At 39.2% G+C, this 72,089-nt stretch overlaps 1 long non-coding RNA gene across 3 annotated transcripts; it reads right to left on the reverse strand.

Annotated features, from left to right (window-relative positions):
• Positions 1-9,380: 9,380 nt before the first annotated feature.
• LOC129525846 (uncharacterized) lies at positions 9,381-27,900 on the reverse strand. Of its 3 annotated transcripts, none has more exons than XR_010129348.1 (4): positions 27,537-27,900; positions 21,950-22,068; positions 19,013-19,207; positions 11,874-14,300 (listed from the first exon to the last, which is right to left on the reverse strand). It is a non-coding gene; the product is annotated as an uncharacterized lncRNA (long non-coding RNA). The 3 variants fall into 3 exon arrangements; XR_008670361.1 differs by having other exon boundaries at positions 19,020-19,207; positions 27,537-27,898; XR_008670362.2 differs by lacking the exon at positions 21,950-22,068 and having other exon boundaries at positions 9,381-14,300; positions 19,020-19,207; positions 27,537-27,897.
• Positions 27,901-72,089: the final 44,189 nt, after the last annotated feature.

The following is a 72,089-nucleotide window of genomic DNA, read 5'->3' on the forward strand; positions in this document are numbered from 1 at the left end:
CTCCTGACCTCAGGTGATCCACCCGCCTTGACCTCCCAAAGTGCTGGGATTACAGGCGTGAGCCATCGCACCTGGCCAGACATTGCAGTTTTAAGTAGGATGGTTTGAGAAGGCATCATGGAAAAGGTGACATTTGAGCAAGCTCTGCAATAGGAGAGGAGCAAGTCGTGCATACCCATTTGGCACCAATGCCAGTTCTTCCCTTCCCACTTATGCATAAGGTGGTGCTACTAAAAGCAAACCTGTCCTGGGCATGCACTAGGTGCCAAAACACTTTCCACGTATTTTCTCATCTCATTCTTCACCTTGCATGTAAATATTTTTTACTGGTGAAGACATTGAGGAGAAGCTGTTATTTTTACTTAATGTTTCTTCTTCTCTTCTTCTTGCTCCACATCCTTGTCTATATTTGGTGATGTCGGTTTTTCTTTTAGCCATTCTAGTGGTTACGAAATGGCTTTGTTTTAATTGCCATTTCTCTGTTAATAGAAAACTTTTCATTTAACCATAGGGCATTCATATAATTTCTATTGTGAACTGTCCACTTAAATCTTTCATTTGTTAAAATTGTTCATTTTTCTTATGGTTGTTTTTGGTTTGTAGTTGTATATGTCCACTGAAATCAAGGTTGTTGAGGAAGAAATAATTTGATAAAGGTTTATTGGAAACCAAATGTAAGGATCGACCCAGGAAGACACACCGAAGTTGGGAGTGTTCTAGGGTCTGTTACAAGTTGGATGACTTTCATAAGAAAGTTTAGGAGAAAGGAAGGGGACTCCTCATACCTGAGTTGTTCTTTTTCATGGAAGGGTACAATGTAGAGGTTACAGTCATTGGCTACAGATTGCAACATACAGGCTAAAATGTCTGCCTGCAAGACAATTGGTAAAACGCCATGATTCAGAAACAAACCAGTAAAACTTCATGATTCAGGAACAAGCCAACATCCTTTTCAATGCCAGTAGTTTATACATAAATCAGTATGTCAGCAACTCATGATAAGATTCCTTACTTAGGGACAGGATGCTGCCATGAATCACAAGACCTCCCCCAGCTGGATGAATTTGGAAGCTTGCCAAATGTGACCTATGGTTATCACATACAATAGATAAAAGTTCTTCGTCAGACATACACTTAAATATGTTTTTCCAGTTTGTGGCGCACCTATTTATTTTTTGCATGATGTCTTTTGATGAGAAAAATTTAATGTTGATGAGTTCCAATTTAAATGTTCTTTTTTATGGCTAGCATTTTTTATCTTGTCCAGTAAGTATTTGTCTACCTCATGGCAGAGGAGATATATCACTATATTTTTAGAGAACATTATGGTTCTGGATTTTACATTTAGTTCTATGACATATCTTGAATTAGTTTTGCAGAAAGAGTGAGAAAAGGGTCAAAGTTCATTTTGTTCTATAGAGATATCTAGCTGTTATAGGACCATTTGTAGTTCACTGAACTTCTTGGCTATTTGGGATATCTTTAATACATTTTGGAAAATTCTCAGTCATTACCTTTCCAATACGTCTTCCCCTTTCTCTCTGTCATCTCTTTTTCAAACTCCAATTATACATATGTTAGGTTGTTTGATGTTGTCCCAAAGATCTCAGGTGCTGTTTTTTCTCCACTAGTTTTTTCACCTTTTGTTTCAGTTCAGATACTTTCTATAGATTTGTCTTTATATTTATTCATTATTCTCTCTACTTAGTCCAGTCTGTTGCAAAGTCTACCTGATGAATTCTTTTTTTATATTGTATTTTTATTTCTGCTTGATTATTTTTTATAGTTTCCATGTCTGCTGAAATTACCCATCTCTTCCCATTTACTTTACTCCCTTTTTACTATATTCTTTGATATTTCTATTATAGTAATTTAAAAATCCTGATCTGACAATATTATCACCTAATATTCTGCATTTATTCACTATTTTCTCTTTTGCCCGCAGGCCATATTTCTTGCTTCTTTGTGTGTCCCATAATTTTTTATGTTAGACATTTTGTATAAAAGAATGGTAGAGACTGAAGTAAATAATATTTACCTCCATAGAAATCATTATCCTTCTTGAATCAGGCTGCTAATTGAGGAGTTCAGTCAATCTGATACACTGCTAATCTGAGCCTAAATTTTCTTGCAGTTTTGGTTTGGGTCAGTTTATCACTGAGTTCAAATGCTTTTAGAGTAGGATCAAGACTTTCTCCCTGTAAACTTTGGATGTGAGCTCTCATGAAGTCCCAGAATTATCCTCATGCTTTACATCCAAACAACCAGCTTTCCAAACTGTAGAAAGTCTCTGTCTAGTTTAGAGTCTGGATGTCAGCTCTCTACACAGTTGGAAAGTTTGCTCTGATATTCATACTTGCCCAGGCTTTTTTGTACCTTGGGAGATCTCATTCTGCTGTAAATGCTTGTCGGGGGAGCCTTATGCAACTCTCTTGTCCCACATAGAATATCTTGGATTGATTTTTCTCAGCTGTCTGTTCTGTCCCAAGTATCAGGTAAAGATGCATAATAAAGAAATGGGGAGCGAATATAGATTTATTCTGTGGCTTGGGCTCCTTGGAATTATAATGTTAATTTCAGTTCAAAATTAGCTGCTAAATATTTATTAAAATTTTAGCTGATTTCTCCCCCTTCATCTATGTCATATTCTTTCTCCCCCCTCCATTGCACTAAGGACAAGAATACCCATTAGCCTTTTCTTGTTTATGAAGGGCTTTTCACTTTCTAGAGTTTAGGCCACACAGGTTTCCTTGCTTCCTTAGCTCTCCGATTGATTTGAAAAAATTGTGATGTTGTAGCTTATCTGGTTTGTTGTCTTTGTTTTTATTAGAGTATGTTTGGCAATCTTTTATGACCCTCTCTATATCTTAACTGGCAGCAACATTCTATACTTGATTTAAAATTGTTTTTCTTTTCGTCTTGCCATTCTTAGAAAATAATTCTTGTTATGAAGCTAGAGACTTTTTTTTTGTGCTTAAGATGGTCATGACAGCAATGCATGACAGATACATTCAGGATGAGGACCCATCACATATATATTCAGGTGCACTTGATCTTAAAACTGTGAAAATTGCATGCTTACTTATGCACTAGTGTTTTTAGAATGGTTCTTCGAGAAGCCCAAGTTGTGTTTTCCTGCTTCTCTAGTGTATTATTCTATGAGAATGTTAAACAAACCAACATGCCTGTGCTTGATTCCTGGATACTCCGTGATTTCTGTTATCTAGACCCTCAAAATCTGAAGCTACCTACATCCAATTAGATGGCTCAGCCTTGTCCAGTTCAACATAATCTGTATAATACTACTTCAAATCACAAAACAATTGAACTTTAGTGGTAGGTGAAATCTTAGAAATTATATTACATTGTGGCATCAGAATTTTAAGAATTTTTCCTCCCAAATAACTATTTTTAAACAGTTACTTAGGTTTAATTTAAATGCTACGAAATTCATCTAAGTATACAATCTAATTACTCTCAGTAAAATCATAGACTTGTGTAACCACCACCACAGTCCTGCTTTGGAATATTTCTCCTCTTCCCCCGCCAAATCCCTCATGCCTATTAGCAGCCACTCCACATTCCCGTTCTCTAGTTCTGGCAACCCCTAATTGACTTTCCGACTCTACAGATTTGTTTTTCTGGACTCATATAATATCTGGCTGCTTTTTCGTATCTGGCTTTTGTATCTGGCTGCTTTCGCTGATATACTTTTGTATATACTTTCAAAGAATTGTGGTAAAATAAACATAAAATTTACCATTGTAACCATTTTTAACTATACAGTTCAGTAGTGTTAAGTACAGTCACACTGTTGTGCAATCAATCTCCACAACTCTTTTTCATCTTGCAAAATTAAAACTCTCTACCCACTAAATAATAACTTCCTAGTTTTCCCTCCCCCAAACCCCTGACAATCACCAATCTACTTTCTGTTTCTATGAGTTTGACTACTCTAGGTACCCCATGTAAGTGAAACTATACAGTAGTTGTCTTTTTTGGTGATTGCTTCTTTTACTTAGCATAATGTTCTCAAGGTTTATCCACGGAGAATGTGTTAGAATTTCCTTCTTTTCTAAGGGTGAATAATATTGCATTGTATGTACACCCCGCATTTTGTTTATTCATTCGTCAACGGACATGGATAGAATTTTAGGTATCTAAAAAACATTAAGGAGATTCTCAGAGGGTTGTCAAGTACGAATACTAATAATTAAAATTCATACTCTAAATTTTATCAAATAAGGATATTAAACTATCATCTGCCTAGATCTGTGAATAGAGACGTTTAAGTAACCTAACTCAACAATCTAGAATCAGTATTAGTCACCTTTGCTGGAAGTCTGAGACTAGCTTTGAACTCCAGTTTTGATCTGAAGCTTCTACTCAGTTCCTGAGTCTTACCTCATGACTTCATGTGGACGGACAAACATCTAACCTGCTCTCCTGGACTGCAGCCTCTCTTGGTAAGCCACCTGTACTACACCCATTGAAGAGGGAAGTCTGGCATTGCTCATGTCACCCTTCTCAGTGGACAGGACCCCATTTCCTCCTGATGCATATTTTTTGTTGCTGATTATCCATGTGAACTTCTAAGCATCGCCTATTCCTGATGCTTACGAGGATGTTTCATTACGTCCCACGGAGGTCCCACGCCAATGCTTTCTGACCACTTCCTAGGGCCACTGCCAGACTGTCCACAGAGCTGGTCCCATGACAGAAGGACTTCCTCCCTTTCCTGCCTCACCCCAGGGGCTGCATCATGTTCAAGATCCGTGCCTTGCCTGTCTGGGTCTGTCCTGCTGAAACTGAGCAGACGTGGAAAGTCATGTCCCAAGACATAAAAACCTTTGAATAAATGGTTTAGAGGGAACTCCCCAACATATTCTCCACAACATTACTCTAAATCACAAAACAGTTAAACTTTAGAAGTAGATGAAATATTAGAAATTATGTAACTGAGAGGCATCAGAATTTTAGATTTTTAAAAACCATGAAGGGACGTCAGAAGGTTGTCAAATAAACATATTAATAATTACTAATTATTAGCCAATACCCTTAATTTTTAAAATAAGGATATTAGTAAATAAATAAGGATATTAATAAATAAGGGAATTAAGGATGATTAATTTCAAATAAGGATATTAATAAATAAACCATCTGCCTTTACTATCATTTCATAAGAGAAAGGACATTCTCATAGCAATAAAACAGAACAGGCATAATCTTAGAAGTTAAAAATTGTATAAATTTAGCTTTATAAAAAATGCATTACATTATATTCTTTTAAATTTAATTTGGCCACAGATCAGAAAAAATTGTCATAAACCAACAGTCCACAATGTTTCTTCTATCAGCATTTAAAGAGGAAGGCCAACCTTTTTTCATTTCACAGATCAGAAACTGGTAATGTGGCAAACTTTAACGATTTTCCAAGGTGAGTAGCTAGTTCAGTGTTTTTTGGACTACATTTGCCAAATTAATCTTCTGATAACAGAAAATGTCTTCCTTGTTGAAGATAACACCGGCAAAAACTAGGTCAGGTCTCAATTAACCATCTCTCTTCACCAGTGACTCTGAAGCATCAGAGGTTGCAAGCAAGCACAGACAGCGCCTCTGAATGGGCCCCACCTCCCATATTTTACATAACACTCCTCATGTCATATCTCAAGAAATAAATGCTGGAACCTTGTTTTTATTGTGGTTTCTATTCAATTAAAATTTTTTATTTTATACTGACCAATATGATTTGAAATTTTTACTCATAATAGAAAATAAGAGAGGGCCACACTCTTTTTCAAATTCTCCATGTCTCGAGTATCTATAAGCTTAGAGACTGAATACTATAAAGAGCATCTTCTTAAATTCACAATCATTTTTAGTGTTTCCTCTCTTTCCTCAAATATTTATCCAATTTCTGTCTGTATTCTCAGTTATTCTAAGTTCTGTCCTATATATAATTCCCCTCTTTGCTAATTCTGTCTCCATCTGCCACCCCCCGTGCCCCGTTCCAGTCCATTCAGGTTTTCTTATTAGCTTAGGATTTTCTCTTTAGTACTAAAGTGAGCAAATTATCTTATTCTGGCATGTGAGTGACTGACCAGAATCTATTACTTATGCTGACATCTCTCATTCACTATTTCAATTTCTTAATTGGAAGAAATTTCAGCCATTTGAAATATGGCTAAAACATGAAAAAAGGACCCATGAAATTATGTCTCCTGCTGTATAAAACTAAGGACAAAAAATGTGTAATAAATCAATTTAAGCCACAAACATACCTGCTTGGTCAAAAACGACACCCAAAAAACTGACAATTCTTACCAGAATAAAAGATTATTCCCATATATTTTGCTGATGAAATTATGACCCTAAAATTACACCGTGCTAGGCTGGAGGCTGATCATATATAACCATTCCTGTTCCCTTTATCCAGATATCAATGTGCAATTGAAAGGAAGGTAGTATTTTAGGTGCTTTTGAGGTTAGGATGGAGGGAGAATAGACCATAAGTGGCTTATTCGGTGTAAGACATTGTATCAGGTTGCCACGCAGAGCTGCCATAACAAAATACCACAGACTGGGTGGCTTAAACAACAGAAACTTATTTTCTCCCAGTTCTAGAGGCTGGAAGTTCAAAACCAAGATACCGGTAGGGTTGGTTTACTCTGAGCTCTCTCTCCTTGGCTTGCAGATGGACACCCTCTTGCTGCCTCTTCACATGGTCTTTTCTCTGTGCACACGCATCACTGGTGCCTCTCTGTGTGTCCTAGTCTCTCTCTTTTTTTTTTTTTTTGAGATGGAGTTTCACTTTTGTTGCCTAGGCTGGAGTACAATGGCATGATCTCGGCTCACTGCACATCCGCCTCCCGGGTTCAAGCAATTCTCCTGCCTCAGCCTCCCAACTAACTGGGATTACAGGTGACTGCCACCATGTCCGGCTAGTTTTTTGTATTTTTAGTAGAGATGGGGTTTCACCATGTTGGCCTGGCTGGTCTTGAACTCCTGACCTCAGGTGATCCACTGGCCTTGGCCTCCCAAAGTGCTGGGATTACAGGTGTGAGCCACCGTGCCCAGCTCTAATCTCTTCTTGTAAGGACACAGGTCACAGTGGATTAGGGCCCACCCTAATGGTCTCATTTTAATGTAATTACCTCTTTAAAGACCCTGTCTCCAAATACAGCCACCTTCTGAAGTTACTGGGACTAGGGCTTCAACGTATGAATTATGAAGGGACACTGTTCATTCCATAACAGGTATTAATAGAGTAGTAGAAATAGCACATTTGTTTTGCTCATTCTGGGCTGTTCTTACAAAGGAGACCAAACCAGCCCCTTAAGATTAATGGGGACTAACCCAGCCTCCAGTGAGGGTAAATCAAACTTCTATGGTGTTCATAGATGAGCATTTAAGGACAGGATTTGACTTCATACTAACTTGAAACAAACTTTTAGTGATAAAGAAGACCAAATTCCTCCTACAGAAGAGTTACCAACTGGACTTTTTATTCCCGTCTCCTATTGTTTTCTTCTATCTTTGGGAAAGCACAAGATTTGTACCAAAAGACAGAAAGTCTTATATGCAGGAACGTCCCTTCTCAGAGTGCTGATAGTTAGAATAACTGAAATTAAACACTTACTCCACCAAAAACTATGTTAAGTACTTTATACAATTACTCATTTAACCCTTACAGCTTTCCAGTGGGGTTGGTGTTAGTATCAACTGCATTTTATACAGATGTATTAACTGAGATGTTGAAGTCGTCACAGCTAGTCATTGAGGTGGATTTAAATTCAAATCCAGTTCATCTAACTACAGGAGCCATGCTCTAAACCGTCACACACTGTATGTGTCAACGGAGATAATGATATAAATTGCTTGGCATATGTCTGGCATATAGTTAAGGGCTCAGTAAATTTGATATTACTTTTAATGATAAAATAATATTAATGAATGTAATAATATTTTAAAGTACTTTATAACGTGTCAAATGTTCTGAGTGAAAGTTAACCCTCTGATAGTCAGGAGACCCTGAATTTCTTGAGGGCAGGCACTGTGTGCTGTTTATTTTTGTAGCCTGGGAGTCTAGACAAACGTGCCTGCTATGTCACATGGGCTCTAAAAGTATCTGCTAAATTAAGGATGAATATACTTACTGAAGTAATTATACCAGTCACATATATTAACTGAAGGCTTAATTCAATCCAATGTTAACCTGAGTACTCCCAAAGAAAAGCTTACTCAAACCGTTGATGCCTGACCTACCTACTTTAAAAAGATCTATGTCCCCCTCACAGGACCGCATAAGAATGGCATTTTAAGGCACAAATAGAACACTTTGAATTACTGTCCTAGTTTTAGCCCGCAGGCTAAAATGGCTGGCAGGTCAAAACACTCACACATACCCCTGACACACATTAGCCACCCAGAAACACAGGATGTTGGCACAATATGGTCAGTGATGGTTACACGTTGTTCTGGGCTGGCTCTATAGCAAGCATGCTTCTTGGTTCTGACCCCTTTCAGAATCCCTGTCCCCCTAAACCCTTCTTTTCCAGGGAGCAAAGCAACCGGACAGAATCAGTACACTAAAGCACATGGAGAATTTATTAATAATTACGTCCTCAGAAATAGAAAGCATTTAAACAATAACAACAAAACAAAGCCCATCAGGAGAAACAAATCTTAGCATAAAGGAAATTAGTGCTCATGGTAAAATTGGGGGCATGAATGAAGGAGATCATTTGAGCTGGAGAATTTCTTGGTACCTATCAAAGTAAGCCAGTAAGCATTTATTCCAGCATTTTTTTTGGAATAAAAAATTACGGCAGTAATTCATTAAATTGAAAAAGAACTCTTCTCTGATATTATATATATTAATTTGTAAAAAGCTTTGTGCTACTTCTAATTAACAGAAAAAAATTTTGTTTATTATTGGTAAGTTGTAATGGACAGTGGTAATGCACACTGTAAAACATAGTTTGTGTTTCCCTGTGTGTACAATAGATATGCATTTAAAGGGAGGCCTATTTAAAATTGGCTTTAATATATTGTGTAGTATTGTTTTTTCTTTTTAAAAAGTTTAACAAGAAAGCTGTGTAGAATTTTCCTATTACAATTTTAAATGTTTCTTGTGAACATTTCAAACAGCCTATTATGATTAATAGTTATAAAGAATAGCAAAAGAATTTCAAAAATATAAATAAGACTCCCTAATACAAACTACAAATACTTTAAATGTACAAAGTAAAAGATTTTAAACATCTTAAGATATTTGTCACTGGATTTTATTTAAGAACTTTGTTTTACTGACTACAACATATGGAGTAATAAAATTTCTGAGAGTGATTCCATATGATTTGGATGCTTTCCCTTAAGTAATTTATGGTTCTGTAAGTAATAAACTCATTTTTAAACCTAAAAAACCAAACCCTTTAGAATTAGAAGGAAGAAAAAGTTATAGCTTGTATTACAAGACTTCAACTCAAATGGATGCAATAGGACATTGTATTTCTATGACTCATTAACAATGAAAAGCAAGGTGAAAAACGGAGCAAATTTATTTTATTTAAAAGCTGCAAGCTATCTTTGTAATTTAGATTATACTGAGTTTACAAAGTACATATTGGTACAAGAACGTCAAGTACATATTTTTAAAACAGAGTAAACCTCTTCACAAGAATCCTGTCAAGAGTGAGTATTTCTTTCTAATGTTGAAAATAAATCCCCAAGAACGAGTGTTTTGTGGAATGTTCCGCATTAACTCTGAGCCTATTATAGAATAGTACATTGATGTTCCCTTTTTATAGGTGCACTTTAATTTTTTGAGACTAATTACTTTTGATTCTTCAAAAGCTGATATGTTTTTACAAAAGCATTCATGTGTCTTCCCAAAGAGATTTCTAAAGCGAATGTAATATACCCTACTATTAATAATTCATCCTAAGAATTAAGAGTGCAACTATAAACATGACTCTGGTCAGGTCATTATCCATGTTCCTGGATAGCATTTTACACAATGAGCCACATTTTACACAACTGCCCCTCATGAAGGTTATTAGAGAACAGCCCTCACCGGGGATCCGAAAGAGGCTTCTCTTCACATCCTCAGCATCACACCTTCTTGCCTGACTAAAGTATTTTCCTCACTATGGTGGGTGTTCACGTCCTTGACTCAACCGAGCGCTGAGTGCCGGGCAGCCACCAGGTTGGGAGGCACTTTCATCCTTGAGGTGGGTGACAGGTGAGAGCACAGCCAACCTCCCTGCTTTCTCCTTACTCACCGTGCCCTGCAGTGGACAGGATTCCCATGGCACTGACTGCTGCTTGGACCACGGAGATGGGAAGAGAGTCATAGAGCAATCAACCTCCCCAAGAAGACTGATGTGCAGAATGAAAAATCACAGGGCTGTGTGTTCATCCTCTACCAGGTTCTTCAGGCACCAGCACAGTCTTTATTTCATGAAAATCACCCCAGTTGTAATGACATATGCATCTGTGTGTTTACTGCCTTTATTGTCTTTGTCTCACTAGACTGTGAGCTCCATGAATGCAGGGAGCTTGTCACTCGTGTTCATTGGTGCAAGACTTGTGCTTAGCCCAGTGCCTGGTGCAAATATTTGCTGAATAAATCAATTAAGTGAATGAAGGTCCTGGGCCAGAGAGAAAGCTGGGTAGGAGAGTGGGAGAGACTAGAGATGGCTTTCTGGTGGGAAAGAGTGAAACACAGAGTTTCAAAGATGAAAGCAAGAAAGAAAAAATAAAAGTTTTAAAATGCATTTGGAGGTTGGGATGCTTGGTTATATATGTCACCTTGGGCAGACGAGGAAGCGCTTCCATCCTCAAAGAGCTCTAACTCTAAGATGAGACAAATAAGTATTGCTCAGGGCTCTGAGCTCAGCCATGGGGCTGGGTTGCAAAGATTCCTCCAGGTCTGAAAGCTGATGTTATGTGAGTTATGACACCCTGTAGTACGAGGCCACTAGGGGAGCCTGTGAGGAGAAAGTGGGGATTCTGTGGTATAAGCTTTGGTAAGGAGAAGCTACTACTCTCCACTTTAGTGGGGAATGCAGATCTGAAAAGGCTGGAAGCAGGCCAGTGTTTCTCTTTATTTTAGAAATATCCACTTAAGATCATGGCAAACTATCTAAATTCCACGAACCTTTAACCCAAACTTTGATTGTCCATACTGCTAATTTTCCTCCCTCCTCTCTAGTCAGATCAAATAGACTTAAAATATTTAAGAAAATATTTCTCTAAAATAACAAGTGAATATGCCAAGCAGAAAATTGGGAAGTTAGGAAAAAATGTTTCCCTTAGGACATGTCTAGATTTCCTAGGACAAGAAAACTGGGGGGACAGCCCAATCGTGGATCTTGGAGATCACAGATAATGACAAAATTTGCTAAACAATGTAGAGTCTATTTCAGCCTAACGGTTTTAGATGAAACTCAGAAACAATAAGGAACTAGACAGGGGGGCTTGGGGGCCTTTTCCATGGAAAGTGGTTTAACTTTCAGAGAAACTAATTTAATTTTTAGAAAAAAAGCCCAGTGAAAACTTATTCCTAATTACACAGGGAAAAGAAATTATAAATAAAACATCTAATAATATACCTAGTAACAGTTTATATAAATATACCTATGATCAACTATGTGACTTCAGGAAAATTACTTTTGTATGCTTTAATTGGATGATTAGTTAAAAATAAAGGTGTTGGTAACCTGACTTATCCTGTCTGATAGCAAACTTGTGTAAACAAGAGGTGAGATAATAATATATTCCGTGTGGCAGATATTACTGGGCTTGATTTTCCTTTTCTGCCTTGTGAGGATACAGAAGAACATTCTCCTGAGCCGCAAAGAGGTAAATCTCTTAAGGGCAGCCCTCCCATGACACAAGCACAGGTCATATCTGTATCTCAAATGCAGACCTGAATAAAAGATGCTTTAACATTTTCTCTACTCTGCGGCAACAGGACAAAACTGAACTGGGACAGATCTCAACAGCATGGCTGCCAGCCTACACTTTACTTGGCTGAAGCTGGTAATTCATTTTGTGATTTTCATAAGCTCTAAAATTCACTGATAAAACTTAAATGAAGAAACGAAACAACTGGGAGACTAAAATGGAATTGTATACTCCATTAGTCTCTTAGACAATTCAAATCTTGCTTTTAAAAGAAAAAGCAAAAACAAAAAACAAACAAAAAAAAAAAACACTTTCTTCCCCCAGGAGGCACCAATGACAGGTGAAGACAGATTAAAATAAAAATATTTATAAAATTATATGACATGATGCACAATTTTTCTACCACTTATTGTTGATTGTCACATAGAAGATGGTGCCTTTGCTTTCTAATCTGAAATCAATAAGGAAAAGGAACTAAAAGTAATCTAGAGTTTTCCTTGGTGAAGATCCAAATATTTTAGAACTGCATTTCCTGCAGGTAGCCAAATGTTCATCATACTTTATCAAACAAATATGGTGAGAGGTTTCTGGCTTACTTCATGACATGTAAGAGTAACAATAAAACCAGGAAGCTTTTATTTTAGCAGCTAAAAGGAAGAGAAAGATTTACTAGCATAATAGCTTCTGGACGAGCTACTATTAATAGTAGATTTGATTCCTGCTGTCTGTCCTGTATTCATGCAAAGCAAAATCTTCTATAATCAGAATATATCACATCTCTTTGGACAAGATCCAACTTCTTACTGTGAAACATATGGTTATAAAAGCATGGTGGATTATTTTGCTTCCTAAGAGGTGTTTAAAAAGCTACTTTCACAGATAACTCACATGAAAGAATAGTTCACTTTTTCCATAATTAAATACACAGTAAACAGCATACATCTATTACTTAAAAGGGCAACTGTAAATGATTAGTACAATGTAGCAATGGATAGAAAAAGAAGCCCTGTGTTTAAAAATGGTGCAAACACCTGTGTTTCTATGAAGGCAGCAGACGTTCACATACGCATGCATCAAGACATGAAAGATGCTTCGTAGCTTCGTAAAGGGACTGCTTTCCATGAAATGGTATCAACTTAAATTTTAAAATGTATTCAAGAGAGAAGACTTTCTATGGTCCACATGAGGCTTGAAAATATGGAAAAGATGCAGTGAGAACTCAACACAATGATCACTAATTGGGAGTTATTTTTTCCTAGAGTATTTCTTCAGGATGGTAGAAACAAATGGGTTTAGCTGAAAAGCAGAGTAAAACTGGTTTTCCAGCAACACTTGTTAAATTATTACCAAAGAAAGACCTTGTCAAATATGGCTCCTATCTATTAAAAAAATGTGGCATCTACATAGAGATGATTAGAGTCTACTGGCCGAAGTTACTAAATTACAAAGTTACTGTCAAAATGAATTATGATAGATTTGAATGACTAGAAATTTTCAGTGATTCCAGGAAGACTGAAAAAAATATTCCTCTTACTGGGTCACACTTTAATACCAAATACCAGATTCCTGATGTTGCAAATTAACCTAAGCCAATGTGGCTGCTTAAAGATTGCCACATCCTTTGTAAACACTGGGTCCCTTGTGTTTAGAGCCAGATGGGATGTAACATTGAATGTAAGCCATGGATAAAATGCAGCTGGAAGTGCAAATGTTTATCAGCAAGCAAGTACAAAGCTAGTTTTACACCATCTGCTCTTATGAGCTCAGAGAAGTCCTTCCTCAGGCTTACGGCTCTCCCACACAACTTTGCATGGCAGGCTTTCTCTGAGGACAGGGTACTACCCCAAGGCAGAACAGCCTATCTTCAAGTTATGTTGAGCTCAGAGCCTTTGTGAAGTGTGGGGACCAAATAGGGCTGAGTTCTAGCTCTGTAAGGCTGCTGGGCTTGCTGGGATCCTAGACCCTTGTCATTCAAGGATGATGGTGCTTGTACAGTCTTTCTAGCCAACCATTTATTTTGGCCACAACTTATTTCAGCAGAGTATCATTATTTTCTAACAACCCTCATACTGAAGGACAAACTTCTGGTATGGATTTTGACAGCAAAATTGGAAGTGTCTGTGTAGGCCCTCAAAAGCATGGCCTCCTGAGCCGGGTACTTTTAACTGCTAACTAACCACTCCTAGAAGTAGGGTAAAGTTAACCTCACGTGCATGCAACACAAAGTTGACACTGATAAATCTTAAATTGTCACACAGACAACATAATGCCTCATTCGGTGGTTTTGTTCTTTCCTGTTTACTTTTGTGCCTCATATTTTCCTCCCAAGGCATCTGTTGAATTATGCTGCTTCTGCTCCTAAATGATTCACTGGAGAACTTGAAAACTTCCTAGGGAGACAAAGAAAATGATGAATTTGTGGAGAGTTAATAAAATGTCATTTTGATTTTACATAGGGGAAACTGTCACTTAATATATGATGAATAAGCTCTTGTAGATGAAATGTCCTCTCTACATGCTTATCCTTTATGAGTGGCTTGCAGTGTACCTTATTCCATCACAAGTCTTCACAGACATATCGTTACTGCTGAGGCAAAAACCAACATGCACAATTCTAATTACAGCCTCTGTCACTGGTAATAACAAGTAATGTTTCTAGCACTTAGAAACCAGAATACACATGAAATGCCTATGAATCTCTTTCTGGTTATTATCTTACACTTGCTGTTGACTGGGGAGAAATTCTCCGTAACTTTAAAATAAAAGATTCAAAAGGAAACCCTATTAAGGTGATGTTGTTAAAGGAATAACTCTGTGAAGATTTGTTTGGCTGTTGTTATTCCTGAAGGTAGAAATAAGGCAACTGAAACAAATTTTAAGTAGTGCACCGAAGGAGCCATTACAAGTCTGCAAAATTTACCCACCCACTCTCATATATCTGAGTTAACATCTCTCAAATGATTCTGAGATGTATTTGATGACAGAGTCCTTATTTTGAGTAAACACTCTTAGTATGTTGTATAATGCTAGAATGCACTTTGAAAAATGCTTGTAATAAACCACTCTAGGCAGAATGAGATTAAAAGGAAAAGTTCCAACATAAGAAGATTCTAAAACCTCTCTTAAGAAACCACATATAGGCTCAAAAAAAGGGATGGAGGAAGATCTACCAAGCAAATGGAAAACAAAAAAAGGCAGGGGTTGCAATCCTAGTCTCTGATAAAACAGACTTCAAACCAACAAAGATCAAAAGAGACAAAGAAGGCCATTACATAATGGTAAAGGGATCAATTCAACAAGAAGAACTAACTATCCTAAATATATATGCACCCAATACAGGAGTACCCAGATTCATAAAGCAAGTCCTGAGTGACCTACAAAGAGACTTAGACTCCCACACATTAATAATGGGAGACTTTAATATCCCACTGTCAACATTAGACAGATGAACGAGACAGAAAGTTAACAAGGATATCCAGGAATTGAACTCAGCTCTGCACCAAGAGGACCTAATAGACATCTACAGAACTCTCCACCCCAAATCAACAGAATATACATTTTTTTCAGCACCACATCACACCTATTCCAAAATTGACCACATACTTGGAAGTAAAGCACTCCTCAGCAAATGTAAAGAACAGAAATTATAACAAACTGTCTCTCAGACCACAGTGCAATCAAACTAGAACTCAGGATTAAGAAACTCACTCAAAACCACTCAACTACATGAAAACTGAACAACCTGCTCCTGAATGACTACTGGGTACATAACGAAATGAAGGCAGAAATAAAGATGTTCTTTGAAACCAGTGAGAACAAAGACACAACATACCATTATCTCTGGGACACATTCAAAGCAGTGTGTAGAGGGAAATTCATAGCACTAAATGCCCACAAGAGAAAGCAGGAAAGATCCAAAATTGACACTCTAACATCACAATTAAAAGAACTAGAAAAGCAAGAACAAACACATTCAAAAGCTAGCAGAAGGCAAGAAAGAACTAAAATCAGAGCAGAACTGAAGGAAATAGAGATACAAAAAAATCCTTCAAAAAGTTAATGAATCCAGGAGCTGGTTTTTTGAAAAGATCAACAAAATTGATAGACCGCTAGCAAGACTAATAAAGAAGAAAAAATAGAAGAATCAAATAGATGCAATAAAAAATGATAAAGGCGATATCACCACCGATCCCACAGAAATACAAACTGCCATCAGAGAATACTACAAACACCTCTATACAAATAAACTAGAAAATCTAGAAGAAATGGATAAATTCCTCGACACATACACCCTCCCAAGACTAAACCAGGAAGAAGTCGAATCTCCGAATAGACCAATAACAGGCTCTGAAATTGTGGCAATAATCAATAGCTTACCAACCAAAAAAAGTCCAGGACCAGATGGATTCAGAGCCGAATTCTACCAGAGCTACAAGGAGGAGCTGGTACCATTCCTTCTGAAACTATTCCAATCAATAGAAAAAGAGGGAATCCTCCCTAACTCATTTTATGAGGCCAGCATCATCCTGATACCAAAGCCTGGCAGAGACACAACCAAAAAAGAGAATTTTAGACCAATATCCTTGATGAACATTGATGCAAAAATCCTCAATAAAATACTGGTAAACCAAATCCAGCAGCACATCAAAAAGCTTATCCACCATGATCAAGTGGGCTTCATCCCTGGGATGCAAGGCTGGGTCAACATTCGAAAATCAATAAATGTAATCCATCATGTAAGCGGAACCAAAGACAAAAGCCACAAGATTATCTCAATAGATGCAGAAAAGGCCTTTGACAAAATTCAACAACCCTTCATGCTAAAAACTCTCAATAAATTAGGTATTAATGGGATGTATCTCAAAATAATAAGAGCTATCTATGACAAACCCACAGCCAATATCATATTGAATGGACAAAAACTGGAAGCATTCCCTTTGAAAACTGGCACAAGACAGGGATGTCCTCTCTCACCACTCCTATTCAGCATAGTGTTGGAAGTTCTGGCCAGGGCAGTCAGTCAGGAGAAGGAAATAAAGGGTATTCAATTAGGAAAAGAGGAAGTCAAATTGTCCCTGTTTGCAGATAACATGATTTTATATCTAGAAAACCCCATTGTCTCAGTCCAAAATCTCCTTAAGCTGATGAGCAACTTCAGCAAAGTCTCAGGATACAAAATCAATGTACAAAAATCAAAAGCATTCTTATACACCAATAACAGACAAACAGAGAGCCAAATCATCAGTGAACACCCATTCACAATTGCTTCAAAGAGAATAAAATACCCAGGAATCCAACTTACAAGGGATGTAAAGGACCTCTTCAAGGAGAACTATAAACTACTGCTCAATGAAATAAAAGAGGATACAAACAAATGGAAGAACATTCCATGCTCATGGGTTGGAAGAATCAATATTGTGAAAATGGCCATACTGCCCAAGGTAATTTATAGATTCAATGCCATCCCCATCAAGCTACCAATGACTTTCTTCACAGAATTGGAAAAAACTACTTTTAAAGTTCATATGGAACCAAAAAAAAGAGCCCGCATCGCCAAGTCAATCCTAAGCCAAAAGAACAAAGCTGGAGGCATCACACTATCTGACTTCAAACTATACTACAAGGCTACAGTAACCAAAACAGCATGGTACTGGTACCAAAACAGAGATATAGACCAATGGAACAGAACAGAGCCCTCAGAAATAATGCCGCATATCTACAACTATCTGATCTTTGACAAACCTGAGAAAAACAAGCAATGGGGAAAGGATTCCCTATTTAATAAATGGTGCTGGGAAAACTGGCTAGCCATATGTAGAAAGCTGAAACTGGATCCCTTCCTTACACCTTATACAAAAATTAATTCAAGATGGATTAAAGACTTACATGTTAGACCTAAAACCATAAAAACCCTAGAAGAAAACCTAGGCAACACCATTCAGGACATAGGCATGGGCAAGGACTTCATGTCCAAAACACCAAAAGCAATGGCAACAAAAGCCAAAATTGACAAATGGGATCTAATTCAACTAAAGAGCTTCTGCACAGCAAAAGAAACTACCATCAGAGTGAACAGGCAGCCTACAAAATGGGAGAAAATTTTTGCAACCTACTCATTTGACAAAGGGCTAATATCCAGAATCTACAATGAACTCAAACAAATTTACAAGAAAAAAAAAACAACCCCATCAAAAAGTGGGCGAAGGATATGAACAGACACTTCTCAAAAGAAGACATTTATACAGCCAAAAAATACGTGAAAAAATGCTCATTACTGGCCGTGAGAGAAATGCAAATCAAAACCACAATGAGATACCATCTCACACCAGTTAGAATGGTGATCATTAAAAAGTCAGGAAACAACAGGTGCTGGAGAGGATGTGGAGAAATAGGAACACTTTTACACTGTTGGTGGGACTGTAAACTAGTTCAACCATTGTGGAAGTCAGTGTGGCGATTCCTCAGGGATCTAGAACTAGAAATACCATTTGACCCAGCCATCCCATTACTGGGTATATACCCAAAGGACTATAAATCATGCTGCTATAAAGACACATGCACACTTATGTTTATTGTGGCACTATTCACAATAGCAAAGACTTGGAACCAACCCAAATGTCCAACAACGATAGACTGGATTAAGAAAATGTGGCACATATACATCATGGAATGCTATGCAGCCATAAAAAATGATGAGTTCATGTCCTTTGTAGGGACATGGATGAAATTGGAAATCATCATTCTCAGCAAACTATTGCAAGGACAAAAAACCAAACACCACATGTTCTCACTCGTAGGTGGGAACTGAACCATGAGAACACATGGACACAGGAAGGGGAACATCACACTCCGGGGCCTGTTGTGGGGTGGGGGGAGGGGGGAGGGATAGCATTAGGAGATATACCTAATGCTAAATGACGAGTTAATGGGTGCAGCACACCAACATGGCACATGTATACATATGTAACAAACCTGCACATTGTGCACATGTACCCTAAAACTTAAAGTATAATAATAATAAAATAAAATAAAAGAAAGAAACCATCTCAAAATCTGTGTCCTATATCTGAAATATGTCATTTTTGCAATATTATAAACCCACTTCTTACTCTTCCATTCTTGCAGAGATGAGAGCACTGGGTCACCATTGTCATCATAAGACATCATTATTTATTTAGAAAACGTGATTGCAATGTCCAGCTACTTTCTGTGCAGCAGCAGCAGTTAGTCTTTAATCTCCAGCAAAGAGTAATCACCTTTGTGACTCCACTCGGAATACCGTGGTGCTGAGGGGCTACTGTGGAGACACATGGGGTTAGGTTCAAAGTCAGTAAATAAAGCAAACATCACACCCAGTCAAAAATACTCTTGAAAGTCCTTTTAGACTGGCTCCATGTTGGAGACTGACATACCTATATCTCAAGAAGCCAAACCCAGAGAAATCATTCCTCGTAAGCGGGACAAATACCTGTTTTGAAAATTGAGCACTAATTGTATAGAGGCCATGTTGTATGAAGAAGGCTTATCTGTAAACACTAGAATCCCATTCACCACAGCAAGATGCTCACAGCCTGAGGGCTCATGGGAACCGAGATTGCCTGAGAAGGACAAATCCACCCCTTTCATCTTCTGCTGTCTCCTGGACTATCGTCATTGAAGGCAATAACCAGAAATTTACCTACAGTACCTTAGGGTGTTCCTCCCTCTCTCATCTTTTTAGTATTTCTTTTTATTTCTACTAATACAGTATAATTAATTTGTGTAAATATACCTGGGTAATATTTCAGTATCATTTTAATTAAATTTAAAAGATAAATATATATGTGTATATGTGTATAATCCAAGACAGGGTAAATCTGCTCAATTTTGTTTTATTCCTTTCCATACATTTTGTCATTTTGTTTCCTTTTTTTTTTTTTTTTTTGACAGCGTCTCGCTCTGTCATCCAGGCTGGAGTGCAGTGGTGTGATCTCAGCTCACTGGAACCTCCGCCTCCCTGGTTCAAGCGATTCTCCTGCCTCAGTCCCCCCCAAGTAGCTGGCACTACGGGCGCACACCACCACGCCCGGCTGATTTTTGTATTTTTAGTAGAGACAGGGTTTCACCATGTAGGCAAGTCTGGTCTCAAACTCCTGCCCTCAGGTGATCCACCCACCTCTGACTTCCAAAGTGTTGGGATTACAGGCATGAGCCACCGCACCCTGCCATGTTTTCTTTCATTTCAATAAGCATTCAGCAAGTGACTACTATATGAAAAGAGTAAAGGGATTTGGGGCAAAAAGCTAAAGACTACATTACTTTGACTCTCAGAGACTTCAAAATTGATGTAGACACAAACAAAATTATAATCTGAGAAAGACTATATTAAGTATTGCAACTGAAACAGAATCCCCTTAATTACCACGTGTAACTCCTCTTAAAAGTTCTCTTCACTGTCACTGGCAATGGCTCTCTTAGTAATACAGGGCCACTGATCTTCCTTCATCCCACAAACTCATATGCAGTGCCAAGTGGATGCAAAGTATTATTGTGCAAAATGTTATTCTAGGATCTCTGGGACATCAATGAGCCAAACAGAGAAAACACAAATCCCTACCTCCATGGAGAACATGTTAATTGAGGTGGGGAGTGAGGTTTTTTAAGAGACATGACAGGCCGGGCTTCGTGGCTCACACCTGTAATTCTAGCACTTTGAGAGGCCGAGGTGGGTGGATCATGAGGTCAGGAGTTTGAGATCAGCCTGGCCAACATGGTGAAACCCTGACTCTACTTAAAATACAAAAATTAGCCTGGTGTAGTGGCACAAGCCTGTAATCCTAGCTACTCAGGAGGCTGAGGCAGGAGAATTGCTTGAACCCGGGAGGCAGATGTTGCAGTGAGCTGAGATCGTGCCACGGCACTCCAGCGTGGGTGACAGAGCGAGACTCTGTTTCAAAAAAGAAAAGAGACATGACAAACAAATACTTCAATTATGTAATATGTTAAAAATGTGATAAATGCTGCAGGAGAAAAAAAGGCAGAACATGAAAAGGAGTACCTGGAACATAAGTAGGGATTCGTTGCAGTTTTACAGAGGGGCTCAAGAAGGGCCTCCTGGGAAGGAAATAATTCAGCAAAGAGTTGAAGGAGGAACTCTTCAAGGGAAGAGTATTCCAGGTGGAGGGACTAGGCAAAGCCCCTGGGTGTGTTGTGCCTGCTGTGTTCAGGGGCAGCCAGGAGGCCAGTGTGGCTGGTGCCCAGTGGGCACGAGGTGAGGTTAACAAGTGATGGGACAGGGGAGATGGTAGGGAGGGAGTTGAGCTCAGACCACATCTGATTGTTACTGAAATGTCAGGGTTCAGTCTAGGTCCTGCTGCTTGAAGAACTGAAAGCCAATCACTGAGACAACACATATTGCCAGGGAAGAAGGATTTAACTGGGTGCTTCAGCTGAGCAGATGGGAGATCAGTCTCAAATTCATCTCCATGACTGAATAAAATTTGGAGTTTATATAGCAGGGGAGAAATGTAACTGCTTGCAGGAAAACAAGAATTAGGGAGGGGTAAGAAAGAGAAGTCGGTCAACAGGAAGCAGGCAGTCAGTTAAGCAATCATGACAGGTGAGTGGTCTGGCATCTCATTGTCCAGATGCAGTGATATGGCAAATGTTTCAGTTCCTTGATACTATCTGGGAGACCTGATGGTTGGTTTCCTATGGAAGAAACTCAGATCTAAGACAAATGCAACTTTCTCAAGTTTTAAGACTGGGAAGTTCAATCTCTGTCTTTATTCAAAAGAAACAGTAAACATTAGTTCTATGGGACAAGTAGACCAGTTTCAGTCCCCCTAGCCTTTCTATTTATCAGTCTCTCAATCATGGGGAATCTCGCTGTCGATCTTTTGGGATGCTTCATGCTGAGAAGGGACGTTGTGGGCAGCTCCATACCATGGGTAAGGAGTCAAAGGTTAATGTAATACTATAGTTTTCTTCTGAAATAGTCTTCCTCTCTCAGTCCCCCAATTCCACCAAGGGAAAATCATAGCAGGACCAAACTACTTACAAAATAAGCTTCAGTCCCATATATTTGGCCTGATTATCCACACAAAGTGCAGCAAGAATCATTGTCTATACAGGCCTGGCTTTGCAGGAACCTCTCAGAAGGCCATTTCAGTAAAAGCCCTGGAAGAATAACCAGTTCCTTCAGCTGTGTCCCATTATAAAAGAAAACAGGTTATTATTAAATATATGCAAACAAACACATTACCGTGAATTAATAATATTCACAAATAGTTTATGAATTCTGGAGAAATAAGGCAGAGAAAGAAATATGCCTTAAATTCTGTTTACAAAGAGTATACTCAATTGTTAAAGGCTATAAATAGCTCGAAAGAAAAAAATTCTTCAGACTCTAAAAAACAAAACAATCAGCAATATTTCAAACAAAAGTCATTTTTTAAAAATTATTTCAGCCTTCCATCAGTTTAGTCCGTGCAACCAACTCCTCCTCTGCTTCATATTGGATCAGCAATCTTTATGAACACATCAGCTTTTTAATTAGAGTCCTGAAAGTTTTCTCTCTAATCTTATGGCACAATCTCCAAAGTGATCAGAAAACTGCATTCAAGAGTCCTTTTCATGAGCTCCCCCAAGAGGCAAGTCTTGGAGTGCAGCTGATTATAAGTCACTTTTTGAGAGGAATCAACACTAAATGACAACCATAGATGACGAAAGTCTTAGGACATTCATAGTTACAGACACAGTTGCCAGGGAAATTTAGTTATTTCTGTGGCATACAACAATTTACCATAATAATCATAATAATTACTGTATATATTAAGACATGTCGGAGTTTCCAGAATATCATAAAATCCACATAACCCAAAGAAAGTTAAATATTACCACATATTTGACAATGCTTCATGTATAATTGTAACAAACAAACCAAATATGTCTCTCTTGGGCTTCAGGGGAACTAATATCCCTAACAAAGTTAGTTTGAGCTCAAAAAAACTGAATTTGGAACTTGAAATTTTGCTTTTGGGAAGTTTGTGAAATATCAAAGGTTTAATGCACTTGCTATCACAAAATAGAATCATAGGTCATAAAATATTCATTTAGCCAAGATCATAAAACAAAAGTGTTTACTCTTTAATAGAGAGGAGACCCAGTTTTCCAAAGAGTAAGACCTAAATATAGCATGAAGCCAACCAAATCTGGCTCTCCTCCCTTCTTTTTTCCCCTGCAGTTTACTCAAGGTAAACAAAAATCTTTTATTATCTCATTTATGTTACACAAAAATTTTGTTCAAAGAGAAAATCAAACTTTACCATTATATGGCATATTATCAATGTTAAAGTTAATTTTAATGAAACTTTATAAGCAAATCTATCTAATTTGCATCAGTTTGACCATAAAGTAGGATTTCCATAAACCTTTTATAACATTTACAATTTTCTATTAAAGAGTAGATTGATGTTCCAAGAAAACCCTGTTACTCTGACACAGGGGGCCTAGATGCTGGCCTTGCATCTGTGTACTTTTGATATTAATGTCAACTTTACAGAAAAACTCTGAATTAATCTTATTCCTCAAAATCAGCCCTGACAAACTCATGTGTTCACCTATTCTGTAATAGTCCCTGGGCCTAGAGAGACTGAACAGTTTTAATTTCTGGCCCTGTGTCTCGTGAAAACAGTTCATTTTGATTGTCACCTTTTCCAGGGTCTAAAGATGAGCTTTTGACTTGTGTCAATGTTCAATATTTAGCAAGAGTCAGTGTCGTTTCCAGACCCAGGAGTCAAAGCCCAGTAACTTAACAGCACAAGGATTAGTTCATAGGACATTTACATTGCAGAACTTGCTAGTATTTTCTCTAACATGTCACAAATTAAAACACTGATTTGGTGTCAAGTAGTCACTGGCTGCAGCACTTTCAAACACTGTATTAGTTAAATTATTCATTGCATGTGTTTCATTGCTAGTGACAGAACTGTGACCAAAAACATAAAGTGATAGGTCCTATGTCAAACTATCAAAGTAAACAATGAACTTTTCTCTCCATTATCAAAAAAATGGTAAATGCAAATATTTGTTTTGAAAACAAAACAAAGACAAAATGAGAACAAACACACAATTTCTTTTCAGCTATTTTTAAAAAGAGCATCATCACACATTTTTAAGATTGGTTTCTAGATACAGTACTGACAACTGTTTAGGTAACTTTCACCATTAGAATCTTCTAGCCAGTGGAACATGTTTATATTTTGTTTTCAAGTACACACATGAAGGCCCAATAGTGATAAAAGGCTTGGGATCAAAAATCACTGAAAAGTCTCATATTTTTATTGCTATTTAATCTAAGTGAATGTCACTTAATTTTGATAATGGTAAATTACAAGTAAAGGAGCTTGAGAGAAATCCAAGTCAGTATAATTTCTTTAAGGACAAGGCTAATCCTTCCTGAACATTAAAACTTTGTACCCGTGTCATAGATTTTCCTCATTACCCAAAGGAAAATATCTGAAACCAGCTGAAATTATTGATTGAATTGAATTACCTTGGAAACAGACACCATTTAAACATTTTTATTCTCACCTACTTTTTGTTTTCTTTTTCTTTTTTTAATTTTTTGAGAAGGAGTCTTACTCTGTCACCCAGGCTGGAGTGCAATGGCGCCATCTTGGCTCACTGAAGCCTCTGCCTCCTGGGTTTCAGTGATTCTCCTGCCTCAGCCTCCTGAGTAGCTGGGATTACAGGTGTGCACCACCACACCTGGCTATTTTTTTTTTTTTTTTTGTATTTTTAATAGAGACAGGATTTCACCATATTGGTCAGGCTGGTCTTGAACTCCTGACCTCAAGTGATACGCCTGCCTCAGCCTGCCAAAGTCCTGGGATTACAGGCATGAGCCACCATGCCTTGCCCCTCACTTACTTTTTCAAATAACAAAATAATGTGCTATTTCTGTTCAGAATCTATAAAAATAAGCATTTAAAAAATTTATTTATTGCCTGGAACCTTAAGGCTCTCGTAGCTCTATAGGTTGTCAGAGATGAGCAAACCCCATCAAATGTTAAATAGTTGGTGTGCTCTACCAATTTTGGGAGGCTTGACAAAGGTAGCTTAGGAATTTTAGATAAAATGAACAAATGATGAATTGTTCAAAATGCATAGGAAACAAAATCACTGTTCGTAGAACCAAATAAAAGTCTTCCATTAGAAACTTGAAAACAATGGTCTTATATATGTATTAGAAGTAAAATCCAAAGGAGAACAAAGCAAATAAATGAAAATTAGGAGCAAAGAACAAATAAATAGGAAACCAACCTCAAATTTTTATCCTACTAGATTTACCTTGGAGGCTGCAGTGTTATTCAGAGCCTAAAAACACATGACAGATATTTTGTTTCTGGTACACAAATTAAGGTCTTTAAGTCCACCAACACCACTATAGCTTTTGTGCAATTTAGAAATTTACTTCAGGCATGTGACTGATAAGTATTTTAGTGCTAGTAGTATCTATGCAAAACAGCAAATACAGTGTGAAACATAGCAATGCAAAAATGCATGTGAAATTTGACTCTGTGCTAAATATGGATTTATGCTTAACTATATTAAAAAGAATTTCCAAATTACCAATATGTTTCTTTATAATATTTATTTTACCTTCATCAAGACTAAGAGTTTTAACTATGAGATATGCTAATTAGGCAAATTTTTCCAATTTTCTGTCGGGTTTTAAATAAAATTTTACTATCTAAATATTTTCAACTTTCTAATTTCTTTGTATGTGCATGATGACAGACACACAGAGAAACAGGAAAAACACTACATACGACTTACACAGACCATCTATGACATGCTTGTGAAATGGAGAGTTCCCTGACCCCCCCCAGCAGGATGTGCAACAGGGGTGTGGCTTGTCTGTTTGGTCATGCCACCGCTCAAACAACTTATGGGAGGGGGAACACACAGATGGACAGGTGCAGGGGCTGGGATGCTGAGCACCAGCCCCACTGCAGTGCCCGGTGGTGGGAATCTGTGACCCCTAGAACCCAAGTGGGCGAGTGTTACAATGCACTCTTTTAGCCTTTCCATCCATGGACAGCTTAAGTGTTAACCAGCTCAGTGAACCCTCTGCCTTTTTGCAAGGGCAGAGGGCCAGTGTGACAGCTTTTTGTATTCCAAGCTCTTGTCCAGAGTCCTGGAAGAATCAGGTCACACACAGACTTGAAGGATGGTGAATGTGGGGGTTTTATTGGTGGTGGGTGTGGCTTTCAGCAGGTTGGATGGGGAACTGGAAATGGAATGGAGTGGGAAGACGATCTTCCCCTGGAGTTTGGCCATCCAGTGCTGATTCTCTGACCATCCCCAGCTGAACTCCTCCTGATGTTCCTTCCCTTCTCTCCTTCTCTGCCACTCTTCTGCTCTTCTGTTTGTCTGCTTGTCTCCTGCTGCTGGAGCCTAGGGTCTGGGGATTATATGAGTAAAGGATAGGGGGGCATGGTGGGCAAGAAGGCAACTTTTGGGCACAAAAACAGGAATGCCTGTCCTTATTTAGGGCCACAGGTTTCTAGGTTTGAGGGTGGGGTCTTTGCTGGGGAACCACCCTCTTCTACCCAGTATTTCCCTGTCTCCTGTCCATATCATTTGGACCTTCTTCTGAAGACACTTCTGTTTTTTATTTTACCAATAATTTTTAAGCCAGCTTTTAAATTAAAGATTTACTTAAATCATGTGAACTTAAAAATTGCTTGGACTTATTTATTTATGAGCACTCTTATTTATAAGCCATATTAGTATCCTATAAAAGCAATGCAACATCCAGATGCACGTACACACACACATACAAACAAAGATCCAATAGCTTTTACTTCAGAATTCTAGTCATGAGACAGCAAAACAAACTCACTGGTCTGTGAACATGTTCACATGGCCAAACTTTGTCCTGATAGGTAGTCCAATGAAGGATCCGAACCAGAATTTTGGGTAAAGCAATTTCCATGGTAGTGTGATTTGGAAAGGCGAACATCCCCAGACTCCAAAGAACACTGGGGGCAAACAGCATCACAGAAAAACACCACCTGGAACCTACTGACCAGGCCTAACTGTGCTTAGAACAGCAGCATAAAAGCTTGAATACCGGAACTCCATCCCACTTTCCTATTCAACAGCAAACTCCAGATTCCAGTGAATATTGGGACCAAACAGTATTACAAAAGAATATCAGTTTATTGAATTCTAATTTCCCATGACTATATTGACAAATGCACAAACAAATAATTATCAAAACACAATCTCACTGCCTTAGCAAAAAACAAGCGCCAAGAGTACCCAAACTGAAGCAGTCAGGGTGCTTCCTCTCTCCATCAGTTGGACTTGATCAACCTACAAACAAAAATTCCTTAAAAATTTCCCAAGTTGAGAGGAGCTAATCCTGTTGTCTGGTACCCACAAAAGACATTCACTTGCCTGGACACACACACAACATTTACACACAAACCTCCGTGAGTGTCCAAATGGAAACAGTCAGAGTGCTTCTCTCTCTCAGTAATTGGGCTTGTCAATTTGCATACAGAAATTCCTTTAAAATTTTTCCAAATTGAGAGGAGCAGATCTTGTTGTCAGGGCCCACAAAGGACACTCACCTATCTGGATGCAGATGTCAAGTTTAAAAGGCTGTTCTTCCTAGGCAATTAGGAACAAGGTTGGGGCCAGGCAGTGGTGGGGTTGCAGAGAGAGAGAGAGACCAAGACTCCCCTCTGGCCAAAAAAGGGTTGCACAGCTGCTAAGGAGGGCTTCTGAAACTCTTCTGGCCCACAGTAGCTGAGACACAAGGAAAGACTCTCAGGTCAGGGAACCAAAATCTGTTACTGAAACACCAGAGGTTCAGTCTGGGTCCTGTGGTTTGCTGCACAGAAAGCCAATTGCTGAGATAATATGCATTGCCAGGGAAGAAGGCTTTAATTGGGTGCTGCAGCCAAGAAAACGGGAGATCAGTCTTAAATCCATCTCACTGACTAAAATCAGGGGTTTATATAGCAGGGAAGAAATGTAACTACATGCAGGAAAACAGGAATTAAGCACCGATAAGGAAGTGGAGTTGATCAACAGGAAGCAGGCGATTGGTTAGACAATTGTGATGGGTGAGGGGTCTGGCTCCTCATTGTCCAGATGCAGTGATCTGGTAAGTTTCAGTTACTGGATACTCTCTGGGAAGACAGATGGTTGATTTTTGGCGAAAGGAACTTAGATAAGACAAAGTAACTTTCTCAAGTTTTAAGACTGGGAGGGCTACCTAAAACATTAATTCTGTGGGCCAATTGGGCCAATTTTATGTTCTTGTTTGCCGTTGTTAAGTTTTTACTCTGAGAGAAATAGGAAGCCACTGGAAGATGTGAAGCAAAGAAGTGACACAATTTGATGTGTTATTCTGGCTGCTGTACTAAGAATAGACTGGAGAGAGAGCAAAAGGTTAGAAGCAAGGAGATAAATCAGGAGAGAATGCAGAGACTTGGACCAGGGTGGCAGTGAGGAGTGAACAGATTCTGGATATACTTTGATGGGCAGACTAGACAATTATTTAGTGATGGATTGAGAGAAAGATGTCAAACATTTTGGCCTGAGCAACTGGTGGTATAGTTTTTCCATCAACCAAGAAGCCTGTGGTGGGGGTGTAGGGTCATGAGGAAGGACTGGAAGCACAGTTTTGACCCCGTGAAGCTGGAGATGAATCTGACATCCAAGTACAGATGCATTACCAGCACTTTTATTTCTGAAAACCTTCAGGTCTCTTACATTTACTTCTAATTTTTTCTTATAACGTTTCAGGAAAAAAGGTAGGAGACCATGGAATCATCAGGGTTTCCAAGTGTAAAAAGTAGCACATACAGACACATACAGAAATTATATAATTTGTCTAAAGATTCAGAGTTAAGCACCAACCCAAATTTTCTTTCTTTCCTTTATGCTAGGCAGATACTTTTAAAACAAATGTTTTCTGGGAATTGTTGTTGGTGGGGTATTCTTCTCCAGGCATTTGGGTATGTCTGTTTTTTTGTTTTTTTGTTTTTTTTTTTTGAGACAAGGTTTCACTCCTGTCGCCCAGGTTGGAGTTCAGTGGTGCAATCTCGGTTCACTGCAACCTCCGCCTCCCAGGCTCAAGCCATCCTCCCACCTCAGCTTCCCTTTTATCTGGGACTACAGGGTTGTACCATCACACCTGGCTAATTTTTGTGTTTTTAGTAGAGATGGGGTTTTGCCATAATGTTGCCCAGGCTGGTCTCGAACTACTGGGCTCAAGTGATCTGCCCACCTGGGCCTCCCAAAGTGCTGGGATTACAGGCCTGAGCCACAGCGCCTGGTCTTGGGTCGGTCATCTTTACCTTTCCTTCATAGACACTTTAGGCAGCATATTTAAGGCTAAATAGAAACAATGTAAGGATCTGGCCATTAATCACGTCAGTGTCCAATCCATTAAGCCCTTTCCAATAGGCTTTCTGTGTGGTGAACTTGCTTTAGCTGCTTTTATCCTTAATTTTACTTTCCATGATTTTCTTAGGACAGAAAAGGGTGTGTTCCTTTAAATAGATAATAAATACATATTTCACGTTCTCAGTAGAAATAGGAAGAATGGCTTTAAGTATTACAGGAAAAGTCTTTCCACCTTTAAAACAGTTTTCAAAAATTCAGAAATATGGCGAGACTAAGTGATAATAGGTCCTTTTATAAAAATATGATGGAGCATTAAAAATAATAGTACTTGAAAAGCCAATTCTACTTTTAAAATGTAGCAATTATTTTTGGCACACTGAAATAATAATACAGATTATGAAATCTTGCTGGGAGTCATAAAGAGTCAAAAAATTTGAAAAAAGAGCAGAAACTAAGAAAAAGGAAAAAAGGTGGGCTTTTTTCTCTTCATAATCCAATGATCTAATTCTTCCACCAATAATGTCAGTAACTCTTTAAGGACTCAGAATAAATATGAGGAGGCAACTCTAGTAAGTCATTTTGTTATGGAATACTTTGCCTCTGGAAAATATATTTATTCCAGGAAGGTAAATAGTAAATATTCGACTATTAAGTGATGTGGAAAAACTCTGCTGGCCCTGGATCAAAAGACAACCAGGTACCATGTTCCAGGTGCTGACATGGTCAATGACTGTCTGAGGCCAATGCACAGGCAGTAAAGGGGTTTACCAAGACAGTAATGAGTTTAGAAAGGCAAATTTATTCAGAGAAAAGAGGGAGATACATTGCAAGGGAGCAGTGGGCAAGATAGCAGAAAGAAGGCTATCTACCAAGAGGCAGAGGCTGGAGGGGAATCTTATAAGGTTGTGCTGCTTAAGCTGAATGCTTGCAGACAGAATGCTTGGGTGCAGGTGGGCTGTGAGCTAGGTGCTGTAACAGGATGCTTAGGTGCTAGTGCAACTATTTGCGGTGACCTAATTAATCAGAACTTTCACTCCTCTCTACCCCTATTTTTGTTTCTGCCAGCTAAGCCCACTTTTTTTTTCTTTTAACTCCTTAGGGCTCCACAGCATAATCTTAGGAAGAGGGATTAGTACAAGATCGAGCCTAGAGCAAGGAGAATAACTTCACAGATGACATATTAATAATCGACTAAAATAAATGCCTTGACAAAGAGTTTGCTTTCCGACTTTGCTGTTGAACAAAAAGTTGCATTTCTATTGTCTGTTTTATTCCAACCCCACCACCAAGGAGAATGAAAAAAATCCAGCAAAGGTTGCAAGATGTTTTATGAACAACCACAAAAAAAGATGATGATTCATTCCTATTTCCTGCCTATGTTATGCTAAATTTCCAAACTCCTTTAAAATGGTCTTAATGTTTTCCTTCTGTATTTTCATGCTCAGGTAATAACTACAACATCCATTTTTAAGTAACTCACTGAATATCCCCATTCTTTTTTCCCCTTGATAAACATTTAATTTTAATAGAGTGTTTTTATGTTATAGTCTACCCTTCTGTTATATTTGAAGATACTGACTTCCCAAACTATGCTTCAGTTTTAAAAATCTGAAAGTATGTTATTACCATTAGCTCTTATGACAAGAATTTAAAGAAGTTCCCTGTCTGTCACCTGAGATGGAGGATGAAGGGAGGTGGGGAGGATTAATTTTCATAAGCAACAGTTACATCACACATAGATTCTGATCATGCCTAGCTCTCCAAATATACAGACTCAAAAGAGGTAGTCAACTTGATTTCTTTTTATTATTATTATTATTATTATTATTATTATTGTTTTTATTATACTTTTAAGTTCTGGGTTACATGTGCAGAACCCACAGTTTTGTTACATAGGTATACCTGTGTCCTGGTGGTTTGCTGCACCCATCAACCTGTCGCTTACGTTAGGTATTTCTCCTAATGTTATCCCTCCCCTAACCCTCCACTCCCCAAAAGGCCCCACTGTGTGATGTTCCCCTCCCTGTGTCCATGTGTCCTCATTGTTCAACTCCCACTTATGAGTGAGAATATGTGGTGTTTGGTTTTTTGTCCTTGTGATAGTTTGCTGAGAATGAAGGTTTCCAGCTTCATCCATGTCCCTGCAAAGGACATGAACTCATCCTTTTTTATGGCTGCATAGTATTCCATGGTGTATATGTGCCACATTTTCTTAATCCAGTCTATCATTGATGGACATTTGGGTTGGTTCCAAGTCTTTGTTATTGTGAATAATTCTGCAATAAACATAGGTGTGCCTTTGTCTTTATTGTAGAATGATTTATAATCCTTTGGGTATATGTCCAGTAATAGGATTGCTGGGTCAAATGGTATTTCCAGTTCTAGATCCTTGAGGAATCGCCACACTGTCTTCCACAATGGTTGAACTAGTTTACGCTCCCCTGGATTTCTTTTTATTAAAGTCTGACATTTCTACAAAATGGAGACAGAAGCCCTTCTTAGTATTCCTGGATTTAAGCTGCGACAATTTCATGATGATGGTGATGATGATGATCATTACAAAGACTATGGAAACAGGTGACAGGTATTCATTGCTCCCCATGTGCTGGTTACTGTACTGAGTGCTTCATGTGGCTTGCCGTGGTCCAGCCTCACATGATGGAGCAGGGAGGCTCGTTGAGAGGGCTCACACATCTGGGCAGCGGCAGAGCCTGTCCTCAGACTCAGGTCAGTTCTAATCACTCCCCTCCACAAGCTTCCCTCCCCTCAGCCTTGGGAGTCTTGCACTGGAACCCACGCAGCTCAACTCCACATGCACACAGGGGCTGCCCCCAACATGGAGGGGACTGGTTCCTGGGCTCATCAGAGAATAAGTGGTGAGAAATCCACTTTGTCACTCTGGGGATCTGACAGGGGATGCCTGTCATGATAACATCAATTAACTGACAAACTAGAGGGGATCTTAGCAAGCAATCCTCCATTTCCCTCATTTTTCAGCTGAGGAAATGGGAACCCTCAGAGGTGAAATGACTTGCCCATACTTAACATCTCATTGAAATGGGAAGAACAGAATAAACAAACCAGAGACCTTGCTATGAATGGATGTGCAAAAAGAGACACAAGGACAAGGACCTGGCTGAATGGACATTGGCTAAATCATCTTTGCCATATTAAAAAATACCCAGTGAATTTATAGCTTCTCTAAAAATGTTTAGTTTTTAAAAAATGCCTTCTTGTGTCAAGTCAGATTCTCTCTTAGTCACTCCCAGAGTTTGTTCATACTTCTCCCACTTTTGACACATCCAATCACAGAATTCTCCCCCTTTGCCTGCCAATTTTTCCTTTGGACTCCATTAATCCTGCCCCATGATCCCAGGTACCCTTACTCTTCTCCTCTGACATATCGCAGAGTGACCTCAGGACCTGCACATCCCGTCCTCCGTGGGTCCACAGCAGAGCCTCTTGAGGAAACCCAACTGTAAAGTGACATGTTGGGTTTTGAATTAGATAGAGGAATGATTTGTAGACTTTTCTTCAGAATATGCACCCCTTCAAAAAAAAAAAAAAGGAAGGAAAAGAAGAAACAGCTACACTTTACTAAGTTCAAATGCAGTGTTTGGAAAGAGAATGGGAGTGATTTACACAGAAGCTCACAAGAAGGTTGAGGGAAAAGCTGCTCAACAGGATGAAAGACAAAGGCTGCACAGACTTGAAGGTAATATATGTAGTATGTGATCAAACAAATCACTGAAAAAAAAAGACTATGGAAGACTATGGATAGGAGAAAAAAAATGTGTCTCCTGGAGTGGAGGAGTTATTGAATGTTTTGAGCTAGAGAGCAGATTTTTTGTGTGAAGACAATTTCCTAAGATTTTCACCCTGACAATGAATCACTCTGCAGACAACAGTGATGGGCCGTCTATGGGAGGGAAGATGATGAGTGTGTCCAGAAGCCTTGAGGTGACTAAGGAGCACTTGTGGAAACATTCGCTGACACTTTCCTAAGCTTTGCGTCTGTGTTCTACTTGGCACTGTGTAAGGGATGGCCTAGCCCCCGGCTCACAGGTCCACAGTTGGGTTTCTGTCTTTCTCACATGCCCACCTGACTCCTCACCCTCAGCCTAACCCTTGAAAACTTTTCCCTCCTGGTTTTTCTGCTGCCTAAATTCCATCTGCCCCTCACTTATGAGTCACAGTCACCACTCAGCTGGGTAATTAGTCAGTGTTAACTCATCTCTGAGCAGCAAAAAGCTAAATCCTCAGGGAGGATGGATTGTTTCCATCATCACAGCCCTTCCCGCATAGAATTCTCTGCTGAGGTACAGGAAGGTTGAGACACAGGCAGGCAAATTCATGACCTCACTTATTCCCTTCCCTCACTCACTTCATTCCACTGACTATTACTGAGTACCTATTTTAGGCAAGGTACAGTGCCAGGCGAGAAAACAGCTGAGCCATTACCAACACAACCATTTTTTCTCATTAAAAACATCCAAAGACATTTGGTGGCAAATTTCATTATGGTTCATGCAAACATGAGGAGAATGAGTCCTGTAAATTACCAAGACATCCTGGACTGAGCTGAAGATGAATTCTCACAGAGCTGTTCTACACTTACGTGTTAAGATGGCCTGTGAGTTGTATTATTGTTGATTTGAAAAGTATCTCCATTTTCTTATTGCTTTATATGTGTGTATATTTAATGTATTTTAAATCAAAAAGGTATTCTGCAGGTAAAGGACTTTCAGCTGCTTTCAGTTCAAATGAACAAACACTTAGTGAATGTCTTAATTCATTCATCCAGCTGTGCATTCATTCAGCTAACTAAATGAATATGTATAGTTGGGGCTTATATACTGATTATCAACTCAAGTGTTGTTACTATGTAAATCAAAGAAAACTGTAGACAAGGCATAGTTCCCATGCTAGGGGAGTTTACATTCTGGTGGAGTCAGATATCCTTTAAGTTTACACACATATGTGACCTTCGATTATTGTTACATCTAACATGATAAATGGGAAGTGCAAAGACTAAGATGTGCAATGGATGTGATGGGACCATGAAGGAGGATCCTCTTTGTTTCCTAATAGACCTATGAGATGAGAAATCAAATCCCAGCTTCTTAGCCTTTCACATATGGCCCCCACCTTTCCAACTCTGTAATCTTTCACTTCCATATGCGAAGGCTGTGAGTAAAGAAATTGGCTTCCTAATTTTACCCAAACATGTCACAAATATCCAATTTCATGTCTTTGCTTGTTTCCTATTCTTGTCTAGAGAGTCAGAAACATTGTAGTGATGATTCATTTAAATTCTACTTTTCCTTTAGGTGGCTGGCACAACTGATATTTATTTTTTTTGTCGTTGATGAATGGAATATTCTTTCAAATGTAATGTGTTACTGAATTCTTTCATTCTTCAAATATTCATTGAATGGCTACTGCTGTACATGTTACTATTTCTTCCAGGCACTGGATTTACAGTGCTGAATACAACAAAGATCTGTCCTTGTGGAGCTTATATTGTAGTTGAAGGAGGCAGAAATATACACATAAACAAAATGAGTCAGGTGGCAATTAATGATATAAAGAAAAAGGGGGCAGGTTAAGAAAGATGGTGTGGGATGGGGAGTGCTACTGTATATAGGTTGGCCTAGGGAGGTACCTATGCTAAGGTGAAATTTAAGAGAGATTTGTTGGAAGTGAGAGAGCAAGTTGGTAGCTATCTGGGGGAAGAGTGTTTCAAAACAGGCTGGAACATAGTGAGAAAGGGAAAGAGGGGTAGGAAACGAGAGGCTTAGGCTCTGGAAGGACTTAGCTTTTATTCAGAATGTGGTGAAGCCTTCTGAAAGTCTTGAGCAGAAGCGTGACATTCTTTGACTTACACGGCAAAAAACAAACAAACAAACAAACAAAAAACAGTTCTGACTGTGTGTGGCTATAGGTTACAAGGAGGCTAGGGTAGAAGGAGGGAGAGCCATTAGGAAGCTTTCATGATGACATAGACCTGGACTGGATTGTGGGAAGTGGAGAGAAGTGTTCAGAGCTGGATGTATTCTGGACATATTTTAAAAGTAAAAGTCAGCAGAATTTGCTATTGGATAGTTGTGGGACTTAAGGGGAACAGGACTTAAGATGATGGCAAGGTTTTTAGCCTGAGGAACTAAAATAATGAGCTTGCTATTTACTGAGTTTTCAAGATGTTTCAGAATGTTCGATGGTGGTAGGAACCAGAATGTTTGTCCTGGATATGTTGAGTTTGAGATGCTCTTTAGACATCCATTCAGAGATGTCAGAAAGTTGTCTGGAAATATGAGTGTGCAGTTCAAGAAGTTCAAGCCAGAGACTGAATTTTTTTACTTGTAAGTATATAGATGATATTAAAGCCAGGTGACTGTATTTAAGGCCAAGAGACATAATCAAGACAGTGAGATAGGGAAGGAAGAATTTTAAGGATGAGATTTTGGGGTACTCCAACATTTAGAGGAAAGAAAAATGAAGAGGGACCAGAAAAGGAAGTTGGAGGGGCGAGCGAGGTGAGAGGAGAACCAAGATTGAGTGCAGCCAAGTGAACGAGGTAAGTAGGAGTCACCTCTGTCAAATATCACTCAGGCAAAAGAAGATGGAGACTTAAAATCGATCAGTGGGTTAGAAAATGAAGTGGTCACTAGACCCTTTGACAAGAATTTTGATGGGTAGAAGTAATGGGATTAGAAGCCTAACTGGACAGGGATCAAGATCAGAGGAAAGGTATGGGCGCAATGAGTACAGACATGTATTTTGAAGCATTTTGTAAGAGAGGCGAGCATAGATATAAGATAGTGGCTTTTGGCAGATGTGGGAACAAGGGAAGATGTTTAAAGATGAAAGATATTACAGTTTGGCTATATGCCAGTGGAGATGATTCAATAGAGTGGGAAAAATGGATGATGCAGGAGAAAGAATGGCCATTGCTGGAGTAATATTTTTGAGTAGATAAGAGGAGGTGGGTCTAGCACAGACAGTTTATCCACAGCAAATGGAAGGAAGGCAGAGTCCAGGGTTAGAGGCACAAGGTAATTTGGGAGATGTGGTGAGAATTTGTGGCTGATTTATTCTAATGTTTTCTATATTCTCAGTGAAATAGAAAACCCAGCCATCCACTGAGAATAATAGGGAAGGAAGTGTTTGAGATGAGTGAAGAAGGTGTGAGAAATAGTTGTCTATGAAATGAGAGAGTAAATTGACTAGAGAATGAGCAGAATAGCATGGCAATATCAAGGGTCCACTTAATGTAGGTGGTCATGAATTTAAACTGAGATTACCAAATGAAATTACAGTGATAGAACATGAATCATAATTTGCATGACATATAGCAAACCAATGACATAAAAGTAGCTGGGTTATAAAAATACCTGGGATAAAGCATTAGCAATAGCAATGGATCTTTAAATATCCAATTTCAGGTAAATCTAAATTCTGTATTTTCCAACACAGTCTGAAATGTATCAGTAAGCCCATTTACAAACTGTATTGAAATGACATATACAAAAAAATCTCAGCTTTGGAGCATGGCCTGAATTCCAAAGTTAGTCAAGGTTACTGAACTGGAAAACTGATATAAGCAAGTAGCAGAAAGTTGCCACCATAGGTAAATAGGTAGCATGTGGAGGAACCAGTTAAAGTAGTGAGAAGAGGTTGAATCAACTGGGCTGGCTAAGACTGAGACAGTGGTCTCACCGAAGCCCAGGTTGGACAGAGTGACAATGGCAATGCCCAGGGCAGTGGTAGTCATGGATAGATGGCCCATGGCAATATATGATCAGCGTCTATTCTATGAGTGACTGTGTGGTCTTGATGCCAAACCCATGCTGGTATGGGCAGTAATGGTAGAATGAAGGGGATTTTCCTGTCATGAGGTCATGAAGGGGATGGAGAACATGGTTTTTGGAGAGTAGGAAATGAGAAGTGAAATGTGGTCTAGGAAAAAAAAGTGATTAGGATTGGCATAGAGCCATTCACTACTCAATGTGATCTTAATTGCCTAAGTCCCACTTTATTTTCCATTTGGTATATTAAAACATGATGCTTATTCCACTAAATTTCATGATTACTTTTTCTGGAATTGGCCAAAGTATTCCAGAGTGATCTATATGCAACAAAAATTACTGCTCAGTTTACTGTACGTATCTATGACAGTGCAAGGGTCTGTCTTATCCATAATCTACTCCACATCTTTTTGGGGAAGAAGATGAGGTATAATAAGCAAAAAAATCATTTTACAGTAAATTTTGAGCAGACAGACTAAGGTGGCTGCCATGATCCCTGCCTCCTGTTGTTTGTGTGTTTGTGCAATCCCCTCCCCTTAAGTGATGAAGAGGAACTGGACTTGTAGCCTTTAGTCTATAGCAAAGGTGAGGGGTTATCATGTCTGTGATTATGGTACATTATTTAAATTTTCATGTTGCTAGTAGGCTGATAGTGGAGATGCTCCCTCTTACAGGCTTCTTTTTTTTGTGGGTGCATAGAAGATGTATATATTTATGGGGTATGTGAGATGTTTTGATACAGGCATGCAATGTGAAATAAGCACATCATGGAGAATGGGGTATCCATCCCCTCAAACATTTATCCTTTGAATTACAAACAACCCAGTTATACTCTTTTTTTTTTTTTTTGAGACACTGTCTTGCTCTGTTGCCCAGGTTGGAGTGCAGTGGCGCGATCTCGGCTCACTGCAAGTTCCGCCTCCCGGGTTCACGCCATTCTCCTGCCTCAGCCTCCTGAGTAGCTGGGACTACAGGCGCCTGCCACCACGCCTGGCTAATTTTTTGTATTTTTAGTAGAGACGAGGTTTCACCGTGTTAGCTAGGATGGTCTCGATCTGCTGACCTCATGATCTGCCCGCCTCAGCCTCCCAAAGTGCTGGGATTACAGGCGTGAGCCACTGCACCCAGCCCCCAGTTACACTCTTTATCTTAAAATGTACAATTAAATTACTATTGACCATAATCACCCTATTGTGTTCTCAAACAGTAGGTCTTATTCATTCTTTTTAACTATTTTTTCATACCCATTAACTATCCCCACCTCTCCTTACAGGCTTTGAAGAAGTCAGCTGCCATGCTGTGGGATGGCCTATGGAGAGAGCCATGTGGTAAAGAACTGTGGGCGGCTTCTAGATGCTGAGTGTGACCCCAGCTGACAGCCAGCAAGAAGTTAGGGACCTCCATCTTACAGCTGCGAGGAGATGAATTCTGCCAAGAACTGAAGGAATGCAGAAATGGACCCATCCCAAATCAGGCCTTCAGATGAGAACAGCCCTGACCAACACCTTGATTGTAGCCTCACAGAGGACCCAGCTAAGCTATGCCTGGACTCCTAACCCACAGAAACTGTGAGATAGTAATTGCGTGTTGTTTTAACCTGCGAAGTTTGTGGTACTTTGTTACACACAATACATAATAGCTCACATTCTATTTTTACTTTCTTGTTCAAATGTAAGTATAAGAGAGAGATGCTTGTTTGACAATCTCTGTTTTTCTAACAGCTATCTTTGTGCTCTTTTTGTGAGTAGGTTGATGGGGGGTGTGACATGGACTGGCATGATGACAAATCAATAACAAGGCTGAGAACAGGCATGAATGGAGATCCCTGAGACGATGCAGCCCCTGCTTAAGTGAGGAGATGCACTAGCCCCACCCTACCCCATCCCTCCATTTTTACCAAATTGTCACCTTCATTGGTGATACTCCCATTGGTCAGGCTGCAGATTTGTCCCCAGGGGGACATGAGAACTAGGCTTGTTTTCCAGGTGCCAGAGCCTCAACTCATAATTTGTGTTGTTTGAGGGACTGATGTAAGAAAAGATGAATAGATAGATGGATGAATTGGAACAGACAGTCACCTCCAATAGGAAAAGAAAAAGCCTCCAAGTCACCCTGCCTGGGGCTGCTTCACTGCTTTGCATCCATGCACAAAGGACATCTTGTCGTGGTCATTACTAAGCCAGTCAGTTTTCTCTCTCACTCTTAACCCCACCCAAGTTTCTCCATTTACGAGCATGTCTCACAGTTGTAAAATAATAATAAAAATAATATTAAATCTCAAGACACCCTGTGAAAATGTAATGAAAATCCACTACCAAATACACTACCCATTAATAAAATTCAGTAATTTTTATTCCTGTGCTGGGAAGCTAAGTTAGAGGACATGGGAAATAGAGAACTATGCTATAAAAAATAGAACCAATGGCATTAATTGTCTTAAATAATCAAAATTTGACTGGTGATTTTCCTGATTTATGTCACTCTTTATTGTAAGCCAACATGCACAGTCCAGCTTGAATCTGCAAGAGTCATAAAGGAAACCTCAAGTGGATGTTCATACTACAGTCCTACTGGGGCATAAACATTAATGGTTCATAGAAGAAAATAGAATTATCAGCTTTCACTGCTTAAATGCCTTTTATCTCTACTGTACATACATTCTGACAGAGTGATTACCCTAATCTCAAGTGTTGAGAACAAATTAGTTCATTTTAAAATTCATTATTTACAAAGGATTTAGTTCAATATTGAGTTTCTAAATGAACCTCTACATCACGTAAGATTAAATCCAGCCCCAGTGTATCCGGGGTGTGAATAGTAGTAGATGATGGAGAGGCATAGAATGTACCAAATTCTTCAGTAGTTATATTCTCACAAATAATTGGCACAGATTTTTTTTTTCTGGCAAATAACAAACTACCACTCAAGCCAGTTTCTTATGAAAAATAAAAAATCAGAATCAGTTTCTAACTTTGTCTTGTAATTATTTATATTAAGTAACAAAATCTTGAATTCTAAATACTGACTCTTCTCAACTCTGTACAAAATTCTGGCAAATTCAAAAATCTATGCTTGCGTCATTTACCTATATTAATCCTCCAACTTGATGTTTAAAAAGCCCAAAATATTCTGCAACCAGAACAATGTCTAATTTGCTTCTCAAACCTATAGAAATTGTGTTTGTTTTCAGTAAGTGTAAAAATGTATGAGACAAATATTCCTTACTGGCCCATGGAAGGTAGGGTTTTGGGAAAGAAAGATAATGTACCTGCTATTTTATGTTAATTGTTAATTGTTTTGTATGTGTTACTCTGTAGCTTTATAAAACATAGATTATTTAAATATTAGTAAAAAGTAAATAAATACTAAAACTAAACATAAATTAGACAAAGATTGCAAGCATAAAAATAAGGCCGAGGGAGGTGGATCACAAGGTCAAAAGATTGAGACCATTCTGCCCAACATGGTGAAACCCTGTCTCTACTAAAATACAAAAATTAGTTGGGCGTGGTGGTGTGTGCCTGTAATCCCAGCTACTCAGGAGACTGAGGCAGGAGAATCGCTTGAACCTGGGAGGTGAAGGTTGCAGTGAGCCAAGATTGTGCCACTGCACTGCAGCCTGGTGACAAAGTGAGGCTCCATCTCAAAAAAAAAAAAAAAATTGCACCAAAGTTAGGCATGAAGAATTGTTTGATTTTATCAAAGGAAAGATTTGTATGTCTTGCAGGCTCTTTATTAACTCAAAGCCTTTTTTTTTTTTTCATTTCCCATCCCCACTCCCTGAAAACATACAGAGAGCAGTTTAAAAACCCCAAATTCTTTCTCCCCAGTCTTTTCCCACACCCTCTATGGCCTGGCCCCATCAAGAAAAAATATCTGGACAAAACCACCAACTGTCAACAAAGCCAAGGGTCTAGTAGGAAAGGAAGCATAGCAGGAGAGGGAAGAGTAAGTGAAGTTTAAAGAGATGGAGGCTTGGCCCTGCATGCCTGTGTGCATGCAGAGACACACACCCCTCACTCATACACTCCCCCATCTCTCTGACCTTATCTTTTTTTTTTTTTTTTTTAGATGAAGTCGCACTCTGTCACCCAGGCTGGAGTGCAGTGGTGCGATCTTGGCTCACTGCAACCTCCACCTCCCGGGTTCAAGCAATTCTCCTGCCTCAGCCTCCCAAGTAGCTGGGACTACAGGCTTGTGCCGTGCCACCACGCCCGGCTAATTTTTTGTATTTTTAGTAGAGACGGAGTTTCGCTGTGTTAGCCGGAATGGTCTTGATCTCCTGACCTCGTGATCCTCCCACCTCGGCCTCTCAAACTGCTGTGATCACAGGCGTGAGCCACTGTGCCCGGCTCTGACCTTATCTTATATGGTTCTATAACATCTCACTCTGTTCCAGCCATTGCAGCCGCTTTTTCTGCTCTGCGAACATTCCAGCTCTTTCCTGCCTCAAGGCCTCGCTTTTCCTTTCTGGAATGTCCTTTACCAAATACATGGCTCATTCCTTCACGTCTCCACTCAAATGTCACCTTATTTTTGAGGCATTCCCTGACCTCTTCATAGCACTTATCAACATCAGACATATTCATTACAGAATACAAATATATATGTAAATAAATATTTACATGAATAAATACATTTATTATATATGTACTGAATATGAATATATACACAAATATTTATAGTCATTTATTATTTAGACTATGAACACCATAAGGGCAGACCCTTTCTTTTGCGTACTGTTTAAGTCCCATCAACTGAGAAAGTATGTAGCCTATTACAGGCACTCAATCCGTATCGAGTGAATGTGATAGGAAGGAAGAGTGAGACTATAGAGGACAGATTTCCCCTGATTATTAATCAAGATGAATTAAGTAAAACTGAGACTCAACACAAGGACAAAATAAAAGAAATATTTTGCACCCTTCTCTGAATTCTATGTATATCTACATGTATATGCTTGCTAATTCAATAAGAATGAGTTTTTCTAATAACAAACTGTTCTTATGTACTATTTTTTTTTTTTTGATAAGGAGTCTTGCTCTGCCACCTAGGCTGGAGTGCAGTGGCATGATCTTGCTCACTGCAACCTCCGCCTCCTGGGTTCAAGCAATTCTCCTGCCTCAGCCTCCTGAGTAGCTGGGGACTACAGGCACATGCCACCACGCCTGGCTTATTTTTTGTATTTTTAGTAGAGATGGGGTTTCGCCATGTTAGGCAGGATGGTCTTGATCTCCTGACTTCTTGATCCATCTGTCTCAGCCTCCCAAAGTGCTAGGATTTCAGGTGTGAGCCACTGCACCAGGCCCTTATGCACTCTTTCAAAAATTAAGGATGTAGCTGGGGTTATAAGATCACTTCAAAGAAATTCTTACCAATATAGTCCATATATTACTTAGAAAACATTCTAGATCAACAGAGATGCAATATTACATAGGTGCTTTTGCATGTATCTCATTTGTTGTTCTTTTTTTTTTCTTTTTTTGAGATGGAGTCTCACTCTCTTGCCCAGGCTGGAGTGCAGTGGCATGATCTCAATTCACTGCAACCTCCGCCTCCTGGGTTCAAGCGATCCTCCTGCCTCAGTCCCCTAGTGGCTGGGATTACAGGCATGGGCCACCATGCCCAGCTAATGTTTGTATTTTTAGTAGAGACAGGATTACACCATGTTGGCCAGGCTGGTCTCGAACTCCTGACCTTAGGTGATCCACCTGCCTCGGCCTCTCAGAGTGCTGGGATTACAGGCGTGAGCCACCATGTCTGGCCCATGTTGTTCTTTTTTATTATAGAAAAAATATGCTCTTAAAGCAAGACTTCTATTTTCATAAAAGTTTACTATTTATCGTCTCAGAGTTTGAAACCTTAATATCAGGGGTCCCAAACCCCCAGGCCATGGACTTTTATCGGTCTGTGGCCTGTTAAGAATGGGGCCACACAGCAGGAAGTGAGTGGTTGATGAGTGACAATTTCGGCGGAGCTTTGCCTCCTGTCAGATCAGTGGTGGCATTAGATTCTCACAGTAGTGTGACCCCTAATGTGAACTTCACATATGAGGGATCTAGGTTGCATGCTCCTTATGAGAATCTAATGCCTAATGATCTGAGGTGGAGCAGTTTCATCTCCAAACCACCTCCTCCTTTATCCTTGGAAAAATGTCTTCCACAAAAACAGTCCCTGGTGCCAAAAAGGTTGGGGACCACAGCTCGCTACTTAAGATCCTGTCCTCAGTAACTAGTCATCATGAAGAAAAGTGTCAGTTGTTCCTGGTTCAAGATTTTACTTACTAGCAGAAGAATCTGGCTTTTAAGAGCTGATTCCCTTCTCCCTTCCAGTGTGTAAAAAGACCAAGAAGAGAGAGAACAGGCCACAAAACCATGAGACAGAAGCCAGCCTTCTTTTTCTAAACTCTGAAAGAACAAAATATATAGTCTAACTGGCCTCCAAGGATTGCCAGATGGATTAGTTAATGTCTGCAAATAATTTTTTCGATGAAAGCCACCACAGAAAAGCTAAATCTTACTATTACCTTAGCTGAAATACTTTGCTAATTTGTCCATGCTTCATTAAAGAATCTATACAACAAATTCCACACACACTAACTTAATGACATTTGAAGGAGGAAATTTTCATTCACGCACACTGTGGAGAGGGCCAAGGATTCCCTGAATGTGTGGTCTATTGCCATCTAAGGCCCATATTTAACACACCTGACTGAGATGGAGGCCTATGGGGACATGTTCCTCTCCTTAATTAGCTGGAAAGGAGTTAAGAAAAACCCTCACTTAGTTCTAGACCTACAAAAACAATTAGATAGCCACACAAAAATAGAGAGAGACTTCAAGATCCCACTGACAACATTAGATCCTTGAGAAAGAAAACTAACAAAGAAATTCTGGACTTAAAGTTGACAGTTGATGAATTGGACCTAGTAGACATCTACGGAATACACTACAGAGTACATATTCCTCTTATCTGCACACGTAACATACTCCAAGATCAACCACATGCTCAGCCATAAAGCAAATCTCAATAAATTCAGAAAAATCAAAATCGTACCACCCATACCTGTGGATGACAGTAGAATAAAAATAGAAGTCAATGCCAAGAAGATGTATCAAAAACACACAATAGACCACTAGCAAGGCTAAAAAGGGAAAATGAGAGAAGAACTGAATAAACACAATCAGAAATGACAAAGATGACATTGCAACTGATTCCACAGAAAGACAAAATGATCCTCAGAAACTATGATGAACACCTCATATCCATAAACCAGAAAATCTAAAGGAAATGAACGAATGAATTCCTGGAAACACCCAAATTTCAAGATTGAATCAGGAAAAAATTGAAACTCTAAATAGACTAATTTTGAGTTCTAAAATTGAATCAGTAATAAAAAAAACTTACAAACCATAAAACCACTCCCCCCCCAAAAAAACAAGCCCCAGACCAGGAGGATTTATAGCCAAATTCTACCAGACATACAAAGAAGAGCTGCTACCAATTCTACAGAAACTATTCCAAAAACTCAGGGAGAAGGGACTCCTGCCTAACTCATACTATGAAGACACCATCGCCCTGATACCAGGACCTGGCAAAGACAACAAAAATTAAAACAACAGGCCTATTTAATATTCTTATGAGTTTAGACACAAAAATCCTAAATAAAATACTAGCAAAAAATTATAGCAGAACATCAACAAGTTAATTCACCATAATCAAGTAGGCTTCATTCCTGGGATGCAAGGTTGGTTCAATGTACACAAATCAATAAATGTCATTCACCACAAAAACAATTAAAAACAAAATCCATATAATAATCTCAATAGACACAGAAAAACTTCTGATAAAATTCAACATTCTTTCATGATAAAAACCCTCAACAAACTAGGCATCAAAGGAACATACCTAAAAATACATGAGACATCTATGACAAAGCCACAACCAACATCATACTAAATGGATGAAAGTTGAAAGCATTTCCTTTGAGAAATGGAACAAGACAAGGATGCCTACTCTCACCACTTCTATTCAACATACTATGGGAAGTTTTAGCCAGAGCAATCAGACAAAACAAAGAAATGAAAGGCAACCAAATAGGAAAATAAGAAATCAAACTCTCTCTCTTCGTGGATGATATGATTCTATACCTAGAAAACCCTAAAGAGTCTGCCAAAAGGCTCCTGGAACTGGTAAACAATTTCAGGAAAGTTTCAGAATAAAAAATCAATGTACAAAAATTAGCAGCATTTCTATACACCAATAATGTTCAAGCTGAGAGCCAAATCAAGAATGCAATCCCATTTACAATAGCCACACATACAAAAAAAAGCTTAGGAATACGTCTAACCAATGAGGTGAAAGATCTCTACAATGAGAACTACAAAACACCATTGAAAGATACATATACAAATGCAAAAGCATTCCATGCTCAAGGATTGGAAGAATAAATATCATTAAAATGGCCATAGAGCCTAAAGCAATCTACAGATCCAATGGTATGCCTATCAAACTACCAATGCCGTTATTCACGGAATTAGAAAAAACTATTTTAAAATTCATATGGAATCAAAAAGCGCTTCAATAGCCAAAGCAATCCTAAGAAAAAGCAACAAAGCTGGCGGCATCACATTACCCAACTTCAAACTATACTGTAAGTCTACAGTAACCAAAACAGCATGGCTCTGGTACAAAAACATATACACAGACCAATGGAACAGAATACGAAACCCAGAAATAAAACTACACACCTAGAGCCATCTGATCGTCAACAAAGTTGACAAAAATAAGCAATGGAGAAAGGACTCCCTAGTCAATCAATGGTGCTGGGATAGCTGGCTAGTTACTTGTAGAAGAATGTAAATGGACCCTTACCTGTGACCATATACAAAAATTAACTCTAGGAGAGTTAAATATTTAAATGTAAGACCTCCGACTATAAGAATTCTAGAAGAAAACCTAGAAAACACCATTCTGGACATTGGCCTTGGGAAAGAATGATAAGTTTCTGGCTGGGCACGGTGGCTCATGCCTGTAATCCCAGCACTTTGGGAGGCTGAGGCGGGCAGATCACGAGGTCAGGAGAGCGAGACCATCCTGGCAAACATGGTGAAACCCTATCTCTACTAAAAATACAAAAAAAACCTAGCCGGGCATGGTGGCGTGCGCCTGTAGTCCCAGTTACTCAGGAGGCTGAGACAGGAGAATGGCATGAACCCGAGGGGTGGAGCTTGCAGTGAGTGGAGATTGTGCCACTGCACTCCAGCCTGGGTGACAGAGCGAGACTCCATCTCAAAAAAAAAAAAAAAAAAGAAAGAAAGAAAGAAAAAAGAATGATAAGTTTCTGAAAGCAATTGAAACAAAAACAAAAATTGACAATTGGGACCTAATTAAACTAAAGAGCTTCTGTGCAGCAAAATAAACCACAAACAGAGTAAAGAACCTTCAGAATGGGAGACAATATTTGCAAATGATGCATCTGAAAAAGGTCTAATATCTAAAATCTATAGAAAAGACAATTTAACAAGCAAAAAACAAATAACCCCAGTAAAAAGTGGGCAAAGGACATGAACAGACACTCAAAAGAAGACATACAAGCAGCCAACAAACATGAAAAAATGCTTGAGATCACTAATTATCAGAGAAAGGCAAATCAAAACCACAGTAGGGAACCATCTCACACAGTCAGAATGGCTATTGTGAAAAAGTCACATAATAACAGATGCTGGTGAGGCTGCAGAGAAAAGGGAACACCTATACATTGCTGATGGGAATGCAAATTAGCTCAGCCACTGTGGAAAATAGTTTGGAGATTTCTCAAAGGACTTAAAACAGAGCTATCATTCAACCCAGCAATCCCATTACTGGGTATATATCCAAAAGAGAAAAAATTGTTTGACCAAAAGCCATATGCACTTATATGTTCAATGCAGCATTATTCACAATAGAAAATACATGGAATCAACCTAGGCCATCAGTGGTGGATTGGATAAAGAAAATATGGTATGTATACACCATGAATACTATGCAGCCGTAAAAATGAAATTATGTCCTTTGTAGCATCATGGATGCAACTTGAGGCCCTAATCCTAAGTGAGTTATGTAGGAGCATAAAACAAAATACTGCATGTTCTCACTTATAAGTGGGAGATAAACATTGGGTACTCATGAACATAAAGACGGGAATGATAAACACTGCCCTAACACAGGGGTCAGATATGGAGGGGGCATCAAAAGAAAAACTACCTACTGGGTACATGTTTACTATCTGGGAGATGGGAGCCATACCCGAAATCTCATCATCACACAAGATACTTATGTAACAAACCTCCACATACTTCCTCTGTATGTAAAATAAAAGTTGAAATTATAAAAATAAAAATAAGTAGGACATAAACTTTGGGTACTCCTTAATGTAAAGATGACAACGATAGACATTGGAACTGCTAGACAGCAGGAAAAACATGTAGCAGAGTGGCGAAGTAGCAAAGCGACAGTAGAAAGACATGATCCAACTATTACTTTATGCTATTTTATACTATGCTCATTACCTAGGTTTTGGGATTATTTGTATCCTAAACCTCAGTAACATGCAATATACCCATGTAACAAACCTGCACATGTACCCCCTGAATCTAAAATAAACATTCAAAGTATAAAAAAGAAAAAAAGAAAAATCCTTACTGACATCCCTATCCAGACTCCACTACATGTGCTCCTACAGATGAGTTTCAATATAGCAGACATGCAAAACCATGAGTGAAGGCCAGATTCTAATAATGCACATTCATTATTAACATTTCATGATGCTATCAAGTTTGGTTGTTTTTTTAGGTTGTACATAGTTCAGGTTAAAAAAAAGATGACTAAAGGTGACTAACATCCAATTGAACATAAGGTACTGTTAACAAAACACCAGGGGTTCAGTCTGGGTCCTGCTCCTCATAGCACAAAAAGCCAGTGATTGAAACAACTAGGATTGCCAGGGAAGAAGGTTTTATTTGGCAGCCAAGGAGATGGGAGATCAGTCTCAAATCCATCTCTCTAGCAGACTAAAATTAAAGGTTTATAGAGCAGAAATGTAACTATATGCAGGAAAACAGGTATCAGGGAGGGGTGAAGAAGAGGAGTTGGTTAACAGGAAACGGGTGGTCTTTTAGACAATCATGGTGGGTGTATTAGTCCATTCTCATGCTGCTGAGAAAGACATACCCAACACTGGGTAATTTATACAGGAAAAAGGATTTAATGGACTTACAGTTCCACGTGTCTGGGGAGGCCTCATAATCATGGCAGAAGGCAAGGAGCAGCAAGTCATATTTTACATGGATGGCAGCAGGCAGAGAGCTTGTGCAGGGAAATTCTCCCTTATAGAACCATCAGATTTTGTGAGACGTATTCACTATCATGAGAACAGCATGGGAAAAACCTGCCTCCATGATTCAATTATCGCCCACCGAGTGCCTCCCACAACATGTGGGAATTCAAAATGAGATTTGGGTGGGGACAGAGTCAAATCATATCAGTGGATAAGGGGTCTGGTTCCTTGTAGTCCAGATGCAAGGATTTGGTAAGTTTCAGATCCTTGATACTATCTTGGAGGCCTGATGGTGGATTTCCTGAGAAAAGAACTCAGATAAGACAGTTGCAACTCTCTCGAATTTTAAGACTGGGAGGGTCAATTTCTATGTTTATTCAAAATAAACCATAAACATCAGTTCAATAGGACAGTTGGCCCAGTTTCAGTCCCTCTCTTTCTATTTGTCTATTCCTCAATCCTGGGGAATTGATTTTCTGCCTGCTTCATGCTGGAGGGATGTTGTGGGCAGCTCCATATTATGGGTGACCTCGTGGCCACCTAACAATCAAAGATTAATCAATACTATAGTTTTCTTCTGAAAAACAACCTTTCTCTCTCCAGCCCTATACTTCCACCGAAGATAAATCACATCCAGACAAACCTTCTTGCAAAACGAGCTTCAGTCTCATATACCCGGCCCTATTTCACACACAAAGTGCAGCAAGAATCATTGTCCACCTTGGCTCTCCTAAATTGACTTTGCTACAACTTCTTGGAAGGTCATTTCAGTCAAAGCCCTGTAAAAATAACCAATTCCTCCAACTGTGTCTCATTATAAAAGAAAATAAGTTCTTATTGAATTTATGGAAACAAACACATTGCCATGAATTAATATTTACAAATAGTTTATGAATTCTGGAGAAATTAGGCAGAGAGAAAAATGCCTTAAATTCTGTTTACCAGAGTATACTCTATCATTAAAGGCTATCAATACTTCAAAAGAAAAAAATTCTCTAGACTCTGAAAAACAAAACAATAAAATGTAGTAATATTTCAAGCTAAAAAAAGCTATTAAAAATCATTTCCATCATTCATTACTTCAAGTCAAGCAATCAACTCCTCCTCTCCTTCATATTGAGTTAGTAATCTTTGTGAACACATCAGCCTTTTAATTAGAGTACTGAAAGTTTTCTCTCTAATCTTATGGCACAATCTCCAAAGTAATCATAAATCTGCATTCAAGTCCTTTTCACGAGCTTCCCCAAAGAAGCAAGCCCTGGATTGTAGCTGATTATAAGTCACTCTTTGAGAGGAATCAACACTAAACAACAATTGTGGATGACAAAAGTCTTAGGGCAGCCATAGTTAAAGACACAGTTGCCAAGGAAATTTGGTTATTTCTGTGGCATGCAACAATTTACCATAATAATTATAATAATTACTGATATATATTAAAACATATCAGAATTTCTGGAACATTATACAATCTTGGAACATATGTTAACAACACATCTATCTAAATATAACCCCCAAAAAGGTAAATACCATCTCACATTTGACAATGCTACCTGTATAATTCTAAAATACCAAATAAGCCTAATATGTCTCTTTTGAACTTAAGGTGACCTAATATCCAAAAAGTGTTAGTTTGAGGCCAAAAAGACCAAATTTGGAACTTGAGATTTTGCTTTTGGAAAGTTTGTCAAATATGAAAGGGTTAAGACACTTGACATTACAAAAATAGATAATAAATCACTATAAAATAGTCATTTATTTAGCCAAAGTGATAAAACAAAAATGTTTACTGTTTGATAGAGAGAAGACTTAGTTTCCTAAACACTAAGACTTAATAAAGACATCATGAGGCCAACCACATCTGTGTCTCCTCCCTCCATTTTTTCCCTGCAGTTTATTCAAAAGATAAACAAATATATTTTATTATCTCATTAATATACAAAAGCTTTGTTCAAAAGAGAAAGCCAAATTATACTTTTGGATGGTGTATTATTAAGGGTAAAGCTAATTTTAATGACATCTTATAAGAAATCCTATCTAATTTTGATCAGTTTGGCCAACCACAAAGTAAGATTTCCAAAAACCTTTTAAATATTTTACAATTTTCTATTAAAGAGCAGGTCACTGCTGCAAGAAAATCCTCTTATTCCAACACAGGGGCCCAAATACTGACCTTGAAGCAGTGTGCTCTTGATATTAATGTTTGATTTATAGAAAAACTCTGCACTAGTCTTGTTAGAGTAGGCAGATAGATAGACATGAGCAGGAAAGGCAGCCCTGTGAAAGGGAGGCTCTGGGAAAAGAATCTCTGTGGTTGCAACCCACTGACAGTCTGCAAAATACAAGGACTCCAAAGGCTACATCTGGCTTTGTGCTTGGGTTTATCTAGCCCTGACTGGGACTGCAGGCCCTTGCTGCAGATAAGCATGGTGGGGACTTTACCTCCTGAAAATAATGCACAATACTCAAATAACTCACCCTAGAGTGGCCTTTTGCTCATTATAATAGTAAAAAATACACCCATGGGTGGAAATTTAAGATGCTACTGAGACATGCAACATGTGTACTAGCATGTATGGCCATAACACATGTGTGCCAGGGGACCATGCAAAACATGCTTGGTAGTAACACTCTTTTCATGAATAATCGTGTTTAAGACCCCAACAGAGGGGCTTCCTCAGTGTTGGCCAATGTTGGCTCATTCTCTCAAGCACCGTGCTCTGCCTTGTCTTTCAGAGAAGGTTCCTTTATTTCATAGTGTCACTTGAAATAAATTCTGCTACTACTTCAGCTTTGTTGCATGTCTCTTGGCTGAAGTCTATCTTCCAAGAAGATAAGAACTAAGGACTCCACACTTCCTGGAAACATATTTTGGTGTCATGACTGATTGCCTAACCTGTGAACTGTTCTTCAGGGTAAGTGCTATGGTGGTCCCAGACTACCTGGTTGACTACCTCTGCTTCTTTGCTTTACTAAAGATTAGAGAAAAACCTCCTACTCCTAATGCCATTCTTGCTGTTTTAAGGCAAGGCTTTTGTTTTTTCTCTCTCACTTACTTGCAAATCTCCAGGACAATTCCCTCAGTCATTGTGACTTTGCTCCCTACGTTGGATTTCTCAGGTCACCCTGATAGGTGACAAGCAGAGTTGGGAGGGCTTCCAGGTCCACACCATGTAGTCTAAGTCAGTGGGCCCTCCCTTGAACTCTACATTTATTTTTCCCCAGTAATAAAGTTAGGCATTGTCCTTTCTCTTGTCTTTTGGTTCTTTACCTGATCTCCTCGAGTTGGGATTTAATTCCTTTTTATATTTGCACATATGGGGCTCAAAGGCATACATGGGACAGACTCGTTATTTGATCTATTTCTTCATTTTAAAACAGGATGGTAAACCAAATTCGGGAAGTATTTTCCAGGTCCCTTGCCCTTTAGGCCCTTTGTCCTTCACAGATCTCAGGACACCCCAGTTATATTCTTACTTTACTGGCACACTTGTATCTGGAGACTTTTGTCCATTCTGCCCTTTTATCTCTGATCCACCAGGTTGATTTAGAGGTCCTTTCTGTTGTGTATGTCAGGACTCCTCTGCACTTATCCAGGGCAAATGGAGTTTTGTCTCCTCTGTGCAGAGAAAGACTTTAGTTACTGGGTAAAACACATTTTCAGCCAGAATCCCTTTATGGGACCTAAAAAACCTAATGGGTAAGGCTACTCACACATCACAAGAAAAATAAAGATGGGAATCAATTCAGTTAGACACAAATATTCCTGTCATAAAATCAGGCCTACTACTTGTCCTACATGACTCAGGAAGCCTTCTATTTTCCAAAGCCCAAAGGGCTGCAGATTCTTGGGCAATGAGCACTCCCTTGAGATGGGAGCTGCTCCATAAACACTCCCTCCGGGGAAGTTGGTCCATGTGGGCCCCAGGGAGGCCTGGGTGCAGGTTGGTGAGTCTGAGAGAACAGGAATACTCCCTTTTCTTCTCTTTCAGATGAGTAATATTTTTCTACAGGATCCAGGCCCCCTGGCTAAAAGGTTGAATGAGAAAACAAGTGTGATTCCCTTGTCTTCTTTTTCAGGTAGGACCTTTCTGATTTCCTTCTCTCTTTCATTTGGGTTATGTCAAGGACACATCTGAACCATGAGATTCCTAATGCCAGAACTTGTAGACTGATCAAAGGGCACTTTGTTGAGGTCCTTTCTCTGCAAGCTCTAGTGGGTGTGAAACCCACTTGATAGTCCCATAGACAGATTTTTTTTTCTTGGATAAACAGAAATTGACCTTTCTGATCTTAAAGTTTGAAATTTATATTATCTGAGTTTCTTCCTCAGGAAATGACTTTCCTGCATCTCAAAAATAGTATCAAAGAACTGAAACTCACCAGATCTGAAAATCATCCAGATATGAGATGACACACCCCTCATTGGTCATGATTATTTCCTTACCCCTCCCTAGTTCCTGTTTTCCAACATTGTTACATTTCTTCCCTGTTGTATAAACCCCTCATTTTAGTTAATCAAGGAGATGTAATTGAGACTGATCTCCTGTTTTGGCTGCAGCATGTTATTAAAGCCTTCTTCCTTGGAAATTGTTGTTGTCTCAGTGGTTGGCTTTCTGTGTGGTGAGTAGCAGGACCTAAACCAAACTCCTGGTGTTTTGGTAACAGTGGCACGATGAATGGGCCTCTTAATAGACCAGGTCACCAGGAATCCAGATCTCCATACCCCAGGATTTCCCCCACTCAAATGTACCCTTAAAAATTGTAATAAATTTGACTTTCAAACCCTAAAACTAAAAAGATAAAACTAATTTTCCTTTACATAACTATAAAAATCCTGGCCAAAGAATGGAAGTACAAATTTTAATACTATCCTTCAGATGGACCTTTTCTGCCACCATCAGGACAAATAGTCAGAGGTCCCCTATTTACAAACCTTCATGGTCTTAAGGGAAGACCCTTATCTTTGTAAAGCTTGTAAAGTAGATGCCACTGTCTTAACTATGCTTAGACACCTGATCCAGAGCCCATGGAGAAGACTTGGAAACTCTCATGCACACTCCCCTCAGCCTCCTCCTCCAGAGGCCAAAGAGGGAGAAACAGCCACCCCTGGCTCTTCCTCCAGGCTCTGCCCATTACAAGAGGTAAGTGAACCAACCAGACAAACCCAGGTTCAGGTCTTCTTTACCAGGTAGGACTTTTGCCAAGTTACGGAAAACCTAGGAAAGTTGTTGGGTGACCCCAAGAGACTCATAAAGGGCTTTCAAAATTGACATTTACCTTTAGATTAATAAAGGTTATTTATATCTGCTAGGACAAGCCTTCTCATGATAAAAAGTCAAACCATCAGTGAGGCAGCACTCCACTGTGGGGATGACCTACATGTAGGCCTGCTGAGGCCATGTGCATTCCTCATCAGGGTCCCAGTTGGAACTACAATACCCAAACTGCCTCAGACACTAGGAAAAATATTTTAAAAGTTGGCCATAGTTGGCTCAGGTCTTATTAAAATCTGAAAAATGGGTCCCCTAAATCCCAACAAATCCCTTTATGGAGAAGAATTTTCATGTGTTACTTTCCACTCCAACAACAATTAAGATTTCTGATATCCGTAGTTGGATCCATCATTCCCAAATAAATACCTAGAAAGGCTCCAAATAACTAGAAACAGAACCAACACCCAGTTACTTTTATGAACCACTGGAGGACCTGAAGTTTCTCTTCAAACAAAAAGATAAGTAAATGCCTTCTCCTTTCTCATCTCAGAGTTTTCAGATCCAAAACATCAAACAGATAATGTTGCATTAACATAAAATAGCCTCCATATTGGGAATCTTATTTATAGGGAACAGAAGAAAATGAAAATAAGGTAAAAAGAAAGAAAAAACACAAAGTAGGGGAAAGTGATATAAAAAAGTTATGAATATGAAGATGCATTTTTGGTAAAGAAGGTTATAAATGAAATAAGTTTTATATAAGGAATGATCTTGTATGGTAAATTCTTGTCCTAAAGTAAAATGACTAAATACTTAGAAAAGAGGGAAGTTTAGGACAAGCTGGAAAGTTCAAGCATGTTACGGATGGTCTGTGTAAGTTGCAAAATGGGAAAGAAAAATGTAAAAACTGGCAAATAAAAATCTCACAACTACTGAAACTTCTTCTGTCTATATGTATGTATGTGTGTATATATATACACACATATGCAGACACACATATAGTGTCTGTGATGTATATACAAAAATGCTAATTAATTGGCTTAAAGAAAAAGTGATTAAATCAAATATTTTCTCAGGAAAATAGAAACTTCAGTGCCATTTAGTTCATGTGACTTTAGTAATCTTTGGCAAATAAAGACAGTTTTAAATATTATTTGTAACATAAAATGAGAATGTCTTCAAAATTTAGACATTTGGTATAAATTATGCAGGTAAGATATTAGGTCTACTAAATGCTTTAAAGTCATAAACTGCTTCTGTGACTTTTGATAAGTGTTCAACTTGCCTGATATAGAGCCATTAAATTCTAAGTAAGGCCTGGGGACATGTGCAGTTAGCCATTTCCCCTAGCTATGCTGGCAAGAGTCAGACTTTATTTGTGGTTGTATATCTATTCCTCCCTAACAATTGGAGGGGAAGTTTCTCTCTGATTTGTCTTTCCTGTGATGTGGCCTTCCTAAACCAACCAGTCGGTTCCTATCCCCCTTACCTCCCAAGTTTGCATCTCAAGAGTAGCCATAGCTTTTCTCCCCTTACTTATGGCTCTGGGGCTAGAAACCAGATTAGGTGAAGTGGGAACAGGAGCTGCAGAAATTTTAAGCTCTCAACAAGAGCATGCCATGTTATCCCATGAGGATGGTCCACCAAAACCACCACACCTTAGACATCAGCATCTCAGCTCAGGGAGGAACCTCTGCTATACGTAAAAAGAGAATGTTGCTTTTATGTGAACTAGTCAGAAGTCATACAGGACAGCATTCAATGGCTACAAGAAAGAGGTAAACATCTACAGGCCAATTTTTGGGGACATGGAACATCCTTAATTGATTCTGGCCTCCTCTGTGGGCCCACTCTCCACTGTGATCCTTCTCCTCTTAGGTCCTTGCCTCATCAATTTATTAACTAAATTTATTTTCTCCCACATTCAGGCTACCAGTCTGCAAATGATACTACAGCAGGGATGTCAATCAATTATACCTGGCGGCCCCAAAACCTATGCACACACCTTGGTTTGGATGCCAATGGGCAAAAGTTTCAGGAAACAATGGAGGGACTCCTTCCAAGACAGGAAGACAGTGAGACTCTGTTATGTATTCTTCATCTTATGTCAGCAGGAAATAATTATAGAAGACCTGCACATCCTTATATCCAAAGATTTTCAACGTGTCAATTGCTTGAGGGGGGAACATTAGAGTAGGCAGATAGATAGACATGAGCATGAAAGGCAGCCCTGGGAAAGGCATCCTTGGAGATACTTCTAAATGAGACTCAGCAAAAAACAGTGGCTACAATGGCTGCATCTGGCCTTGTGGTTGGGCTTATCTGGTCTTGACTGGGACTTATTAGGCTCTGGCCGGAGATAACCAGCAGAATCTTTAACCCCTGACAAGCATGCACACTCCTCAAATAACTCACCCTAAAGTAGCCTTTGCTCACTATAATAGTAAAAAATACACCCCTGGGAGGAAATTTAAGATGACAGTGAGACACACAACATATGTACTAGCATGTATGGCCATAATTCAAGTGCACCCAGAGAACTGCCAAAAATATGTTTGCTAGTGGCACCCCTTTACACCTTAGTGAATAATCATGTAAGATCCCCATAAAGGGGATTTCCCTGTTTCAGCCAATGCTAGCTCATTCTCCCAAGCAGCTTGTTCTGCCTTGTCTTTCAGAGTGTACTGTCACTTTATATAAACTCTACTACTACTTAGCCCTTGCTGCCTGTCCCTTCGCTGAATTCCTTCTTCTGAGAAGACAAGTACTAAGGACCCCACACGTCCCAGCGACAATCTTATCTTTCAACATCAACCCTTACTATCTCTCACGTCTACTTCTTCTGTAATAGTGTCTTAGCATAGAGGGATTGAATAGTTTAAATTTCTGGCCCTTTGTCTCACAAAAGGGTTTCATTTTGATTGCCACCTTCTGACAGGTCTGAAGATGACTGGTGTCAATGCAATAGGAGTCAGTGCCTTTGTTAGATCCAGGGGTTAAAGCCCTATAACTTAGTACAATAATTAGTTAATAGGACATTTATACTGCAGAAAGTCCTATAATTCTCTCTGATATGTCACAAATTAAAACACTGTGATTAGGTGTTTAGCAGTTACTGCCTGCAGCACTTCAAACACTGTATTAAAATAGTTAGGTTACTCTTTGCATATGTCTAATTGCTGGCATTCTAGTGACAGAACTATGACTACAAGCATCACAAATATGATAGGTCCTATGCCAAACAAAGTAAGATAACTATCTTCTCTCTCCATCATTAAAAAAATGGTAAATACAAATATCAGTTTTAGAAACTCAGCAGGAGGATGAATAATCTTCCACTGAGATTCTGTACAACAAAATAGGGCCAAAGTAGAACCATTACACAACTTCTTTTCTTCTATGTCTGTATTTATTTATGTTTTTGAGACAGGGTCTTACTCTGACAACCAGGCTGGAGTGCAATGATGAAATCTTGGCTCACTGCAGCCTCAACTTCACAGGCTCAACTGACCCACCCACCTCAGCCTCCAGAGTAGCTGGGACTACAGGCACACACCACCATGCCCGGCTAATTTTTAAATTTTTAATTTGTAGAGACAAAGTTTCGCTAGGTTGCCCAGGCTGGTCTTGAACTCCTGAGCTCAAGCAGGCTGCCTGCCTTGGCCTCCCAAAGTGCTGGGATTACAAGTGTGAGACATTTCAGCTATTTAAAAGAGTATCATAACACTTTTCAAGATTGGTTTCTAGATAAGGTACTGACAACTGATTAGGTAAATTTTACCACTAGAATCTTCAAACCAGTGTGATGCTTGTACATATATTGTTTTTAAGTATACATATGAAGGCATATCAGTGATAAATGGCTTGGGTTCAAAAATCACTAGAAAGTCTCACATTTTTAAAATTACTACTTAATCCAAATGAATATCACTTAATGTTAATATTGGTAAACACAACTAAAGTAGTTTAGGAGAAATCCCAATCAATATAATTTTCTTAACGACAAGGCCAGTCTTTGCTGAACATTAAAACTTTGTATCCATATCACAGTTTTCCCTCATTACCTAAAGGAAAACATCTGAAACCAACTCAAATTATTGATCGAATTGAATTACTGTGGAAATAAACACCATTTCAACATTTGTACTCTCACCTTCTTTTTCAAATAACAAAAAGTGTACTATTTTGGCCAGGTGAGGTGGCTCACACCTGTAATCCAAGCACTTTGGGAGGCTGAGGCAGGCAGATTACCTGAGGTCAGGAGTTTGAGACCAGCCTGGCCAAAATGGTGAAACCCCATCTCTACTAAAAATACAAAAACTAGCTGGGTGTGGTGACAGGCGTCTGTAATCCCAGCTACTCGGGGAGGCTGAGGCATGAGAATCCCTTGAACACAAGAGGCAGAGGTTGCAGTGAGCTAAGATGGCAACACTGAACTCCAGCCTGGGTGATGGAGCAAGACTCCATTTCAAAACAAAAGTCCTATTTCTGCTCAGAACTTCTAAAAATGTCTTTATTTATTTATTTATTTTTATTTATTTATTTATTCATTATTTTTTGTTGGGGAACTTAAAGCTCTTGTAGCTATCTAGATCATCAGAGATAAGCAAAATGAATTAAGTTTATTTTATTATTATTATTATTATTTGAGACAGATTCTTGCTCTGTCTCCCAAGCTGGAATGCAGTGGTGAGATCTCGGCTCACCACAACCTCCATCTTCCAGGTTGAAGCAATTATCCTGTCTCAGCCTCCCGAGTTGCTCGGATTACAGGTGCATGCCACCACACCTGGCTAATTTTTGTATTTTCAGTAGAGACAGGGTTTTGCCATGTTGGCCAGACTGGTCTTGAACTCCTGACCTTAGGTGATTTGCCCACCTCGGCCTCCCAGAGTGCTGGGATTACAGGCGTGAGCCACCATGCCTGGCCAGCAAAATGAATTAAGTTTTAAATAGCTGGGAAACTCTATCAATTTTTGGAGGTTTGGCAAGACAGATTAGGAATTTTAGATAAATAAAGCGAATGATAAATTGTTGGAAATGCATAGGAAACAAAGTGACTATTCATAGAACTAAATAAAAAATCCTTCCATTAGAAACTAAAAAACATACATATGTTTTTATATATGTTATATAATATTTTATATATACGTGTTTCTTAGTTTCTAATGGAAGGATTTCTATTTCTAATGGAAGGATATATATATATCCCAAAGGAAAACAAACAGCAAATAAATGAAAATTAGAAGCAAAAACAAATAAACAGGAAACCAACCCCCAATTTTTCTCCTACTCAATTCACCTTGGAGTCTACAATGTTACCCAGAGCCTGAAAAGCACAGGATGAATATTTTATTCCTGATATGCATATTAATGTCTTTAAGTCCACCAATACTACTATATATTTTGTGCAATTCAGGAATTCACTTTAGGTATGTGACCAGTAAGTACTTTAGTGGTAGTCCTATCTATGCAAAATCGCAAATATAGTGTGAAGCAATGCAAGCACTTACGTGAAATTCAGCTCCATGCTAAGTCTGGCTTCATGCTTACCTATATTAAAAAGAGTTGCCAAATTGCCAATGTATTTCTTTACAATATTTTTTAACTTACTGTCATCAAGACTAAGAGCTTTATGAGCAGTTTTAATTGACCAAATTTTTCCAATTTTCTGTGAAGTTTTAAAGAATATTTTACTGTCTAATATATTACTATCTTTTCAACTTTCTATTTTCTCTACATATGCATGAAGATAGACACACAGAAATAGGAAAAAAACTATGTATGACTTATATAGATCATCTATGATATGCTTGTACTTTCTGCTTTGTCCTAATTTTTTTTTTAAATAACCATTCATTTTACTTTAGGACTAAAATTCACCGTACAAATTCATTTCTTGTACAAAATTATTCTCTTTCCTTTACAACTTTCCTTACTGTAAATATATCTTCATATTTCTAACATTCTCCACATCTCTCTCCCTTATGTACTGATTCCTTTCTACTCTGTTTCTATAAATATCCCTTTTCAACTCCATAATTTGAATTAACCTTTAGACAACTTCTGAATTAGAAGATATTATTCTTTTTTTGCAGTGAAAACACATCTTCTTTGGCACATTTTATATACAGAATTATATATTAACTAGAATTCTTTTTCTTAATAACCTTAAATTTTAGTGAAAACCTAAGAAGCAAGAAATCTTGAACTATCAGATATTAGTATTTTATAGACGAGAACATTCCACAGTTTTTAGAGGTATATTCCCCCTGTATCACAATTCCTTCTTAACTGGCAATGACTCAGACATCCTACAAGCGCCTATTATTCAATCCAAAATAACTTTCATATTTAAATTACACAGAAAGTTCACCAGCAGCATTTATCCCATTTACATGTACTCAATTCTCTCATTTTTAAACAGCTTATCTAGATTTCTTCTGAAAACCAAAATATTAAACAAAGCTAATCATTGTTTCAAGTTATTTCTTTCTTAATGATTTTTAATAGCCTGTGAATATCAGATGTTCACCTAAATAAGAACCTTAAAATTAAATATATAGGTATTTTGCTAATGTGATAACTCAGAAGATTCAGCTGTTTTTATTAAGCTAACAATAATAATTTAGTCTTATTTGTCCAAAAAGTCACACAAACAAAATCATTATGTTTTGGCTGGGTTCATAGTTTTATAACCTTGTGTGTCAAAACCTAACACCTCAAAATATCTAGCAGACACAAATATAAACCCAGGAAAAATGTATGCTGACAATTCTGAAGATATTCCTATTTTTATTTTACCAATAATTTTAAACCAGCTTGTTTATTAAAGATTTACTTAAGTCACATGAACTTTTAAATTGCTTGGACTTATTTATTTATAAGCACTCTTACTTATAAGCCATACTGGTACTGTGTAAAACAACACATAACATCTAGACACACACACACACAAACACACACACACACAAAGAACCAATAGCTTTTTTTTTCTGAACATAAATAATAATTTTAATGGAAAACAATTACATTTGCCTCAAAAAAATTAATAGGAAGAGTAGCATTATTTTATGTTTTTTCAAGTTTATTCAATAGAAATAGAAAAAACCACTCTCATTTCTGCTTCAGGATTCAAACTGTTTTGTTATGCTGTTTTGGCTGGTGTGTATGAAGAAAATTTGGCCTCATACAAATATATAACTGGAGCAGAGAGAAATATTTTAGTTGCCTTTTCAGATAACTGTAGACACTCTCCTTTCATACTGTACAAAATTTAGCAAATGGCAGTTTCTTTTTTCTTTTTTCTTTTTTTGAGAAAAAGTCTCACTGTCGCCCAGGCTGGAGTGCAGTGGCACGATCTCAGCTCACTGCAACCTCTGCCTCCTGGGTTCAAGCGATTCTCCTGCCTCAACCTCCCGAGTAGCTGGGACTACAGGTGTGAACCACCATGCCCAGCTAATTTTTTTAATTTTTAGTAGACATGGGGTTTCCCCATGTTGGCCAGCTGGTTGCAAACTCCTGACCTCAGGTGATCAGCCTGCCTCCATTTCCCAAAGTGCTGGGATTACAGACGTGAGCCACCATGCCTGGCCTGCAAGTGGCAGTTTTTTTTTTTTTTTTTGAGACGGAGTTTTGCTGTCGTTGCCCAGGCTGGAGTGCAATGGCCTGATCTCGGCTCACCGCAACCTCTGCCTCGCGCGTTCAAGCGATTCTCCTGCCTCAGCCTCCCAAGTAGCTGGGATTACAGGCATGTGCCACCACGCTCAGCTAATTTTGTACTTTTAGTAGAGATGGTGTTTCTCTATGTTGGTCAGGCTGGTCTCAAACTGCCAACCTCAGGTGATCTGCCCGCCTTGGCCTGCCAAAGTGCCGGGATTACACGCGTGAAGAACCATGCCAGGCCACAAGTGGCAGTTTCTTAAAGGTTAGTCACAGTGTGTCATCTGAAGCCTTATAGGTGAACTTTTACACTGTGTTACATTAAAATCCATTGGTCTATCTTGCCCTTTCTTTTTTTATTATTATTATTTATTGATCATTCTTAGGTGTTTCTCGGAGAGGGGGATTTGGCAGGGTCATAGGACAACAGTGGAGGGAAGGTCAGCAGATAAACATGTGAACAAGGGTCTCTGGTTTTCCTAGGCAGAGGACTTCCACAGTGTTTGTGTCCCTGGGTACTTGAGATTAGGGAGTGGTGATGACTCTTAAAGAGCATGCTGCCTTCAAGCATCTGTTTAACAAAGCACACCTTGCATGGCCCTTAATCCATTTAACCCTGAGTGGACACAGCACATGTTTCAGAGAGCACGGGGTTGGGGGTAAGGCTATAGATTAACAGCATCCTAAGGCAGAAGAATTTTTCTTAGTACAGAACAAAATGGAGTCTCCTATGTCTACTTCTTTCTACACAGACACAGTAACAATCTGATCTCTCTTTCTTTTCCCCACATTTCCCCCTTTTCTATTCAACAAAACCGCCATCATCATCATGGCCCGTTCTCAATGAGCTGTTGGGTACACCTCCCAGACGGGGTGGCGGCCGGGCAGAGGGGCTCCTCACTTCCCAGATGGGGCGGCTGCCGGGCGGAGGGGCTCCTCACTTCCCAGACGGGGCGGTTGCCGGGCAGAGGGGCTCCTCAATTCTCAGACCGGGTGGCCGGGCAGAGACGCTCCTCACCTCCCAGACGGGGTGGCGGTCGGGCAGAGACGCTCCTCACCTCCCAGACGGGGTGGCGGTCGGGCAGAGATGCTCCTCAGTTCTCAGATGGGGTCGCAGCCTGGCAGAGGCACTCCTCACATCCCAGACAGGGCGGCGGGGCAGAGGCACTCCCCACATCTCAGACGATGGGCGGCCGGGCAGAGACACTGCTCACTTCCTAGACAGGATGGCAGCCGGGAAGAGGCGCTCCTCACTTCCCAGACTGGGTGGCCGGGCAGAGGGGCTCCTCACATCCCAGACGATGGGTGGCCAGGCAGAGACGCTCATCACTTCCCGGATGGGGTGGCGGCCGGGCAGAGGCTGCAATCTCGGCACTTTGGGAGGCCAAGGCAGGTGGCTGGGAGGTGGAGGTTGTAGTGAGCGGAGATCACGCCACTGCACTCCAGCCTGGGCACGATTGAGCACTGAGTGAGCGAGATGCCGTCTGCAATCCTGGCACCTCGGGAGGCCCAGGCGGGCAGATCACTGGCCGTCAGGAGATGGAGACCAGCCCGGCCAACACTGTGAAACCCAGTCTCCACCAAAAAATACAAAAACCAGTCAGGCGTGGCAGCGTGCGCCTGCAATCCCAGGCACTCGGCAAGCTGAGGCAGGAGAATCAGGCAGGGAGGTTGCAGTGAGCCGAAATGGCTGCAGTACAGTCCAGCCTTGGCTCGGTATCAGACGGAGACGTGGAAAGGGGAGAGGGAGAGGGAGGGGGAGGGGGAGGGGGAGAGGGAGAGGGGAACCAATAGCTTTTACCTCAGAATTCTAGCCATGAGATAGCAATACAAACTCTCTGGTCTATGAACATTTTCAGATGGCCAAACTTTGTCCTGATAGATAATCCAATGAAAGCTGTGAACCAAAATTTTGGGTAAAGTGATTTCCATGGCAGTTTTATTTGTAAAGGCAAACCTTCCCAGATTCCAGAGAACACTGGAGGCCAAACAGCACCACAGAACATCACCTGGAACCTACTAACCAGACCCAATTCTGCTTAGAACAGCAGAATAAAAGCCTGAATACACAGAACTCCATCTCACTTTCCCATTCAACAGCAAACTCCAGGTTCCAAAGAACACTGGAACTAAACATTATTACAAAAGAGTAACAGCTTATTAAATTCTAATTTCCCATGACTATATCAACACACACAGAAACAATCACCAAAACACAATGTAACTGCTGCCTCAGAAAACAAGCTCCCTGGCATTTCTAAACTGAAACAGTCAGTGTGCTTCTCTTTCTTAGTCAGTTGGGCTTGTCCCAAATGTAGAGAGAAATTCCTTTAAAATTTCCAGTATTAAGAGGAGTAGATCCCGCTATCTGAGCCAATAAAGGACACTAACCTATCTGGATGCAGATGTCAAATTTCAAAAGCTGCTTGTCTTAGGCAACCAGGAATGTGGTTGAGGCCAGCAGTGGTGGGGCCATAAGGACAGAGAAATACCCACCTTCAGCCAAAATAGGGTCAGAAGGCTGCTTAGGAAGGCTTCCAAAACTCTCAGCACAACTCAGCTGAGCCACAAGCAACGTGGTCTCAGTTAGAGAATCAAAATTTGTTACCGAAACACCAGGGGTTGGGTCTGGGTCCTGCTGTCTCTGCATAGAATGCCAATCACTGAGAACATGAAGATTGTCAGGGAAAAGGTTCTATTTGGGTGCTACAGCTGAGGAAAGGAGATGGGAGATCAGTCTCAAATCCATCTCCCTAACTAACTAAAATAACGGGTTTATAGAACAAAAATGTAACTATGTGCAGGGAAAGAGAATTAAGGAGAACTAAGGAAGAGGAGTTGATCAATAGGAAGCAAGTGGTTGCTTAGGCAATTGTGACAGGTGAGGGATACCTCATTGTCCACATGTGGTGATCTGGTAAGTTTCAGTTCCTTAATACTATCTGGGAGTCCTGGTGGTTGCTTTCCTGAGAAAGGAACCCAGATAAGACAAATACAACTTTCTCAGGTTTCAAGACTGGGAGGGTCAATTTCTATGTTTATCAAAAAGAAACAATAAACATCAGTTCTATGGGACAATTGGATAGGTTTCAGTACCAGTAGCTACTGGTTTGAAACACTCTTCCCAACTCCTCCTTCCTGGTCTCCTCTCTATCTCTCCATCCCTCCAGAGTTGGTAGTGGAAAGTCTTCAAATAAGTATCAGGGTGAGGGTCAGTGGGAGAGAGATTCATTCCTCTCGTCTCAAGCCACAGTGGAGAAACACACTGAAAGAAGGAAAGATGGGCATACTTCAGCATTTTTCCCCTGTTCTTTTCTCTACAAATGTCATTTGTAAAATGTTAAAGTATAAATAGTGCAGTGTATGCTGAAACCTTGACTGTTGCCTTTTCCTGTGTTTTCCCTTTGGGACTTGCGTCTGGCTTATCCTTGCGTGCTCTGTGATATAGCTTGGATATTTGTCTCCACCCAAATTTCATGTTGAGTTATAATCCCCAGTGTTGGATGTGGGGCCTGATTGGGAGGTGTTTGAATCATGGGAATGGATCCCTCATGGCTTGCTGCTGTCTTCATGATAGTGAGCTCTAATGTGATCTGGTCATTTGAAAGTGTGCGGCGCCCCCTGCCCCCACACCCAAACACACACTCTCTCTGGCGCTCTCGCTCCTTTCACCATGTGACATGCCTGCTCTCCCTTTGCCTTCCATCATAATTGTAAGCTTCCTGAAGCCTCCCCAGAGGCAGATGCCAGTGCTGTGCTTCCTGTATAGCCTGCAGAACCATGAGTGAGTTAAACCTCTCTTCTTATAAATTACCCAGTCTCAGGTATTTTTTAATAGCAATGCAAGGGTGGCCTAATACACTCTGATAGTAAGGCTAGCTTTTGTATAGTGTCCTGGCCCATGCTATGTGCCTACCTACCTAGAGAAGGCTCTCGTGATGATCAAACTTTGAAGGAAGACGACAGCTTTGTTACTTGTCATACTTTCACCCTGACCCTTTTTTTGTTTGTTTTGTTTTTGAGACAGAGTCATGCTCTGTCACCAGGCTGGAGAGCGGTGGTGCAATCTCGGCTCACTGTAACCTCTGCCTCTTGAGTTCAAGCGATTCTGCCTCGCCTCCCAAGTAGCTGGGATTACAGGTGCCTGCCACCACATCAGGGTATTTTTAAATTTAATTTAATTTTATTTATTTATTTTTTGAGATGGAGTCTCACTCTGTCACCCAGGCTGGAGTGCAATGGTGCCATCTCGGCTCACTGCAAGCTCCGCCTCTTGGGTTCACGCCATTCTCCTGCCTCAGCCTCCCGAGTAGCTGGGACTACAGGCGCCTGCCACCATGCCTGGCTAATTTTTTATATTTTTAGTAGAGATGGGGTTTCACTGTGTTAGCTAGGATGGTCCCGATCTCCTGACCTGGTGATCCGCCCACCTTGGCCTCCTAAAGTGCTGGGATTATAGGCATGAGCTACCACGCCCAGCCTCACCCTGACTCTTAAAAACATACTTTAAAAAATTACAATTTCCTCTTGAAATAATGGATCTATTGCAATGATCATCACAGGCTGATATGAATACTAGGCCCAAAGCTGATGGGGTTGGATCAGTCTGATAACACCGGAATGGGCTTATCAATGTTAGCACCACTCAGTGGAAAACCAGATACTCATCTGATGGAAGCACACAAAACCATCTATGATGTATTTGTGCCAAGAAAGCAAACATTAGCTGTTCAAGCCTCTAGGTCTAGCTACCAGCTTATAGTAAAAATGGAAACAAAAGTCCAAATCCCTGAAAACTGGGGATATAACCAGCAAAATCCAGAATGTGGGAACCTGCAGAACAAATGACTCTATTTCATTCCCAGATGCATTGCAGGAAAAATAAAGATACAGGAGGAACTCTAAGTTTAAAATGATTTGAGACCTTTCAAACAAATATTCAGATCCAAATTTGAACAAACCAACTATTAGAAAACATTTATGAGATAATAATTAGAGCAACTTAAACACTGACTAGATATATGACAATAAGGAATCTTTTTTTAAAGTGTTGTAATTGTGTTGAGGTTGTACTTTTAAAAGAGCTCTTGTCTTTTAGAAATACATACTAGGCAGGGTGCAGTGGCCTTGGGAGGACAAGGCAGGTGGATCAGTGGAGGCCAGGAGTTCGAGACCAGCCTGGCCAACATGGCGAAATGCTGTCTCTATTAAAAATACAAAAATTAGCTGGGTGAAAAAAATTGCCGAGTTTGTTGGCACGTGCCTGTAGTCCCAGCTACTCAGGAGGCTGAGACAGGAGAATCGCATGAACCTGGGGGGTGGAGGTTGCACGGAGCAGAGACCATGCCACTACGCTCCAGCCTGGGTAACAGTGCTTGGTACTGTTTAAAAAAAAAGAAAGAAAAGAAAATGAAATACGTACTATAATGTACATGTATGAAATTATATGACGTCAAAAATTTGGTTCAAGTGGTCCAATAGGGGTGTGATGAGTGGGGGGAATATAGATGAAATGGTATTGCTCACATGGTGATGACTGCTGAAGTTCATTATACTGTTCATTATGTCCATGAAGTTCATTGTACTGTTCCCTCTACCATTGTACAAATCACACATTTTCCATAATAAATGTTTTTTTAATAGGGGATATGGAAAACAGGATTTCAAAATAAACATTTCTTATTCTATATCTAGTTGTAGCTTGAACCATGGAATATTTTTAGGCTATGTGAAAAAGTATTCATTTTAATTTTAAGCTCTGTTTTGTGGACATACCTTTGGACCGAGGTATGTCATCCTCAGTCCCTTTTTCTGTTCTATATTTGCATCATCTTATTGAAAAGGGCAAATATAAAGACTGTATTTTAAGAAGGTACAATCTCTATGGGATTATTTCAGTAGATATTTTAAATAAAATATATGCGTCACTTTTATTTTTTTATTTTTTTGAGATGGAGTCTTGCTCTGTTGCCCAGGCTGGAGGGCAGTGGCGCGATCTTGGCTCACTGTAACCTCCGCCTCCTGAGTTCAAGCAATTCTCCTGCCTCAGCCTCCTGAGTAGCTGGGACTACAGGTGCCTGCCACGATGCTCAGCCAATTTTTGTATTTTTAGTAGAGATGGGGTTTCACCATGTTGGCTGGGCTGGTCTAGAAATCCTGACCTCAAATGATTTGCTCCCACTTTGGCCTCCCAAAGTGCAGGGATTGCCAGCGTGAGCCACCGTGCCCAGCCTGCATTGCTAATTTTTTACACAACTACTTCTGCAGTCCAGAAAGAAAAAAAAACTAAAAAAGAAAGAAAATAAAACAAAAGCGCTAAAAGGGCCTTCCTTAATATTATAGAGTCAAGATTATTTGACACCTAAAATGGTGTCATTTAAAAAAATGCATATTAAATGGAAACTAACAGACACTCTTTGTCTTCTACTTCATTTGCATTCAGATCAATATTGCAAATTAATTGTTTAAACACTGCTGGAAAAGCTGGCAGCACATTGTTTTTGTTTTTTGTTTTTGTTTTTGGCAATTTTAAGTGGAAATGAAGGCATTTGGAATCAATTCAAAGACTAATTGCTTTTGGGAGGAGTTCTCATGAAGCTAGCTGTAATCAGTAACTAAAATATTTCTTTTTAACATATTGACTTATGTATTACTTTTCAAACACTCCTCGTTTAATTCTGCGAACAATTCAGAAACTCAGTAATCTGTTGAAAATCTCTGCCCTGTAGGATCTCTCCTTTTTTTTAAATACAACAGCAAAAACAAGATGAATAATTTACCAATTTCTACTATGAATTCTACTAATGGGAAGACGTCTTGCTAACAAAATGGAATAGGTAGCACTAAAACCCAGAAATTCAAATTAAGCAATTTAGTCTTGTATTTTTATTATTTAGCCTAGCACGAGTAAAGAGGCTTCCTAACAGAAAAGAAAAGGAAAGAAAACCCTGTAGGAGAAGCGGCATCCATCAACTGGCGCTTAATGAAATTGTGCGACTCTTTAAATTCAAGCCCTCATTTTTATTAAGAATATCTAAAAAATTCAGAATTATTTATGTGCAAAAAGATATTCGTGGCTTTGCTTTTCACTTAATAAATAGCAGAAAGCTAAAGCATTTTCTTATCTTAGAAATATGCCTATAATATTATCTATGAAAAACTAATGCTCTGCGACAGAAACAGCAGCACTTCTTTGTTTTATGTGAGAATGTTCCTGCTCAGAGACAAAGGGTTTTTCTGCTTCTTTTATTACAAATCCTTTTATTCTACATGGCTGTGGTTGGTTGGGCCTATTCATTCCATAACTTGCATCCTTACTGGGGAAGGGCATGTTACTTTCAATAGAGGTTTGTGCCACTGCTGCTTAATCCCCCGTCCTCTTCCAGCTTACCAACACTTAAATCAAGCTGTATCTATCTAGTGCTTATCACTTTCTTGTTCAGTCTTGCTTTTGGATGGACATACTAAATACACTAATAGCACACTGAGTATGTTGTATTTTAGAAATACGTGGTAACATGTATATGTATAAAATGATATAATATCAAAAATTTGCTTCAAATAGTCCAATGGGCGTTAGGGGGATCAGTGGGAAACTTGTCTTCTGATAATCTCAAATAAAGTCCTAGAGTTAAAATGGAAAAAGTTAAACTCAGTTACTTTGGAGACACTATAGGTTATTTGGCCTCCTTCCTCAAAGTCAATAAGGTAAACAAAAGTGGTGAGTGACATCACTGAAGCATATAGAAAGGAAACATGTGCCCAGGACAGCTATATAATTTGCAATGCAAAATGAAAATGTAGATACCTGTGTTCAAAATGTCAGAAAAAAGTGTAGTTAAAACTACTAAAATATAAAGTTTCTTTCTTTAAAATACTTTATTATTTATACAATGTAATATGTGTAAAGGTGATACATAAACTTACAAAATATTTTTGGTGTCATAATTTTATATAATACAAAAATCATAATACATTATTAATGTGATATTTTGATTATCATAATACTTTTCAGAATGGTTTTTCTTCAGATTCATTTATTCAGTTTTTATACTTCCAGAAACTGTATTTTTTACTCTTTAGCTTTTTTAAATAGGTTTTATTTTTTCATAGCAGTTTTATGTTCACAGCAAAATTGAGTGGAAGGTTCAGTGACTTCCCATATGTGCTCTGCCCTCAAACATGCATAATTTCCCACATTATCAACAAAGGGGTTCAGAGTACAAGCACCAAAATATGGCAAGCTGGCATAAAGATCTTTTCAAACTGAAAATGATTAAGAAAAAGCACATACAGGATGAGCTCTTTGCCCTCCCCCTATTTGCCTGAAAATAGAACAAAAATTTCCCTCTGAAGGTGTTCCCCCTCCAACTACAATTTCTGTACCAGGAAAGGAATAACAAATTTATCACCGGAGATGACATGACTACAAAAGGAGTCTACACAAACAAGCTTTATGAAATAACACTTATCATCCATTAATTTCCTTCCATAGATTTACTTTCCCACAGTTTGTCTCCCTTGGAAGCCTAAAACCTTTTCTTTTGTGTTGTCATTTCTCTACAAAGTTATTACTCTTTTGTTAAGATGAAATTTTACTCACCACTGAGTTTCTCCCACCTATATGTATGCTGCAGGTGTTAATAAACTCTTGTTTTTTTCTCTTGTTAATCTGTTTATTTATTTATTTTTATTATCAGCCTAATTTGCAGGCCTCCAGGTGAGAACCTAGGCAAGTAGAGGAAAAAGATTTTTCCCTCCCTACATCAACATCCCTTACCAGGGTGGTACATTTCTTGCAACTGATGGGCCTACACTCACTCATCAATATCACCCAAAGTCCATAGTTTACAGTAGGGCTCACTCTTGCTGTTATAGATTCTATACATTTGAACAAATATATAATGGTACGTATCCATCATTCTAGTGTACAGAGTAGTCTCACTGCCCTTAAAATCCTCTGTGTCCCACCTATTCATCCCTTTCTCCCTCCAATTCTTGACAACCACTGATCTTTCTGTCTCCATAGATTTTTAGATTTTCCTTTTTCAGAATGTCATAAGGTTGGAATCACACAGTATGTGGCATTTTCAGATTGGCTTCTTTCACTTAGTAATATGGACTTAGCTTCCTCCATGTCTTTTCCTGGGTTGACAGCTTCTTTTTAGTGCTGAATAATATTCCATTGTCTGGATGCACCATGGTTTACTTATCCATTCAGCTACTGAAGGCCATCTAAGTGGCTTCCAAGCTTTGGCAATTGTGAATAAATCTGCTATAAACATCATTGCGCAGATTTTTGCGTGGACATAAGTTTTTAACTCCTTCGGGTAAATATCAAAGAGTACTACTGATGATTTACATAGTAAGAGAATGTTTACTTTTGTAAGAAATCACCAAATTGTCTTCCAAAATGGCTGTACCATTTTGTATTCCCACCAACAATGAATGAGAGTTCCTGTTGGTCCACATCCTCACCAGCATTTTGTGGTATCAGTATTCCAGATTTTTGCCATTCTAATAGGCATGTAGTGTTACTTCATTGTTTTGATTTCCATTTCGCTGATGACATATGATGTAGAGCATGTCTTCATACGCCTATTTGCTATATCTGTATATCTTGTTTGATGAGATGTCTGTTAAAGTCTTTGACCCATTTTTTTTTTTGAGACATGGTCTCACTCCATCTCCTAGGCTGGAGTTCAGTGGCCCAATGGCTCACTGCAACCTCTGCTCCCTGGGCTCAAGTGATTCTCCCACCTCAGCCTCCTGGGTAGTTGGGACCCCAGGCATGAGCCACCATGCCTGGCTAATTTTGTGTATGTTTTTTATAGAGATTAGGTTTTGCCATGTTGCCCAGGCTGATCTCAAACTCTTGGGCTCATGAGATCCACCCACCTTGGCCTCCCATAGTGCTGGGATTATAGGCATGAGCCACCACACCTGGATCCTCTTTGGCCTACTTTTAAATGGTGTTGCTTGTTTTCCTATTGTTGAGATTTGAATGATTTTGGTATATTTTGGATAAGAGTCCTCTGTCAGATATATATGTATTTTATAGAGACGAAGTCTTGCTATGTTACCCAGGCTGGTCTTGAACTCCTAGGCCTCCCAAAGTACTGGGATTACAGGAGTGAGCCATCACGCCTGGCCTGTCAGATGTATCTTTCGCAAAATATTTTCTTTCAGTTCTGTGGCTTGTCTTTTCATTCTCTTGACAGTGTGTTTCACAGAGCAGAAATGTTTAATTATAATGAAGTACAGCTTATCAAATGTTTTGTTTCATGGATCATGCCTTTGGCATTATATCTAAAATATCATCATCAAATGCAGGGTCAGCTAGATTTTCTCCTATGTTATCTTCTAGGATTGTTATAGTTTTGCATTTTACATTTAAGTCTGTTTCATTTTGAGGTAATTTTTGTGAATGGTGTAATGTCTGTGTCTAGAATGATTTTTACATGTAGTTGTCCAGTTGTAGCACTATTTTTTGAAAGGGCTATCTTTTGTTTATTGTAATGCCTTTGTCTTTTTGTCAAAGATCAGTTGACTATATTTACTTAGGCCTGTTTCTGGACTCTTTTTGGCTCCGTTTATCTATTTATTTGTTCTTTTATCAATACCATACCACCTTGATTTCTGTAGCTTTATAGTAAGTCTTGAAGTTGAATAGTATCAGTCCTCCATCTTTGTTCTTCTTCTTCAATACTAGGTTGGGTATTTTGGAAGTTTTGCCTCTTCATATAAACTTTAGAATCAGTTTGTCAA

Source organism: Gorilla gorilla, chromosome 10, assembly GCF_029281585.2.
Source record: "Gorilla gorilla gorilla isolate KB3781 chromosome 10, NHGRI_mGorGor1-v2.1_pri, whole genome shotgun sequence".
Lineage (NCBI taxonomy): Eukaryota > Metazoa > Chordata > Mammalia > Primates > Hominidae > Gorilla > Gorilla gorilla.